This window comes from Panthera tigris, chromosome B4 (genome assembly GCF_018350195.1).
Source record: "Panthera tigris isolate Pti1 chromosome B4, P.tigris_Pti1_mat1.1, whole genome shotgun sequence".
NCBI classification, from domain to species: domain Eukaryota; kingdom Metazoa; phylum Chordata; class Mammalia; order Carnivora; family Felidae; genus Panthera; species Panthera tigris.
The window spans coordinates 111,936,033-112,008,121 of NC_056666.1; the positions used below are offsets into that span (position 1 = coordinate 111,936,033).

Sequence of the window (72,089 nt, forward strand, 5' to 3'; positions counted from 1 at the left end):
AGAAGTAAACACTGCTTTAGTCAAAGCCATTATAAAAATAGCCCGTGTTTCCTAATGGAAAACCAGATTCAGTTAATCACTTGACAAAGTTTCATCGAATATTGTTTTGTTAGCAACTCCGATCAATGCAGAAAAGTCTAAAAATAATTGGGTTTCAGAAAAGGCATCTGGGATGACATAGGAGGGGAATATAATGTTTATCTGTGGCTGGTGAATTTTGTGTAATAATCCTACAGATAAAATTATAGTGCCTGGGCTAATTAGTTGTTCTCCAAGTGCCCTGACCAGATCTATTTTTCTCCCATCTCCGTCTTGCCCCAAGAAGAGCTCTCATCTTTCTAGCTTTCTTGACGGTTGTCTTTCGTTTAGGCTTAATCAGTGGGAGGATCTGACATAAAAGGTGAGGAGAGAGACCCTGTTTCAGGACCTCACCTCTGGCAGATGTGGCAACCTTCCAGAAACATAGCTCCCTGGGCACAGAAATCCTCCAAAGCTGTTCTCTTACTTGGATCCAGAAACTCAGTTCTTCCCCTGTCCATGTAGCCACTGGGGTAACAATGGCTTTTCACCACTGCCATCTTTTGGTGCCTTGTCGTCCCTTGCTTGGTGCAGTAAACTCTGTGCACACTGTATAATAGTCCCTTCATTTGAACTCTCAGAGGTAAATTCTGTTTTCTATCAGGCTCTGATTTACACAAAGATCAAAAGAGAACACTCTGTTGCCACATATTTACCAGTATTTGACTTTTCTACAAAATGGGAATAACATTAGTATTGACTCATGTATACTCTGCAAGGCTGTGAAGTTGCTATGTAATAATGAGAGGGAATCTCATGACTTCTCCTGGAAATTTTGTGTTGATAAGCTTTTGTGTTCTGAGTGGTAAATAATGAAGGAGACTCATTTTTTTGACCATAAGGAAGCCAGCCTGAAAATGTAATGAAGGAAGACAAAGTTGAAAGAGATGCAGAGAAACTTGGCTGGAACTCTGATCAAGTTGTACCTACGGGCTCCTCCAATGGCAGGACGGTTTGAGTTTGCCTTTGCGGTTTAAACCAGTTTGGATTTGGTTGTCAGGATTTGCAAACACAAAAGATCCAACGTTGTAGAAAAAAACAACTCTTCTCACATATTTGCTTATTGAATGTGGAGAGCATAAATGTAGTTTATGATAAATCTCTACTTTTTGTAAATCAGCCTATTACCCCAGGCTTGCTGAGTGGTCTGCTTTGATAGGTCTTTATAAACCCTGCAGAAAATAAACAAATCTAAATTTGAAGATTTAACTAAATGCAAGAAATGTTTCTAATATTTACAATATTAGAATATTAATCGAGTAATTATAGAAATATTCAAGCCAGCGCCCTGGTTATACACATGATGTTTTAAACCTGTTTAGTATCTTAGTAACTGAAAATACCAGCTTTCTAGACCAATCAGGAAAAATCAGCTTTGCGCGTTATCAGCTCAGCACTGAATATAGGTAATGTAAGTTGTAATACACAAAGGTCAAAAAATAGGAGGAGATGAAATATCTGAGAACTTGAAAAGATGTACTATTTTTGCCAAGAACACAATGTCTGCTGTCTTCAGAAAATTGAGTTTAGGGAAGATTACAATTACACTTTTATACAATAGTAAGTTTGAATGTATTTGTAAATTTATTTGTTCAAAATGATGACATTAGCAAAAATTTTACATAGCCTGTATTGAATTTACATATTCAAATGAGGCTTTACCAGTAATAATGGGGTTTAATACAGAGCTAGATAGAATTTGAAGTTCAACGTTATGTCAAAGAATCTAAGACCCTATGAATTACAAAAGATCAATATTTTTTTATTTGATTTCTTCTGAAAATTAGACAAGAAAAGATTTACTAAATTGTTGACATGTATATACATATATATATAAATATATATATATATTTATATATATATATATATACACATTTACTCCAAATTTTATGTCTAGGGAAATAAGAATATTTGCAATAACTCAGTTAACATCAACAGAAAGCTTCAAAAAAGAATTCTGAAAATGGCAGGCAAATTATTTTTTTTATTGTAGGCAATTATTTAAACTGCATATTTGGCTTTATATGCATTATAAATCATGTGGGGAAAAGATCCACATTGCAGTTAGGTTTTCAGTATCTAGCTTTCTTTTTTTTTTTTTTTTTTTTTTTTGAGCAACGATATTAATGGGATTTTGCCAGGTTATAAAAACGAGGGCTTTCTTGGGAGTTATTTATAATTTCCAAGCTGGATGGCGGAACGCACATAGACACATCGGAAGGTGGATGGTTGGATCTCCCAGTACTGGACCGGGTTGCTGAAAAGGCTCACACCTGAATAAGAAGCCTTTTTGGTATTGTATCCAGGTGGGCAGAAGTCGTTAGACCCGACTGCAGAGATATTGTTGTTATGAAGGTAGACAACCTGCAAAATGAAATAATGGAGAATGATTATTTTCCTCTAAATATACTAAGCCATTCATGCAAATACCTTATTCTTTTTCTTTTATTATTTACTCTTTATCCTAGACCCATCCTTTCTCTTACACTTTCTGCCCAACCATCAACAAATGCTGCTAGCTTGATCTTCAAAATGTACCCAGAACCCAGTCCTTATCCCCACATCGACTTCTACAACATTGTCCAAAACTGCCATTATCTCCTCCTGGATGATTCAAGCTGCCTTTATTGTTGTCTTTCCTGCTTCCTCTTTTGCTCTGAAGTCAGTTTCCCTTCCTTCCTTCCTTCCTTCCTTCTCTCCTTCCTTCCTTCCTTCTTCCCCTCCCTCCCTCCTTCCTTCCTTTTTCTTTTTTATTTTCTGTAACCCTGTAAGTTAGCTCATAGAACAATTACTTAAAAAATTGAGCCGTTATATATTCTTTGCCTCAACACTCCAATGGCTTCCCATCTCATGCAGAATAAAGTCCAAAGTTCTCACAATGACCCACAAATCCAACATGGTCTGCCATCCTTCTGCTCTGACCTCATCTCCCCTCACTATTCAATCTAACTGGCCTACCTGCTTTTCCTCTATTACAAAGATCAAGGTCCTTCCTTAGGTTGGCACACATTGTTTCCTCTACCTGGCCTTATCTTCTCCACGATATCTACAAGGCTTACTCTTTCACGTAGTTTATGTAACTTCTCCTTACCAGAGATGTCTTCCCTGACTATCCAATGCTGCCATTCATTCTCCATCCCAGTCACACTACTTTAAATCTTCACAGTAATTATCACTATAGAGCATATTATATATTTGTTTGTTTGTTTCACCTGTTTTCCTTCTCTAGAATAAAAGCTCCATGAGGAAGGAAATTTGTTTTGTTTTGTTCATGACTGTATCTTCAGTGTCAATTAAACACAGTAGGTGTCCAATAAATATACATTAAATGAATACATGAATAAATTGATGTTATTTCATAAATTGTGTCTACATGGGCTGTTTTCAAGGCAAAGATAAAATGAGGGACCTTTGAACAAGATTATGCAGAATGAGGAAGTAATATATAATGAACAAGAGGAGTGTGCGTAGTATTTGAATCAAAATAATCACAAAGTCTAAGAAACACTTGAGTGTCATAGCATTTGGAATGAATAGACCTAGAAAGTTTTTTTTAAGTTTATTTATTTATTTTGAGAGAGGTACAGAGAGCATGCAGGGAAGGGGCGGAGAGACAGGGAGAAAGAGAATCCCAAGCAGGCTCCACACTGTCAGCACCGAGCCTGATGTGGGGCTCAAATTCATGAACTGCAAGATCATGATCTAAGCCCAAATCAAGAGTCAGACACTCAAATGACTGAGCCACCCAGACACCCTAGACCTAGAAATTTTTACTAAAAATTTATTCCATGTTACAAATTCTATCTTATGAATAGAATTCTATAGTTCATTAGAATTTTTTCTGAAATGTATTTTATGATTATGTTTAAGATAATGGTAACTTGTTCATAGGTTTTTCTCAGGGATATTAAATATTACACTTATGAAAGGGCTTTAGAAATGGGTTTTCATGTAGATGTGATTTCTGAAGAGTGAGAAGTGACTTATCATACAACCTAACTTAAAATACAATAGTAACGTGACAGTTTCTAAAGTGTGTTATAAAGCCTATGAGATGCTTCCTTAAAATAATTAACTTAACCCAGAACACTCCTACTTATATGCAGGTGAAAAAGGCCTTGTTTAAGAAAGGTTTTAGAAGGAAGACAATAAAAACAGAAACAAGTGATATTAAAGCCAAACAATAGCTATAAGTATTTTTTTATAATTTTCAAACTTTGAAAATTTCTTCTCATAGAGAAATGCCATTCTCTATTTCCTGGCAGTGACTAGCAAGAAAGGGGGCTCATGTTTGGTTAGAATTTAGGGCTAATACTGAAGGTGAGAGAAGAAAATGTCAAGACATAAAGCAAGTATTAGTCTGTGTAAAAAAGAAAATTAGATTCTCAACTCATTTTATAAGGTCATTATTTTCTATTATTAAAACCAGGCAAAAATCATGTTCATCATCATCACACACACACACACACACACACACACACACACACACACAACCTACCTGTAAATATTTCATATTAGCATAAAGAACTTTAACAAAATATTAGGAAACTGTATCTCACAAAATATAAAAAGATTATACACCATGACCAAGATGAAGCATAATTTATCTCAGGCATGTAAAATTGCTTTAACTGGAAATTAATTAATTTAATTTACTCTATTAAAAGAATAAACAACCAAAACCACATGATCATCTCAACAGACACAGAAAAAGCATCTGAAAAATTCACTACAAAAACTTTCAATAAACTAATAAAAGAATCTTCTTAACTAGACAAAGAGCATCTACAAAAGACCTGTAGCTAACATCACACTGAATGGTAAAAAATTGAATGTCCACCCCTCTCTTAAAATAGAAAACAAGTCAAAGATGTCTAATTTCATCACTTCTATTCAATATTGTACTGGATATTCTAGCCAGTGCAATGAAGCAAGAAAAATAAATGAAAATAATTCAGATAAGAAAAGAATAACTAAAACTGTATTTATTTACAAGTGACATGATCCCAAATACAGAATATCCAAAGACGTGCACAAAAACTTCTGCAACTAAAAAAATTTCAGCACAGTACCAGGATAGAAGATCAATAAACGAAAATGAATTATATTTACATATACAGTAAAACCTTGGATTGCAAGTAACTTGCTCTGTGAGTGTTCTGCAAGATTAGCAAATGCTTCTAATAAATTTTAACTTGATAAATGAGCGATGATGTCTTGCAATAGGAGTAGTATGTGATGACAAATGTCACATGGTCACAACTGAGCCAATTGTTCTTGAAATTAACTTTGATTAATTTGGATTACAAGCATGTTTTTGGAATGAATTATACTCACAAACCAAGGTTTTACTGTACTAGCAAAAAAAATGCAAAAATGAAATTAAGGTAACCATTCACAACAGCATCAAAAATAATAAAGAAAATGACAATAAACTTAGTAAAATAATTGTGAGACATGTATACTAAAAATGACAAAACATTGCTGTGAGAAGTTAAATAATATGAAATAGAGAGATATTCCATGTTTATGAATTAGAGGACTCAATATTGTTCAGATGACAATTCACCCCTAATTGATCTATAGATTCAACACAATCCCTATTTTGCAGGCTATTTTTGCAAAAATTAAAAGCTGATTCTAAAATTTATATGAAAACGCAAAGAAACAAGAATAGTTCTTATTTTTGAAAAATAAGAACAATGTTAAAAGACCTTCACTCCCAACTTCAAAACACAGCCAAAGGCTATAGTAATTAAAAAGCTTAGTGCTAGCAAGCAAAATGTGGTATATCCATACAATGGAATGTTATTCTCTGATAAAAATGGAAGAACTACTGATACATGTTGTTATGGGTGACCTAACATCATTACAATAAGTCATTCTATTTATATGAAATGTCCAGGAAAGGCAAATCCACAGAGGTATAAAATAGATTAATGATTTCCTGTGAAAGGGGATGAGATTGAAAATTGACCAGAAATGGATATGAGGAATATTTGGGGGTAACATAAGTACTAGAACTGAATTGTGGTGACGGTTGAACAACTATATAATTTTGCTAAAAACAACTGAGTTATATGCTTATGAAAAAAGCAGTGATATGGGTGAAATCTCTAAGAGCCTATAAGAAGGGATGTGAAATGGGTGCACAGATAGCCAATTAGAGATGAAAAACCAAGAATGAACGTGAGACCCTGTGTGAATGCCCATGAGATTTGCTGACATTCAACAAAGATTTCAAAATAGCATGTTTTATAAATTTTTCTCTGTGACTCACAATAAGAACACATTATACACTAAGGTTTGGTATACATGAAACTACGCATTTAAACAACATTACGAAATCCTTACCATTACAGTGATATTTTCTTTCCATGCATCCTATCCTATCCTTTCTCATCCCATACATGTTAATTAACTCATCAAACTTATTTTATGAACTCAATAATATGTCTAGACTGAAATTTGAAAAATGGCAATCAAGAAGATAACACGGATTATTCTGGGATATAAAAATGAAAACAAACCAATCCCTGCAGCCCCCCAAAAATGCCCACCACCAACAGAAATCTTAATAGTAACAATGGTAGCTATTACTTGGTCTTCTAAGTGTCTTGCTTTTGCTTGTGCCTTCAGATCTGCTTACTCATTATCCTATCACCATCAAAGACCCACTAAAAAAGAATCAGCGTGAAATACAATGTTTTCAAGTGTCATCTTTATACTTATAATTCAGATACTTTATTGAAATCTACCTAACGTGAATCCTTATAGCTATTTCACTTGGAGTTTTTGTCACAAACCAATAAAAAAAAAAAGACGTCCATCACATTTTGGCAGAACTGATGGCAGAGTAAGGGATAAACCTATCTTGAACCACAAGCAAAAAAGTTGAGATACTAGATTACCAAAAAGGCAACTTTATAAAAAGGTTTTATCTATAATAGAGCATCAATGTCAAGATATAATTTCTGAATCATCATGGTTCAACTAAGTACCTAGGTAAATATCTGACAGAAGCAATTTAAATCTGAACTTTATAGAAGCTGAAAAATTAAATAAAATAAGCCAATACATAAAATCTATGAATAACCACATTAACTTTTGAATATAAAATTTGAATAATATAGGACCGCCTGGGTGGCTCAGTCGGTTAAGCGGCCGACTTCGGCTCAGGTCATGATCTCGCGGTCTGTGAGTTCGAGCCCCACATCGGGCTCTGTGCTGACAGCTCAGAGCCTGGAACCTGTTTCAGATTCTGTGTCTCCCTCTCTCTGACCCTCCCCTGTTCATACTCTGTCTCTCTCTGTCTCAAAAATAAATAAACGTTAAAAAAAAAAATTAAAAAAATAAATAAAAAATAAAAAAAAATTTGAATAATATATTTGTGCAATTTCCTGAGTAACAGTGGAAATATTATTTTGTTATACGTGAAAAAAATATTATCACTATTTAAACTGATGAGCATGCCTTACATTTATAGGTTTACAGACTACAAAGCTCTATTATCACCATGGGCCATTGGACCATATCTTCTTATCCTTATGCATGTACTATAGCTTGATAACTGACATGAAGTTAACTCAGTCACAGAACATTCCTTTTGACCTATATTGCATCTGCTAAAGCTAAAATTCAAAACTTCTCTTTTATTCCATATCTATTCATCACAAATGATCTTACCTCCTTCAACCAATATGTTTTTGTTACACTGATCTATGGCTTGAAACTACCTTGCCTGCTTCCTAAAACATACTCTATTCTAGAAGATAGCATTATAATAAGGTTAAGGTAATAGTCCTATTAAAAAAATAATAATTCAAGCCTGTATTTTTCAGGAAACCAGAATGAATACTGATGTGGAAACATGAAAAATATCTTTCTGCAAAAATATTGCCAGGCAGAGCTACCTGCCTCCTAGCATCCCAGTAGGGAGGGTTTGCTCCCTAGAGACCCCTTACAGGTTTAGTGGTGCTGCATTACCTGGATGTATTTGTGCTCCGCCAGCCCACCAGGTACTCTGATAAGCTTATTGTTGTCCAAGTGAAGCTCCCTCAAATGAGGAGTGTTGGCCAGAGTGCCATTGTCAATAGCAGAGATGCTGTTAAAACTCAGTCCCAACCTGCAAAAGGAAGCGGAAATGAATGCATGTCCTCTGCTCAGGGCACATGGATGCTTTCTTCACAGGTGCTGTGTGATTTATCAAGTCAACAGCACGGACTTTCTTTGTTTTTGCATTTACTGTTCCCTTTGCTTAGAGTACTTTTTTCCAACCTTGCTGAGGCTACATAAAGCCCATTTGTTCCAAAGTTCCCACCATAGAGTCACTTTCTCTTTTTTTTTTTTTAAATGTTTATTTATTTTGAGAGAAAGAGAGCAAAAGCACATGTGTGCAAGCAGGGGAGGGACAGAGAGAGAGAGAGAAAGAGAGAGAGAGAGAGAGAGAGATAATCCCAAACAGGCTCTGCACTGTCGGTGCAGAGCCCAACCTTAGGCTCCAAACCAAAGACCATGACTTGAGCTGAAATCAAGAGTCTTGGGTTTAACTGACTAAACCACCCAGGCACCCCAACTTACTCTCTTTGAAACTCATCTGATCCTACCAAACTAGATAGGTACCCCTAGTAAATGCTCCTATAGCATCCTGTTAACACCCTCTTAAAAAATTCAAGGGACTGTGTACTTGTGGTCTCTCCTAGAGAAAAGTGACTGTTTTGCAGCATATCCAGTCCTAACAGAAAGCTTCTTATGATCAATGAGTCGCTGCTGAATTGATTTCTATGTATAATACATATGATGAATTCACTCCGTAGAATACTCAAAGGAGTACTATTATCATTTGGGTCACTTTAGAAATCAAACAATTGTATACTTATTATATACATTTCTTCATTGGAAATAAAAGGTAGAAGGTTCCAATGAATCAGTAAACATATCTGCCAGGAAGGTTAACAGAATTAGCATTTTGCTTTCGTTTGAGTTTATCAGTGATCATCTGCTACTATCAGAATTTGCCTGGTGCCAGCATTCCTGGCTTCTGACCCTGACCTCTGACCTACATGTCTGTTTCTTGGCCCTTTAACATTTCTTCTACAATACCACTCAAAGTTTTGGGCTGCATTTTTTAAATTAAGTGCGTAACAAGTGAAAGTTCTGCAGCCGTGCGGTCCCTTCCTAGTAAATGGGATTCAAAAGTCAGAAGAGGTTAACATGGAGACAAGGTTGATGTATTTGGCATTCCGAAGATGAATGCCTCTGTCAAACTAGGGTGCAGTCAATCCTAAAGGGCAGAGAGGAGATACCTGGGATGAGGCAACAAGGTAATGAAAGAGAACCAGAAAACTCAAAGGGAGAGAAAGAGGAGGAGTCTATTGGGCTCCTTCACATGATGTGGAATAGGCTTGGAAGCTTTCTGTAGGATCGTTTTAGCTTGCCTTCAGCTAGTTCTGATTTTTGAGCCCTTCTGAGATTTAGATTCCGGTTTATGTAACCCAAGTCTCTCAGTTTTAATCATGACTTGGTATTTGAAATAACTGAGATTATACTATGCTAATTTTAAGCTATTAATAAAACAGTGGATTTATCTTAGCTATTGATTATTAACCTGGCATCTTGGCAGAGAACACGTTGTTTCCCCACCACCCCACCCTCCCCAGTCTTAGACATTTATTTCTTGTTTCTGATCTTGTCTCTCCTATCACAGAGTCATGTCTCCTATTTCTTACAACACTCCAAATCCCATATCCAATTTTGGGCTACTACATTCTTAGAATATAATATTCTTAATAACTGATTCAAAGAAACTTCAATTTTATGGTGTTTTATTTATATGTTCAATCAATAAATATTTTTGAGGACCTGCTATGTTCAAGATATTATTCTAGCCTTATGAAGGCAGAGGGCACATGGCTCAAAAACAATGATTCCTTCCATTGAAGAGTATTTCATCAAATAAGGGAGATGATGATATATGTATACATATATAACAAAAAGGAAAGTGTGCCCCAAAACCATCTTATATTTTTGGAGAGAGGCATATACTATTTCTCCCCACATGTTCCTAATAACTAATTGGAATATTTGCCCCACAACGTTCTGAGATCAGTGGCTGCTTTTTTTCTTCTTTTCCCAGTTTTGATTTTCAATACCAAAATACTTCTCATGTCCCAACATCAGCGAAGAGTAAACAACATGAGGATTTGATGGTTTCATAGACATATTTTTCTGGACTTGATTCCAAAAAGAAATTTGTCTGATAAATTCAAGAATTGGAAAACTTTGCTTGGCCAATGGGTCAATCTGCTCCAATTTAATGAATGAAATTAAAAAAAAAATTCCATACCACTTTCAGTATAAAATAAACTTTTATTCTAAAAAGGCACAGATATTATTAGGGGCTTACCATATTTGGAATTAGACTATTGTACATCTCAACCACTGCTACCACTAACAGCTGTCCTAAAGACAGTTCTATACAATAGGCAATGCAACTGATCTTCCTACATTTTTCTGCAGCTAGAGGGACCAAATCAACAAAAAAAGGTCAGTGATGCACAATGCTATTTCAAAATATATTTTCTATATTAGAGGCTGTAATGAAAATGACTTTAGATTTCTTCTCGTCTGAGACTTAGGGTAATACACTGTGTTATAGTCACATCTATATGCTCACCTTCAGCTCTCACCACCCACCAGCTCACTGGGGAATACCCACAGAAATGGGAAAAGCTGTGTTATATATCATCTTGTCTTAGCTATTTCTCAAGGATAAATGATATACTTTATTTGTCTCCCATAAAATTTATAAAGAAAAAAAGAGAAGTGAGTCAATTTGGCATAACACTACGCTCCTTCGTAAGAACATTCAGCAATACAGTTCAAGAGCACAGTGTTTTTTGAAGATAAAGCAAATAGTTTGCAAGCCTTCTCCTCTTTTTATTACTTAATCAGATTGCAAACATAAAAAGATTAAAGTTAGGGTAGAAGTCAGGAAAGGAACTAATGATTATCTATCAGGAAAAAAAAAGTTAACAAGGCCCAGAAACACACACACACACACACACACACACACACACACACACACAACCCAATGACTTTTGTAAGACTACATTAAATGTCCAGAGACATTTTAAACTCTTCAGAGAATAGAGATATGAGAATCTCATCATAATCATCCGGATACAATGGTGTGGGATGCCCAGTACTTCCATGTCCTGGTAGCTTTCATTGTAAGGCATTTTCAAATTCTGAACACTGGGTTATAATGTAATCAACCTTCTGTTGAATTCAACTAAGTTAGAACCTACTGAATAAGCATGTTGATTTAATCAGGTACATTGTACATGAGATATGTCATGGTTATGCTAAGTATGCCCTTTCATGGCTTTTTAAAGAAATAATTGAGCATGCTGAGGTCTGAGATTGTTGGGACCAACAGCAAAAAATATGGTATGGTCAGAAATTGCCCGTGGCATTTCTAGTTCTAGGCATGTGGGCACCTATACATCAAGCCATTTTACAGACATAAGGTTATGAAAGAATATTATTACTTAGCCAAATTATTCAGTCCTTTCAGGCTAGCTGCATCAACTTTGGAGATTTTGTTGCCTTCAAGATGTAATTCAGTAAGGGAAGGAGGAAGACCTGGAATACAGAAATACAAAATGTTACATTAGCAGATAAACGTAATGATGGGATGTAAAGACTTAATGAAGACAAAGGCCACCAATTTTCTAAAAGACAGAGTGTCAAAGGATTTGCTTTACATCATTTTCATTGGTTTTGATTTTTATCTTTTTTCTTCATCCCTTTCATAACAATATACACTTCTAGAAGTAGTACAGGGGCTTTTTCCTTTTCTCGTAGTTCGATTTTAAACAAAAACATGGACTGTGGTTTCTCACATAGTAGATTTTTGTCTCAGGAATTCTTAGGATACAATTGTAGAACTGAGGTCAAACCCTGAATCTCATTAGTTTCTTACACTTCTGTTAATAAGTTAACACTACTGTGGATAAAAGATGACAACTCTTTATTATATGCTTTATTATAGCATTTGAGCTATAATAAAGAGATCATGTATAAGTTAAACCTATAGGCAAATTTAACTAAGTATCTCATTCATGGGCATTATTAATAATTGACGCTGATATACTGTGCTGGCTTCAGTCTTAATCAGCTTTTCTGCATTAAAAGTCAAACACATGGGACGCCTGGGTGGCTCAGGAGGTTTAAGCGTCTGACTTCAGCTCAGGTCATGATCTCACGGTTTCATGGGTTCGAGCCCCACGTTGGGCTCTGTGCTGACAGCTCGGGGCCTGGAGCCTGCTTCGGATTCTGTGTTTCCCTCTGTCCCTCCCCCACTCATGCTCTATCTCTCTCTGTCTCTCAAAAATAAAAAAAAGAAACAAGAAAAACTTTTAAATAAATCAAATGCAAAAACAAACCCAACATCAAATTCCTCTGCAACACGGATGTGTCCAAAGAGCTAAAGATTACTTGGACCTTTCAAATCAAGACTGTTCCCCTACACAAGAGGAATGTGGAGGCCTATAATCAAGCAACCTGCCATATGTAGAACACCTGGGGAAATAATTTCAGATCCAAAGTATCCACAAAACCTCTGGATAGTGCTTCTTGAAAGGCTATGACTTCTAAAAATTTAGTAATATTAATAAAAAAGTTTAAATATTTTATTTTCATTTCCTCCTGCCATCTGAGGATGCATTATGCTTTTATACAGCTTTTTAAAGGGCATATTGTTCCACTTACAAGAATAGCACCAACCACAAAGAAAAGAGCAAATTGGTTACATGTAGAACTAACATCTGCTTAGCAGAGAGTGTCGGTTATTTGTCCATAAAGAACAAAATTGGAAAACTGCAGGTTATGTTGGGCATGAAATTGTCATTGCGTGTCACTGAATTCTATCAGTACTGTCTATTTAATGTAAAAGTTTAGTCCATATTTGATTTGACCTTAGTATTAGTTTCTCTATGGTGCTATGTTTTGTGTGGGAGCTGCTAAGGAAGGAATTTCTACTCCCTGCAAGTCTGAAACGTGGTCAACTCTGTGGCACTTTCCCTAATTTAGCTCATTTACTTGTTTCAGTTTACAAACTATTTTTTGTTAATCCCTGTTCATAGACGAAGAAACAGAGACTCAAAGTTACAAATTTGGAGACTATCTAGCTGCTAAGTAGGGAAGGTAAAATGTTCCCAGACAGTCAAAGGGAGTTAAATTGAACTATAGTTGCTCTTAACTGAATGAAATGAAGTTGAGACAGCATGAGAGAAGCAAGAGGGACTTAACTCCCATAAAGCCACTGGTCTGAGGCAAAGGTTAAAAGTTTCCATATACTTAGAGACAAATACCTCCTTCTGGGAAAGCGAACAAATGAGATAATAGTCATTACGAGTAATGGTTGTCTGGGCAAAATTAGAAGTAACAATTTAAAGCCTGCTTGCACAAGTATTTCTATTTTCCAGGAGCCCTAAAAGTATGTCAACCATAAAGGCATTCTGGGATTGTCTCTTGTCCACTGAAAACTAACGACCGCAGATAACGACCGTGGGATTGAAGAATGCTTCCCAAATCCTAGCCCCTCTCCCCTAGGAAAAATGCCTTTACAAGTCTTGCACAATACCCTTTCAGAGAGCAACAGTTCTCTTTCTTGTCGGCTCCCTTGTACACAAGTTATCTCTAATAAACTCCACCCACACTCTTTCCCTTCACTTCAGTGTTCATTTCTATGACACTGAGACTCAAGAACCTAGTCTCCGGGGTCCGGTAACAAAATCACAATTGCACAGTTCTTATGACTAAATATCATGAAAACACAGTCACTCTTGGAAGAAGAGGTTCTAACTACTCAAGTCTCTTTAGAATACACAAGTGTGGATTTTTAAAATACTCCCATATGTAATTAATGAGTGACTTTATAACAAACCATATTGAATACACATTGTTTCTTCCCTATCACCATGAAAAGATAGTATTAAAATGTAGTGTCTCTAGAACAACAATTATCATCACATCCATAACTCTTACCAAGGTTCTAAGTGTCTTCCCTTTTGCAATGTCAGTTTCCCCAAAGTTAAGGTATAGCCAGGAGAAAGTTTGTGGAAGAAAACTTTGCAATAAGATAGAGAGAGGCAAATTTACAAAGAATACCATTAATCTTTGCCACTGTAGCGTTTAGCTAAGGAACCTACACTCTAGTTACTTTTTTTGTTCCTTTCCCTTTTCATTTTTAAGGTAAATATGAGAGCTTACCTTGGGCCAGGTACTATGCATGCACATTCAAGTTTTATTTGTGTCTATCCTCACAAATATACTAGAAGATAGGTGTCACTAATACCTCCGTAGATAGTAAAACTGAGGTTTTAGAGATGTGCAATAATTAGCCTAAAGTCACAGAAAGACTAAGTGGCTGAGCCAGACCTCTCACTCCTGTTTTCTAAGTGGAGAAACCATAACTCATCACTTCATTCCACGGCCTTGTGTTTCCATCAGTGATGGTAGACCATTAATGTGGACATTAAGCCTCCCAGAGGCAGCTGATGTTCTGGTGTAAGAATCCAGCCTAACAGAGGCAGACTCATGTATTTCATCAGCATAAATATGCATAAGAGAGAGGACTTAGGTAAGCAGCAGAATACAGTGGTCACGCACATGGGCTCTGACATCAGCACAGCACAGTCCCAGCTTGGCCACCTCCAAACTCCAAGACCTTGGTCACAATTTACTTCATGTCGTTAAGCTTTGGTTTTCTGTATTTATTAAGCAGGCATGATAATATTCCTAGAGAGGAATGGTTTGAGATTCATATAGAAAAATCCACAAAAAGCATTTGGCACAATACCTGCTACTAAATAAGGGCTGAACAAAATTTAGTTACTGTAATTTTTATAGTAAGTGTTTAATAAATAAAAGTAAGCTAGAAATGGTGAGAAGAGAGTACATAGAATAGGGAGAAGATGTGAGGAATATAGATCCCTAAGTGATGAAATGTGTCACTGAAAGATATTTTGGAGGATGCATTAAAAAGGACAGCAAAATCAAAGACTGGTTCCAGTTTTTTTATTTGGCCTTCTATAGCTCTATGGCCTTAGGCAAAATGTATGTGTATATATTCTATACAAAAATATAATTAAACAATTAAAATATTACTAAAACTGATGTGCCTGGGTGGTTCAGTTGGTAGAGCATCTGACTTCCACTCAGGTCATGATCTCACAGTCGTGGGAATGAACCCTGCATCGAGCCCCACATTGAGCGTGAAGCCTGCTTGGGATCCTCTCTGCCCCTCTCCCTCTCTGTCTTACACTCTCACACTCTCTTTCTCAAAACAAATAAATATTTTTTTAAAGAATGACACTCGTTACATGCAACAAGTTGGAGGCTCAATATGAAAGTGCTTTATAAACTATAAATGAGTATCTATCATCTATCTATCTCTCTATCTATCTATTATCTATCTATCTATCTATCTATATCAGTAGTTGCTGTTATGGGCATAAAAACATCTTCTGTAGCAAAAAGACTATGGAGAGAGCAAGGGGTAGTAAGAAACCATTTATGGAATATGTACTCACAGGAGCTGACGTTTCTGTGGAAGCACAATAAAAGGCAATTGTTTTCTGTGGGCAAGAACCTACATTTTGTGCCCAGTCCAAGAACAAGATATCTAAGCTGAGAAAGGGCCAGATGGAGGGGAAACTTGGAGAATACAGCTGGGCTTTTGAAAGATTAAAACCCTGGGCCAGGTAAAATGTGAAAATTAGAGGAATTTCTTTATGGTGATTAGATTTCTTTTCTTTATGGCTTATGTGTCTCTCCCAGGTAGCCCTTAGCACAATGACCTTAACCCCATGGCTGTGTAGTGATTGCTATTTATTTTCTGGCTTTGCTCTAGGTAATAAGGTCCATGAAGGCAGGCAGTATACCCTATTCACTGTCCTGTCTCCAGTGTTTGGTACTTTGCCTAAGCAAAATGAGTGTTAAAACATTTTTACAAATAATAAAAGGTAATATTAATCCACTATTTATTTACATGCCTGATATTTTTCTAATTAGTTATGTAATCATTAGACAATCTAATGAGTTGTATGTTGGTGTTATTACCACTTTACCAATAAAGAAGTTAAGGCATAAATATTGAATAACTTGTCCAAGGTCTTAGAGCCAGTTAGGGACACACTGAACTCAAGCAAATAGACCAAAATCCATATTCTCTACAACACTATTATATAAGACTTATTATATAAGTGGCCACTATGGATCCTCTTATTCAGAGAGTAAGATGGAAAGGAATTCACTAAAAGATTGGAGACTCAATGTAAAAATTGGCTCAATTTCTGAGGTGTTCCCATGTATCTTTTTTCCTTTAACACCAGCAAGGGATTCTATTCTTTAAATAACTGTACTTTTTCCCCTGTGCTCTCACAATTCTTTAACATGAAATCATTATGTGTAAGTTATATCTTAGAAGAGACTTTATAGGTCTCGCCATCTCTACAATGAGCCTAAATGGCCCAGGGGTCATCCAGGCTCAATAGAAACAAGGGTAGACAATTTACTGGAAATAACGTTGGCTGCTTCAGTCACCGTTTAAATTTCCAAAACAATTTTTTTGAATGTTAAAGTTGTTATATTTGGATGTTCAAACTGCTTTGGAGAATTTTCTATCACCTTGCGGGATGGTGGTTATATTGGTGTCGGCAATGCGGATGTAGGACAGCTTCTTCATTCCCTGGAAGGCTCCATTTTCAATTCCCGAGCTCTTCAGTGGGTTGGTGCCCAGTTCTACAAATGCAAAAAGTGCAAAGTTCTTAGAGAACAATATTAGGATATTGCAAATCAGAGTCGTGTCTGTTTCATCAAGGAGTTTAAGAGAAATTTGGGTCAATAACAGCTTGACTGAAAAACAAAACAGAAATTAATGAACACGCTCTTCATAGGGATGGCAAACTAAGGTAAAATTTTCTCTCATTAAAACAAACAAAAACCAAACAATAACAATAAAACACAAAGATTTGTGGTAAAAGCAATAGGTTTGCCTGGAAATCAACAAACACAAGTGTTTATAAGTCACACTTATGGTGGGGCTATTACTTTCCTGAGATGAGTTGCAATGCTAAATAATCTGAAACTAGCATTTTGTAAGCCAATTATAAAATCACCATTTGTTACCACGATTAGAACACATTTGTTAAAACAAATGATTTATGAATGTTCACAATAGAAACAATCCCCACAATGGAAAGGTATCCCCCACACATCTCTAATTAATTACTACTTAATTCCATCCATTCCATTGCATCTTGGCCATACACGAGGGTGACTTTGGGCCTACAGTTTTCTCCACACTCCCAGATCCTTAAGATTGAGGAACAAAGACATTGTAAAGCACAGATTCAAAATCTCATGTCTGCTGGTCTTGCTACTGTTCCTGGTATAGGCTAAAGACATGCCAGTTCTAGCTAATTTCCCTTCCTGCAGCTAAAGCTTACTTGGAATCTTTTAAGGTGAACCTTCAATCCTGGCCTTAGAGTTATAAGAATATCTGTACCTACGACGATCATCTGGTTCAGGCCATTGAACACAGCTTTTCGCACTTTGGTGATCTCATTCTCGTGAGCACGCAGCTCCTGAAGAGTTTTGGGCATTTTTTCTGGCAATTCCTTCAGATGATTCTTGGACAGATAAAGTCGTTCCAATTTCAACAAAGGTGTAAATGCTCCAGGGCTGATTTTGCTAATTTTGTTGTTGACAAGGATCAACGTCTGTAGATAGTGAACAAAAACAACATATATATAATAGGTGTGTAGTTTATTTATTTCATTCATGAGACTAACAGAGAAATCTACAAAACTGCAAGAGATCAGAAAAGAATTAACCAAATGTGATTCTTTCATTTCAGAAGTGTAATGAGGATCTGAACATCAGAAATTAAGGTGATGAAATATAGATTATAATATAGATACAGAGACACTTAATTTTTCAACAGTAAATACTCCTAAAGATTGAAATTATGAGAGTAACCCAAAATGCCTGAAAACAAGCCAATGCCACAGGCATCCATCCCCCAGTCAACTTTTTAACCTAAAAATCCAAATTCATTGACTGCTGTCACGGATTCCACTGCAATAGGATGGCATTGATTTGTCCTGTCATCAGCAATGCAAGACATAAAATTTTCTTGCAGCCTTACAAATTTAGATAAAACTTTTCCCCAAAAGTTTGCCAAATTGGTATATTATGTTGTAGCTCACTGTAATTTCTTTGGATTTCTTGGTCACTTGAAAGGTAAAATCAATTTCCTTTTGTTCGGTATCTTATGGAAAGAAAGATTTGTGTGATCACAATATTTCTCATTTTTATTACATTTTAATATATTTAATAACTGGTTTATAGAAAATAAAGATATAGTTAACATGAAATGCAGAGCCTTAATATTTTTTATTCTGTTTTTGTCCTTTTTACATATAAGGTTTTATATAGTCAAGTATGTTAATATTTTTGGTAATTCTTAAATTTTTGTTCCTGCCTTCTCCTAATATAGAAAATTACTTCTGGGGCGCCTGGGTGGCTCAGTCGGTTGAGCGCCCGACTTCGGCTCAGGTCACGATCTCACAGTCCATGAGTTCGAGCCCCGCGTCGGGCTCTGGGCTGATGGCTCAGAGCCTGGAGCCTGCTTCCGATTCTGTGTCTCCCTCTCTCTCTGCCCCTCCCCCGTTCATGCTCTGTCTCTCTCTGTCCCAAAAATAAATAAACGTTAAAAAAAAATTTAAAAAAAAAATTAAAAAAAAAAAAAGAAAAGAAAATTACTTCTCATTCCTTATTGTTACACATATAGCTATTGCTAAACTTAGTTTGGGGCTACTTCTTTCTTTTCCAATGATATGTATGTCTATAGAACCATACTTCTTATTATTCCAAGTCTTCTTGTCAACTAATCCTATGGGATTCAGGATAATTTTATCCAGGTCTGAGAAACTTGCTTTTCAGTTGTAGTTCACTTTGTGCATATATGAAAATGCACGGGGACAAAAAATAAAACAATGAGAACTTACACTATCAGAAATGCAGAAATACTTTCTGAAGGTAACAGCTGGTAGGTTAACCCATGTACATCCTCATGTTGTTCCCATTATTTGACTAATTAAACCTTATCACAAGTAACAATCTTTTAACTGATCCTAAAAGATGCATGGGTTGGTTAAAACAAAACCCAGGAAATCCCAAAGCATATTACAAAAAATTCAAACACCCGCCATGGTTCAAGTCATAGGATATTAATATTTACAAGCAAAATGTCCAGGAAATTAGTAACAGCAGAGCTAGAAGAGCTGTCTAAGAGGAGCTGCATCGTTGAAAGACACCCAACATGGCAGATGCTTAATTAATTATGAAGAAAGAGGAGAGCATCTATTGCCATCTATGGAAGAAAACTCTGAAAGCTTGGCATCAGTAAATGTATTAAACGTGGTCTGAAAATCTGCTTATTTTACGTTAAATGTCAAAACCTATTATGCAGAATCACCCTGATGATGATTTCAGCCAATAAAATATTACTTTGTTCACTAGGCAATAATTAAATAACACCTCTACCTGTGAGCACGCCATAGTACTATCCGCCGTTAAGTTTTAGTGGCAGTAGGACACTTGCCCCAATTATTTCTTCAGTACACTGGGAATAATAATAGCACCTACAGGGGGTTATTGTGAGAGTCAAAGCACAGTGATGCATATGGACTTCTTTGCAAAGCACTTTTCAAATGGCATTGCTGGTTGAATGTCTTAATCCAGTGGAAATCACACCTGCTTTCAAATTAAAATACATTTGAAAAATAAATATAAGCTATGAAAATTTCGGTCATAATGAGGTAAACTTTTAAGAGCTATATGAGCTAGAACTTCACAGAAAACAAATCCACAAGCGAAAACAAAGTTATTTGTGTATATACAGTATTGGTAAAGATGGTTGATGTTAGTTCCATGCACACTGATACCTATTTAAGAAAGCACACTCATAAAATAACAGGCAATGACAAGATTGTAAAATAGGAATAAACTAATTACATTGGCTAACGCCAAAGGCCAGCAAAAGCAGAGAAAGAGTCAAAGGTGAACCTCAGGTAGTCATCAGGAGATCAGCTAATGAAAAGAAGGAACCTCTTCCCATAAACAGCCTGAGATGATCTCTGAAAATGGTTCACCTCTCACTTGATCCAGAAAATCCTACAAAATCATGCAAGTCGAGACAATCAAATCTTTGTGTTCACTTTAAAAACGCACGTGAGATTTCCCAGGATATCAAGGAAAAGCCACCGATTATCTGAAGGATGTCGCTTTGCAGAAGCCACATGTGCCACCCTGTCACTACGATCGTGGAGTTGGTAGCTGTGCCCAGGCCAGAGAGTGAAGCTGGACACAGGTGGCTCAGAAAGAGTGCCGAGTTTTTACTGAATATGCTTAAAAAGTGCAGAGAGTAGAGCTGAACTTAAGGGTTTAGATGTAGATTCTCTGGTCATTGAGCACATCCAAGTGAACAAAGCCAAGATGCAGGAGTTAAACTTATAGGGCTTATGGTTGGATTAACCCCTACCTGAGATAATCCTTACAGTAAAAGAGCAGATTCCTCTTAAATCAGAAGAGGAGGATGCACAGAACAAAAAGATATCACAGAAGAAACTGAAGAAACAAAAACTTATGGCCCAGAGTCAATTCTACAAAAGATAAATGCAAACAAAAGTGAAAACAGAAAGAAAAGAAAAAGAAAAGAAAGAAAGTAAGAAAGAAAGAAAGAAGAGAAAAGAGAGAGAAAGACAAGTAGAATCGACTCATCAAGACTTTGCTAAGAGGTGAGAGAAGTCAGAGGAGAAGAGAACTTGCTGCTTGCGGGCAGGAAATGACTTGAGCATCACATAGACTAAAATTGAAGCATAGCCTCAAAAATCAGCACAACCTACTTCCTTTCCTTGGTAACTAAATAAAAAGGGATCTAGCCTGGGAGGTATGGGAGAGGAGATGAAAAGAAAACAGGCAATGGAAATGGAGTGGAAGAAAGAATAAAAGCATTTTCACCACCTTCATCCAAGAAGGTGATCGAAAGTTACAAACTTCCAGTTAAATAAGGGCTGGGATGTAAGGTACAACATTACGACTGCAGCCAACATTGGGGTATGGTATATTTGAAGGGTGCTAAGAGAGTAAGTCTTAAAAGGTCTCCTCGCAAGGTCACAAGGAAAAATACATCTGTTTTTTCTTTTCACATACACACACACACACACACACACACACACATATATTGTTCAAGATGAAGGATATTAACTAAACTTATTGTGGTGATCACTTTGCAATATATGAAGTCATTATGCTGTATACCTTAAACTTATACAGTGCTGTGTGTCAATTATATTTCAACACAATTGAAACAAAAAATGTTAAAGCCTGACTTAGTATTATTTCCCCAAAACCACTAATGCAGGTTTATACTGTACCAGGTATCGTTTTAAGGGACTGTATGGTTACTATCATATTTATAGGCAATAAACGTACAGAGTCAATTCAGAATGCTCTCAAGTTTGCATCCCAAGATTTGGCTCTTATTTGCTGTGTGACTAGGAACAAGTAACTGAATAAGTAACCTCTCTGTGCCTGAGTGTCCTCATCTGTATAAGGGAGTTATCAAGAGTGTCTACCTCATAAGAGTTGTAAGAATTACATAAGTGACTGTATATAAGTATTAAGCCTAGTATGTAGTAATTGCTACACAAATGTTTGTTATTATGAAACTTTTGACAATTTTTTATTTTTAATTAAAAAGAACTTCCTTACTAGATTTATTAAGCATTTATTCAAAGGAAATATATGAAAAGTTGGCATTGTAATACTTAATTTTCCATTATTTCACAGAATAATTATGTTTTTTCTATTACATAGAAAAGTATTATATTACATTTCTATAAGTATAAAACTACTCTTGCACAGCATATACTACTCATTATGAGACACAGAGTTTAAATTGATCAAATTATTGAGAAAAAAAGGAAGCTTTCTGTTAAATCCTTTCTATTTTAATCTTTGCTAAATTTTCATTTCTCTTCTTCCTTCTCATTCAAGCGTGCCTTTCCTGGCTGAAATTATAACGTTTATTTGCAAAATAACAAGTTTAGGAATGATCATGAATGAAAGAGTAAGAGAAAAATAGCTGGTTAACATTCCCTGAACAGTTGGAAGCTCTAATAAACTCTTCCTCTCTTCAATGTATACTTTGAAGTAGAAGGAAAGAGATTCCAAGATAGTAGTTGCCTAAAACATACTGAGAGGGAGACGTGGAAAAGAAAGAACATCTTATTACAAATGCCAGATTTAATGAGAGTGTCACAGAAACTAGATATCTCTTATTTAAGGCTATAAGGAGGTCAAACAAATTATTCAGATTATACTTAAACATACAGTAATTTGAGATTAGAGTAAGAGAATTCTCCTTCCTTAAAAAAGTACCTTTAGGGTGAAGTTATAAAAATAAAATGAAGCCTTTAAATTTTAACTCATTGGAAATAACATTAAATTTTTCTTAATCTTCTAACATATTCAATGACAGTTTGAAGAGTCATTGACAGACTGTGTTGGTTTCACCATCAGCTCACTCCGAGTGAAAACATACCATGAAGGCAGAGAAAACGTGAGTTGGGGCTCAGGTCCGTATCTTATCAGTAGAAATGGATCCCATCGCTTCAAGATTTGAGATCTCTAGCTCACGCCTTATCTTCACTCTTTGCAGCCTGTATCTTTCCCTCCAGCCAACTCCTGTATCTGCTTATTTTCTTTGCCTTGCCTGTCCTTTCACACAGAAAACCCTCTTTTCTTCTCTTCCTTTCAAAATTCTGCTAACCCTCTAGATCCTTTGTCCAATATTCTCTCAAATACTAACTGGTAACCTGATGTAGGACATGTCTGATTTGACTCTTTCTTAGTACCCATAACATTATCTCTACATCTCATAACTATGCAATTCTCTCCCTTTTTTTTCTGAAAATTCTAATGCTTTACATTGTATTTTTAATGTTAAGCAAAACTCTGCTCCCCTGAAATTTCCACTCAGTTGCCAATAGGACAATTCTGTCACTTTGTAGTAGAAGTAAGTAAATTCAATTTCTCTTCTCCAATATGGCCCTTCATATATGTCACTCGTGACCTTTTTTCATTCAATTTAGATATCCACATCTCTGTCAACTGTGCCTATAAGAGATGATTTCCAGATTCTTTATCCCCATGATGATCATTCTGAAGATACTTAAAGGTTAATGCCCTTCTAAAAATGTCTTGCCCAGGACCAGACTCAATACTTCAAGAGGGGCCTACAGTGAGGTGTTTGGCATTTATTATGGACATTGAAACCCAGCTTCTTTATAATAAACGTGCAATGATATTCTGAGGGGAGACTACATTCTACTCATCCCACAGGTAGAGAGCTGGACTAAAAATACAGTTCATAGGGATTCTGATGACCTACCTGAAAAGGCAATGCACTTTCTCTTACAGAAGGCTGCCTTAGCAATACTTAACCCTATTTGATTGGGTTGGTCATTCTCCATTTATAACGTACTTTCTCCCAACTACAGTTATACTCATTCTTTGTTCTATGTGACCTTCCTCTATGTCCTGGGAAGTGAACTTGGAAACTGCCTAACCCAGATGACCCTAACCTCTGACCTCTCATTAGGTTCATCCATAGGAGACACTGACAGGAAATCAGGAGGTGGGAATACAGTTCCCCACTTCTCTCAAGGTGGGCTTGCATACTTCATAACGCTTTGTTGGCTCCTATATCCCTTTGTAAATAGTCCCTTCAGTAAAGCCTTCTCTGTGAACCCTTTTGAGAGTGCCATTAATTTTCTGCTGGAATCCTATCCGGTACACTGGATGTGTGACACTATAATAATGACAATAAAAGCACAGATACAGATAAGAATGAAGCATGCATACTCCTGCATACAAAGCAAGATCTAGATATATAGATATAGATGTTTGGAGATAGAATTATATTTACTAAGTAAAACATGGATGTTTATCCCTTTTTCTATTGGTGCCAATCTTTGAGCCTTTAAAACACTTGCACCTCTTAGAAAATGAATGAAAGAAAACAAAAAGAAATAAATGAATGCTAAGATCAGTAGTCCATTTTGTTCGCCTAATGAAGTACTATCTAACTGGGGAGATAAAGACTTTTATTCATGAAACATAAGAGAAGATTAAGATATATATATTTTTAGGAAGCAAATACTAAAGATATATGGGGTATATGCAAGAAAACTGGCTGACTTTTAGGGGTTAATGAATACGATGCTTTGCGCCCCTATCGCTCCCTAAACAGAGAATTTAATCAACACTTATGTGTTGATTTATTACTATATAGTACCCCAGGCCTTACCTAAGTTTTGTTTTGAAAAATCCTCTGAGTCAGATCTTGTTACAACTCACAAACCAACCAACAAACAAATACACAAAGAATCCTTACATGAAGGTTCTTCAGGTTCTTGAAGTCTCCATCTTTGATTTCGGTTATTTTGTTGTTTTGCAAGTCCAGCAGCGTAGTGTCAGGAGGGAGCTCTTTTGGCACTTTTTCCAAACCTTGCATGAGAGTAAAAGTGACGTATAGTCAGTAAAAGGGGCACATGACTACACAATCACAAGGGATGTGTTTGCAAAGAAATCAGTGTTACAATGAAAATTTTACCAGTACCATAATTTTCTTCTTCTAGGAATTATACCGATTGTAGTTTAAAATATCTGCTTTATTTTTCCCAAAGAAGTCAAAGGATGTATACAAAGGATACATATATATAAAGGTTACATATATGTATATTCAAGTATAAATAAACACATCATCTTCCCCATGTAATTACTTTTCTGAATAAAAGTAAAATTTATATTTTGTAAGGGAGTGGCTCAACTTTCTCAGTGCACATTGTTTTACCTCACTGTTCTTGTTTTAACAATCAATTCCTTTGATAAATGTTAAGTGCAAGCGACCTCTAAATCTATACTTTCTGCATAAATATACCATGAGTAGAGAAGAGCTTCAGCCAAATCATCAAAGACCCTTTAGACCTAACATGACATTGCCACAGATCTACATTTAAAATGCCTTTCTTGGGGCGTCTGGTGGCTCAGTTGGTTAAGCGTCAATCTCGTGCGGTTCGGGAGTTTGAGCCCCGCATCAGGCTCTGTGCTGACAGCTCAGAGCCTAGAGCCTGTTTTGAATTCTGTGTCTCCCTCTCTCTCTGCTCCTCCCCCGCTCACACTCTGTCTCTCTCTGTGCGTCTCAAAAATAATTAAGATTAAAAAAATTAAAATGCCTCTCTCTCTTCCATTGGCTTTGTTTCACATTGGTGTAGGTCGTTAAGCAAAAATGTGATATTCTATTGACTCAAATTCATGTGATCATTTCTGTATTTTAGGTTGTATCACATAAATCAGAAAAGTGTTTAACCTCTCCATCATATCTGAAACTTGAATTCTTTCATTCATTCAACAAAGCTTTACGGAATACTTCCTAGACACCATCAATTTATTAGGCCCGGGGGACACAGCAGGAACAAGACAGAAATTGTCCACATCCCCACAGAACATATAATTCAATGTTTTCCATTACAAAGAAATTTCTACAGGGACTACAACTGCTATGTTGCAAAGGTATCTTTCCAATTTTGAATTTTACGGGAGTACAGACTGTGGAATTACCATTGCAGTCATAGTGCTATATTCGTGTCTTCCATGAAAATTGCAGAGAATATTCCTGAAATCACCTACCTTCTAAGTTCTCTGCAAATAATTTTTTACTCACATTGTCACATTATCAGAGATCAACTATCGTTATAAATTTAAATAGCGAAATGCAGGCGATGCTAAACATGTACAAATATATTCCAAGAACTCACTACAGAAACAGTTCACAGAGAAGAAACAAGAGTGAAGTGTTTTCAGCGATGAACAGCTATCTTGTAGGAGGATATTTAACTGCTCTATGCAGTCATGATTGCTGCCATTTTCAGAAATGTCAGATTGATAATTTCATGCAATTAGGAGTGGCAGGCTTCTGCCAAATCATTGATAATTAGTGTTCTCCAACCAAGAAAAGACACATTTCCTTTCCTTTGGAAAAAAGTTCCCATCTACATTTCATTATTAATCTGTGGGCTTCTCTGTCAAAGTTTTAATCTCCACTTATGCTTACTTTTACATATTATTGAACTTAAATCCTAGTGACTCTCTTAACATTTGTTTAATGCCAAAGTGCAGATAAATGTCAGATGTGGAGAGGGAAAAAATGATGTATCATTTTTGATATATCATTTGGCTAACAATTTTGATTATTTTGTCCTGGAATTTTAGGAACTGCTTGAGGTGAATTATATACGTCATTTTTCTGAAGATTTAATGTCAAAAAATCTTCAAGCTTGTGATTTTTGCATTTTAGTGCTTAGAAAGTCATTTTCTCGATTAAAATCATAACCCTACCATCTACTCTGAGCTACTAGTAAATTTATATCTATTTGGAGGATTTATAGAGCAGTATTTTTATTAAAGCTTTCTACTGATGTCGCTTTATAGTTTATAAAAACTGAAAATATGTTATCTTATTTAACTTACATCAATCTGGCAAGATAGGTAAGGCTGTAGGGTGATTTTACTTTTCCAGATGATTTTTAGAAAAGGCTTCATGCCGTGAGCAACTCACATAAGAGGGTCAAAGTGCACACTAGAACACAATTTTCCTGTATCCCCAACAAGAGCTATTTTTTTTAGAAAAAATTTTTAATGTTTATTTAGTTTTGAAAGGAAGAGAGAGAGACAGAGCATGAGCAGGGGAGGGGCAGAGAGAGAGGGAGCTGTCAGCCCAGAGCCTGACTTGGGGCTCAAACCCATGAACTGGGGATCATGACCTGAGCTGAAGTCTGATGCTCAACAGACTGAGCCACGCAGGCACCCCAGAACCATTCTGATGTCAGATGCAATCACATGTTGTACATTTAAGGTCTAGACAGGGCATTGAACTTGCTCAACAACTAAAGGCAGAGTACAATGGGGACATTATCCCAGTTATGATTTCTTAAAATGTCACAAAGGAAAGGACCATTAAGTAACAGCTTGTCTATGATTCCCAAATGCTGATCAGGGAGACACTACAATGAGATTCCTACCAGTCTACATCAAACAAAAAATAAGTGCAACTGAGTGTGTTTTTAATGTAAATTACACACCCACACCCACATATACACAAACACACACACACATTTCTGAGACGAGCATCTGCCTCCATTTCAAATATACCTTCTTAAAAAAATAATTCTGATAGCAGACGTCAGGTTGTTGTTACTTCATTGCATTTGGTTTTGATCTTATAAGAAATCAACTTGTTCAACATTCAAAACTTCACTTGTCCCAGAAATTAGGAGACTTCTAATATAGACCGAGGCTCTCTTTTATAAGTAATTTAAATTTAATGGAGTTATATGGCTTCTCTAAGGCATCTCATGTTTAACCTAAACCAAGAACAAGGTGACATGAGTCCTCACTCTAGATCTACCCGATGTGCCATAGATGTATGTAAACACGGCACATATTTTTTTTAAAAGATGCTGATCTACACTGTTCCTTAAACATACTGTGCTGATTCTTAAATACTTGTTTTTATTTACAATTTATGTTTTATGGAATATTCCACCCACTCAAGTCCTTCTAGCTTCATTCTAATAACCCCTTAAAGTGTGCCCTTCACCCCCTCCTCTATAATATTCATCCTAACCACACCAGATAACAGTGACCCCTCTGCCACCAACTCCTTATATATAATCTCATGAGGTATTGTCCTGCACTTCAGTTTTCTTTCTTTTCTGTAAATTCTGGGCAAGCAGGAACAAATGACTATATTTCATGAGAGCTGTGGTCTTACTGCTTTACACATAAAGGTGACTTGTCGATTGATTAGTTGGAAAATCATTATCTGTCCTGCTGTCCTTGGTGAAATGTTCATGGTCATGACTTCAAGATCTTTTCTGCTATGTTTTGTTACAATCATCTCTTCGCATCTTGCTTTCATAACGGTTCTTACTTTTCCTCAGAAGTACTAGAATACAACTGGCTATAATAATCAGAATTTTCTTTCTGATTCTTGGTTTAGCTAGAAACATTTTAGTAATGAACACTACCATCAAATATGCTGTCCCCATTATCTGCACCTGAAAACTGCTCTCAATTTCTTCTGTGTCTATGACATATTTGTGAGGAACCTTTGTTCACATATGTTTGAAGTATATCACCTTTTCTGTCCCACGTGGTAACTGATACAATGGTAACAGTTTCTTTGTATGACATATATTTCTCATGGGAAGAGATCAATTGTAAACCCTTGGATGGAGGAACAGACCCTCACTTATAGATAAGTATTATCAAAAACAATCAAGCAAATAATGAACCCTGAATCTGATTAAGCCTGTAGATGTAACTCCCAATTTACAAGAGATACAGAAGTCAAAGGTATATGCTTAAGTCTATTAAAGAAATGGATTCAACAATGTCAATTAAAAAATGGGCAGAAGACATGAACAGACATTTCTCCAAAGGAAGCATACAGATGGCCAGCAGATACATGAAAAGAAGCTCAACATCCCCCATTATCAAAGAAATACAGATCAAAACTCCAATGAGGTATCACCTCACACCTGTTACAATGGCTAACATCCATAACACAAGAAACAACCAGCATTGGTGAGAATGTGAAGAAAAAGGAACCCTCAAGGACTGTTCGTGGGAATGCAAACTGGTACAGCCAGTGTGGAAGACAGTATGGAGGTTCCTTAAAACGTTAAAAATGGAACTACCTTAGGATCCAGCAGTCACACTACTGGGTAATTACCCAAAGAATACAAGAACACTAATTCAAGGGAAGCATGCACTCCTGGGTTTATAGCAACATTATTTACAATGGCCAAGATATGGAAGGAGCCCAAGTGCCCAGTGATTAATGAATAAAAAAGATGTGGTGTATACACACACACACACACACACACACGCACACACACACACACAAAGGAATATTATCCAGCCATAAGAAGGAATTAAATCTTGTCATTTGACATGGCATGGATGGATCTAGAGAGTATATTGCTAAATAAAATAATTCAGTCGGAGAAAAACAAATACTATATGATTTCACTCATATGTGGAATTTAAGAAACAAATAAGCAAAAGGGAACAAAAATGAGAGAGAGAGAGAGAGAGAGCAAGTGAGAGAGAAATAAACAAATTCTTAATTACAGAAAACATACTGATGGTTACCAGAGGGGAGGGGAGTGGGGGGATGGGTTAAATGAGATGGAGATTAAGAAGTGCAGTTGTCTTGATGAGCACAGGGTGATGTGTGGAACTGTTGAATTCCTATATTGTATGCCTGAAATTAATATAACATTGTATGTTAACTCACTAGAATCAAAATAAAAACGTAAACAAAAATAAAGAAACAGATTCAACAAAATCCCTATTTCCTCAACAGATAAACCGCAGGGGAAAGTAAAGAAAGGCTTGTTTTTCAATCATTTATAGTTTACAAGACTTTAAAGCTATTTAAATAATTGCAGTGTATGTACTTCATTTGGATCCTAATTCACACAAACTGTAAAATTAAACATTCGTAATATTTACGAGATGGTTGAAAATGTGTACCCTGAATGAATCTCAGATGATATTAAGAAATGATCTTAAATTTTAGATGTGATCTGGTTGTCGTGATTGTATGAATTAAGAGCTTTAATCTTTCAGAGAAACATACCAACACATTGTTGGATAAAATGACAGGACAACTGAAATTTGCTTTAAAATAACATGGAAGGCAGAGGCGCCTGGGTGGCTCAGTCAGTTAAGCATCCAACTTCAGCTCAGGTCATGATCTCCCAGTCAGTGGGTTCGAGCCCCACATCGGGCTCCATGCTGACCGCTCAGAGCCTGCAGCCTGCTTCAGATTCTGTGTCTCCCTCTCTCTCTCTGTTCCTCCCCAGCTCGCACTCTGTCTCTCTCTGTCTCAAAAATGAATAAATTTTAAAAAATTAAAAATTAAAAAATTAAAAAAAATAATATGGAAGGGGGAAGGTGGGTGGAGATACGTAGAAAAATACAGGCATTAGTTGACAGTTGTTGAAGCTTGGTGACGAATGTACAAGTGTCTCTTATTTTGCAGATTTTGTATATTTAAAAATCTTCCTATAACCTTTTATTTATTTTTTTTAAACATTTTTAATTTTATTTATTTTTTTAACGTTTATTTATTTTTTGAGACAGAGAGAGACAGAGCATGAACGGGGGAGGGTCAGACAGAGGGAGACACAGAATCAGAAGCAGGCTCCAGGCTCTGAGCCATCAGCCCAGAGCCCGACGCGGGGCTTGAACTCACGGGCCGCAAGATCGTGACCTGAGCTGAAGTCGGACGCTTAACCAACTGAGCCATCCAGGCACCCCTCCTATAACCTTTTAAATAAGACTATTATTTGAATTTTAATCCTGGTTCCTCTTTTTTGATCCTTAACATCCTTGGGTAAGTTGCTTAAGCTGTCTATGCCTCAGTTTTCTTGCAGCTTTCAAAGAAGTTTTGTGAGGATTCACTAAATTGTCCTACAACATAATTTCTTACCATCTTGCAGAGTAGGGCCTCAATTACTGGTACCTACAAGTATTTTCAATAAGGAGACAAAAGGGTGCCGCTCCGATTATCTTGCTGATTATTAGTCTGTAAATCTGTGGCAAAGTGACTGTTTTTCAGGGGTTTTTCCCTGTAATCAATACAATGATAACACGTATTATCCTGGAAGCTGACATCCGCTCTGCCTATGTGTCACACACACATTTTTCATTTATAGTTCTTACTCCTGGGTTGGCTCTTCTCACCAAACCCTGTGTGGTCTTGTTGCATTCATCCTTGCTCCCATGACGTTCAAAGTCTCTAAAGACGTTCACGGTCTTTGATGCTCAAGGTCTCTAGAGAGCTTGTCTACAAAGCCCTGCCTTTTGCTGGTATCTCCTCATTTCAGGAAGCACATGTTCCCCAACAACTAACTCGGCCTCCCCAAAGCTGTTGCTGGTCCATTTAACTAGATTTTAATAGTGGCAAATGCTATACTCCTTTGGCAAATTCGGAAAATTTCAGTCATTTTTGCATTGGGCTATTTGTTTTGGTCAACATTATCATCTTTAGAATCAGAGTGACTTCGTCTTAACATCAACTCGGATGCCAACCAGAGATAACTGGGACCTTTAACTCATTATATTCACGTATATAACGCTTCTTGATCTTAAAACGCTGAGCATGAAGTAGACTAGGGTGGAAATCCTAAAGCTAAAGATTATTTTGAGGTGATTAAAAAACTTTATTTTAGTTAAAAATTGTTTACTTGAACTAAAACTAATCTTCAGATAACATACAAGCAGACAGTTGTTCAATCTTAAGTATATTTTTATCTCAAGCTTTTAAATTAAAAAAAACCCTCAAATTCTGTCTTTATATATGATTTTATTAACCATCTATGATTTTAACTAAACCATTCCTACTGATACTGATGAATTTTATATTATTTCCTAAAACTATATGGAAAGTAAATTGTTAAGCATTTTATTTTATTTTATTTTATTTTATTTTATTTTATTTTATTCTCATATAAAATTTATTGTCAAATTGGTTTCCATACAACACCCAGGGCTCATCCCAACAGGTGCCCTCCTCAATGCCCATCACCCACTCCCCCCCACCCCCTGTCAACTCTCAGTTTGTTCTCAGTTTTTAAGAGTCTTTTACGTTTTGGCTCCCTCCCTCTCTAACTTTTTAGGCATTTTAAATGAAATACCAATTTTCAAGGTAAAACTTGCTTCAAAAAAGATATTCTACAGGGGTGCTGAGGGGTTCAGTCAGTTAAGCGCCCGACTCCTGTTTTGGCTCAGGTCATGATCTCATAGTTCAAGGGATCAAGCCCCATGTTGGGCACTGTTTTGACAGCATGGAGTCTGCTTGGGATTCTCTTTCTCTCTCTCTCTTTCTCTCTGCCCCCCCCACTTTCTCTGTCTCTCTAAAAAATGAATAAATAAGCATTTTATTAAAAAAGATACTTCTACAATGGAAAAAAAAGCTATGAAGATATGATTCAATGCCTTTCTTAAACTCAAGTAGAAAGTTTCAGTAACTATGAAGTAAACTTGTCAATTAATTTTCATTATCATTGACTTGACCTCTTACGTAGTTAAATAATGACCTTCACAGGGACATGTAATATCTGTGGAGTTTCCACATAGAATACATAACTTATGCCTATGTTTCTCATTAGAAACATATATAAATCCAAGTGAGCGTGTAGAAGGTCACAGTTTCCAAAGATGACATTAATTATATCTCCCATCTCATATGCTCTTATTCAATAACAATAAAAAGATGAAGTCAAATCCCCCTCCTTTCAAACCTGGGCTGGCCTTACAATGTCTCTATGACCTAATGGAATGGGCCGGAGGAGACACGGTGTGACTTTTGAGGCCAGGTCAAAAAAGGTTGTACAGCTGCTACCCAGTTCTTCTGGGAAGCTAGTTCTGGGAGCAGCCACGGGCCATGTAAAAAGCCTGTCTAAGCTGAGACCACCCTGCTGCAGGGGCCATCTGAAGCACTCCAGATGACAGAACAGCTGGGCTCATAGGCAACAGCAGCAACAATTGCCAGTTATGAGTGAGCTGTTTTGGGTGTGCTAGACTCCCCATGGCCCCGGCCCCAGCCAACACCTGTCTGAAATGCAAGAGAGACCCCAAGTCAAATCTCCTGTCCTTAAATAATGAGCGAAGCAAAATTATCTTTTTACGTGGTCAAGTTTTGAGATAGTATTTATTCAATAATAGTAACATGAACAGAGTGGTTCTCTCCATTCAATTATCTTTCAATGAGCTTCCTTTAATGTGATTCTAAATTTTCCATTGAAATGCAATTGTTTCTAAGGCTAGTCTGAATTATTTATTTGTTCTCCCAAATTCTGTAAAAGGAACTTTATCTTCGTTAAAATAGGGTTATTTGTTAAAGTAAATAAGATTCTACTTAAGATATTACCAGAAAATCATTTCTGAAATGAAGGCTAATGACAAATTGTACTTTTTTTTTTTCTAGTTGCCCCAGTGATGAATAGCATGGTTCTTTAGCAAATGTCAGCAATCTGGTAAACTGCATGTTGGACAAAGGCCAGGTTGCCCTAAGACATCATGCTTTCCCCCCCCAACCCCCGTTCTGTGGCAGGGGTCCAAACTCCACAATTTATTCTTGTTGACTGCCAACAATATTCTTTAATAATGCTGTCTTCAATTTAATAATGAAGACAATAGTGATACACTTCAGTTTTGGCACATGACAGATACAACAGGTTGGAGTCTCAGTTCCACCAAAAACCTTTCTGTTCAAGGCATACATGTTTCCTGATTCCCCTCTTAAAAACAGCAATTTGATTGTGATGGCAGTTGCATTGGGTTTCAGAAATAGGAGATTCCCCCTTTAATTTGATTCTCTTTTCAGATAAACTCAAGGAAGGTTTAAGCTTCCTGATTCTATGGCCATCCTCAAACAAACAAACAAACAAAACAACAACCAAAAAACAAAAATGCTGTGCACCACAGCTCCAGGACTCCTAGTCAGCCATGTTTTCTCCTTTTTCCAGCTTGATAGAATCAAGAATATTGTAGAATTATGCACTCATCCAAGCACTAGGTCATGCATATATTCACTTATTCATTCGTCAGGCAATTATTGATGTTTGAGAGCCTAACAAGTATAAGGCATTTTGTTGAGTACAGGGTATACAAAGTAAGTTATCACTATACTTTCCTTAGGGTATTGGAAGGAAATGTTTCAGTAAATAAATAAAATATACTGAATAACTACTATATATATGTTATATATAATTTATATATATATATAAATATATAAGAATAATCAAGGAAAATATAGATTACAGTGAAAGCACAGAAGTAGACAAGCTACAGGAAAGCAATCCGCCAACTAAGTCAAGGATTAATTGAACCTTGACTGTTATAGTGTAGTTGCTTCAGGGCTTTCTCCTTTTATTGAGACTGGAATGAAAAGTGGATTACTTCTCCTTTATCCTTATTTTCAAGGAAATATATAATCTCTTTGCTATTCTCTGAAGGAGAAAAGTTAAGATTAGAGGGTCCCCTGCATTTCTTTTGCTCAGAGAGTTGATATTCCGGTAACCTATTCTCAGCCTGTCCTCTGGAGCCAAGATGATCTTGCAGGGGAGAACACATCGCAGCTGTAGTCTGACCAAATGCCTTGATCTCACACAGCTGCCTCTCTCTCCCTCCCGGGACTGAGAATGAAACCAGGGATGTGTCAGTTCTCAGTCAGCTCAAGAAGACAGATGCTTCCTGTGGCTTTCTCTGACTCCTTTCTTCCTCCTCCCCATCTTTGACCCCTGATGTCAGGAACCTCGGCCATCCGAGTCGCATGAGAATTCCTCTTGCTGCGTCTAAAGATCTGCCATACTCCACCCTACCCAATAATAATTTAGGCAACCCATTGGGCATGCTCGGTGCACAGCCTCCTTCCCGCACCATGTCTTAGACATACGCTTTGGCTGCATCTGAAACTCCCAGTGAGGGTCACCCATGTCCCTGCTGCTGCAACAGAAACTATAAAAGCAACTGAACTTCCAGCATTCTCTCTGCCCCTCTACAAAACAGCCCTAATTTATTCTTCTGAGTTGATTTCACAGAGTAAGTGTAATGGTTCATTTACCTCATGGATAAAATTTGCTTCTGGAAAACCAGTTTCCCCAGATAAGAAACAAGCTATGGCATATATGTCTCAAGTGGTGACCACTGACAAAATTTTCACCAGTTGAAGCAAAATGATTAAAAAGAAGAAAAGTAACTCTATGCAACTTGAAGGCTTGTATTTTTTTTTTTTTTTGCTAAGATTTGTTTTAAACTAAAATATCCTTTGCTATATGAAGTACATTTTAGGAACCAGTAGCTATTTGTACTGCTTTTACAGGGCAAAATAAAATGTTACATCTTCTGACATCATCTCTAGAGAGCTAACTATGTGGGTTGTGAATCATTTATGATTATAAAATAGCCAAATGTTTCATTGTTCTCCACTTAACCAAACCCCTTTTATTCAAAGGAATAGTGTTTGGAGAAGAGTGAACTGCTTGATAATTGCAGCATTTTCTAATTCATGTCTGCTTATAGCTGGAGGTGATACAGTCCCTTTGGGAGGCAGGGGAGAGAAGGTGTTATTTTATATCAATCTTGACAAGCCATGTACTTCTTAGAGATTCTCAATTTCAAAGAAAAACACAAGAACATTATGAGGAAGAGCCTCATGTGACTAGCCAACTTTGTCTGAAATGGTAAGCTAAATACAACAGAAAGGTAGACACTATTACAAACATTTCTATTCTTACCTAACGAAATGGGATCTATTGCCACTTACCCAATGAAAGTTGCAAAGTTACAGGTAGTAAATGGTAAAGCAGAACTTCAGTTCAGAGGTATTGAACGGCATAACCCAAGTTCTTTCAACTATTAAATAATTTTAAAAGGTATTTAAATTCCTTTCAAGTTTGCTTATAGGAAATGTATCGACAAGTATTATTTAAGTTTGGAAGAATAGTCAAAAAACAACGCTGATCCTTATTTTACCTGCCAGGATCGATCTGCCTTTTAGCAGCCAGATGAAAGTACCAAATAATGCTACCTGGTAACATGTGAGCCAAAGACGAATGGTTACCTGATAACACTTGGGCCAAAGAGGATACGTATAAGTAAGGGGACTGTTTTCCTGCAAGATATTAGGTACATAAAACAGAACTTCCAATCACAGGATCAATATTGAACATTTTGAAAAGATTGCACTAAAATGAGTTACATTGGTGCCTTTTTGATTTTAAGGGAACTCACAGATTTCAAATTTGCTAAGCTTATGTTTATTTTATTTTTGTAATAAATGTTACATTTAAGAGTAAATTGCTTTATGTCTTAAGAGAAAAAAGAAAGAAGGAAGATTTCATAAAATTCTGATCCAAACTGCAATTACAAGAAAGTACAAGAAATTCAGCCAAACAACTTGGCCCATATCTATGGAGCATTCATTATTTCTTGGACGGGTTGAAATATGCTTACTTTCTCAATCCTGGATGCTATAGAAATAATAAACATGCTATAGAAAATATACCATAATGCTATTCAGATACATTAGAATGAAGGATGAAAGCAGTCAATGTGTCTTCTTGAACCACCTCGAATTTTCCCATGGACTAATTATTCAATTGTAACTTCACAGTTTTAACATCTCAGCTTTGAAAGAACTGTTTACAAATTTGATGCCATTTAACTTTGTTAAAAATACTTCTTAGTGGCAAAAATAGTCAAACGTTTTAATAAGAAATGTTTGCTTCTGTTAAACATTGTTTAGATGACAAAGGCCTACTGTCCTTCAACACTGTAGGTCCTCTCCCCTCATTAGAAGCTTTGGCAAGGATAATCCTTAAGAAAACATTAGCCTTTGATGCAGATAAGCATTCACATTTCTCGTTCCAAAGTGCATTACATTTTTTTTCTCTGTTATAATAATTCAAGCTTCATGTTCAGATCACTAGAAAATTTAAACCAAAAAATAAACTGCATTGCCTTTACTATGAACAAGGTTGCCTATTTCTCCTTCCTCTTTTTTTCTTTTTTACATATCTTTCAGCCTTTATTCCATAGAATCCTCATATAGAAAATATGTATTGGGGCACCTGGGTGGCTCAATCAGTTGAGCGCCGAAGTCTTGATTTCAGCTCAGGGCATGATCACACAGTTCGTGAGTTCGAGCCTCAGGTTGGGCTCCATGCTGACCGTGCAGAGCCTGCTTGGGATTCTCTCTCCCCCTCTCTCTGCCCCTCCCCCACCCCTCTCTCTCTCTCTCTCTCTCAAAATAAATAAATAAACACTTAAAAATATATTTTCTGTTTTAGAAATATCTGACCAAAATTATTTACAATATATTTAAATATGAATTTAACAGAAACTAAAAGTAACTTAGATGAGACCATTGCTCATGGGAACTCAGTTCTCTTAATTATATAGGGTTTCCTCAAACAAATCATTATTACAATGTTGGCTACTTCTTTGGTATATAATGTCAGTAAACCTTTTACAGGAAAGACGTGCACTCTGGGCTCTTAGATAAAGGTAACACGTAAAAAATTTCCTCATCAAAAAACAACTCAAAATAAACAATAAAAAATAATAACAAGGACAACAACAAAGCTGTATCATGAGACGCCCAAGTCAATGAACTTGATGTTTCCTGAGACTGATTTTTCTGTTTAGTTTTGAGAAATAGCCTTAGGGCTTTTTTATGAAAGACCAGTAGAAAACTGTCTCCAATGCATTCATCAGAGTCAAGCTTTATAAACTATTTATCATGTGAGCAAAATAAAGCCACATCTATGGAAAAATAAAACCAGTGAAGTGACCGAACAAGTCTTTGCTCCTTAAAATTATCAACTGTTCATTGTTGGTATTATATGTAGTGGGAATAATCATGAATCTTTTTAACGTTGTTACAAGAGGCCAAGTGAGATTTAACGTGTATCACATGTCTTAGGAACTTGGCCATTTAATAAATTTTTTAAAAGTCTACCACTTGGGGCACCTGGTGGCTCAGTTGATTAAGCATCTGACCCTTAATTTTACCTCAGGTCATGATCTCATGGTTCTTGAGTTTGAGCCCCACATCAGTCTCTGTGATGGCAGCACGGAGCCTGCTTGGGATTCTCTGTCACCCTCTCTCTCTGCCTCTCTCTGCCTCTCTCTCTCTCTCTCAAAAATAAATAAATAAATAAACATTCAAAAAACAAAAGTTTACCACTAGTATATCCATCATATGATGATTCCTCTGTTCAGATATTTTCATCTCCATTATTTTTCTGCCTATATGAGTAATGCAGGTAATCTCTAGACGCTTATAATAGTTTCTGTAGAATTTGATAGCAATCTAATCCCCCTTGTAGTGAATATACAATTCAAAAAAGAAATAACCACTAATATAATATCAGACCCACATGAATAAGGACCATATTTGTCTTCCTCATTCCTTTCTTCCCAGGGCTTACAACATTGTGGGGTCTCGATGTATTTGCTGAATGAATACATGAATCCAGTGGAATTATCCTGTAGCCTTTTTAAAGCCTTCTACACACTTTTGTGGGGAGGGGGTTAAATGGCTATACATTACGTCAGCACCGAAAAAGCTATCTTGAAGTGTTTGATTTTCAGTTGTTAGTATTGAACATGTTTTATGTTTTCCTGGGTTCTAGTTTGTAGTTTATTCCAACTATAGAAGTTAGTGGCAAATTTCCCTGCAAAATATTGCTAGAAAGCATGTTCTGAATAAATATAGAATGTTGAAAAGAAGTACCCTACTACACTATGGAGTTTCTCCTGTAAGGAAATACTCCATACCCCATGGTAAAGTCATTCTGTGGGGATTTTTTTTTTCTTTATTTTTCCTTATAATAAATGAACCGAGAGAGAGAGAGAGAGATACAAATCAACTGTCATGTCAATTACATTCATTCCCCTTTGGCCCATCTGCTGGGGCCTCAAACTTTCTGGAGATTTATCTTTTGAGTGTATTGCTCTTGGAATTCCCAGGCCAAATTTTTCCTGAAACATGATAAATCAAAGTGTATACAGTGTTGGGCTAAAGTTATATGTCTCGTGATTATATTGGATATTTACACCATATCTTGGCTGTAAAGATTGCTCTTGAAACTTTCTAAAGAATATAAATAGCTAGATTACAGAATGCCAAATGTAAAGCCAAAACTAAGACCCAGAGATTAAGGGAGTAGTTTGGTACTTGAAAGATAATTTTTTGTTCTAAAACTTTACTTGTTTTACTTCTGATAACTCTACATACTTTACAATTTAGTAATGTTCAAACACCGTTATCTGGGCTAAGCCAAGAGTAGAGACATCACCCACGTCTTAATATCTAGTATTTCTTGAAAGCAAATCACTGAATTAAAATGAGCCTTCACTTTGGAATCATAGGACAGTGATTTGTTCAAAATTTTATTTCAAAGAAAGGGGACCATGAAGCTCAGAAAGATTTTTCAAAACGTGATTTGTCTAAGATTGTGCAAGTGATGGAGCCCCTACTTTAAAAAAGGGAAGAAAACAGTCTCCTAACTTCAAGGCTACTTCTTTCTACGCTATTCGGCTTCCTTTGCTTCTCCATAGGTGGCACTGTCTCTCACATTTGGAACTGCGGGGATTCAAAATGAAAATGTTTTAACTCTCAAGGAAGCCCATTCCTGTGAACACAACAGGGTAGGGGATATGTTAACTAACTATTTGAAACAAACAGTAACAAAAAAATAGAACATAAAACAAGGTAAGGAAAGAGGGCCTCCTGCACCTACTCACCCAAATCAGAACACTGCACAACTCGAAGGTGGCACTGACATCGGAAAGGACACACTGGTCCCAGAGGCTCTAATTCAGAATCAATAGGAGGGTGCTCTTCTGGGCCTATCCCAGAAGCCTCATCTTCTAGCATAAAGTCAAATAAGCCTCTCTGTTGGAACGGCCCAGCCCAGGAAACTTGTGCAAGCAGGAGGAAGATGATAGTTGCCTTCATGATTTATCTCATGTATTTTCACTGCCAAGGAACCTGGGAAACAAACGAAAGGTTTAGAGGAGTAGCACTGCCTGGTTACGTTGTTATCTCTGATATGAGATAGAGTAGAGTGAGTGTAAAGCATAAAAAAAACCATATTTCATTTATTGTTAGGAAGCCGAATATTGAAATGTATTTGAAAGGTACATAATAGACTACCTGGCACAGCTATTTACTTCTGTAAAGAAATGTGAATGTTCTTGAAATCTGCTTGCTTGAATTTGGAGTCTGAATTAAGGCAATATATATTCACATCATTTGCAAAATCGTTAAGATGATAGATCACGTTGGAATTTTCAATGCTCATTCAACATAAGCCATGCTACGGTCAAATAAAATTTCATCTATACACATGAGAGATCTCCAATTCCTGTGTCAGAAATATCTCTGGAAGCCAATCTCCTCTCTCCATCCCACTGTATTTATCTTGGTCCAGACCTTTCTCATCACTCCCTGAACTTTCACAAGAGCTTCCAACTGGTCTCGGCCTTGGCCTTGAAGATTCTCTCTACTCCAGGCCATCTTCAACTCTGCTGCCCAAGTCATGTTCAGAAAATCAGATTTCATTGTATTTCTATTCTACTGAAAACTCCTTGTTGACTTCTCAAGGCTTGCCCATCAGGTCCACATCCCCTTTGCTGCAAGTGAGACCATTCACAATCTGGTGCCGATGTTTCAAGCCCTGTTTCTCTCCATTTCCTCTCCACTCCGACCCCCACCACAGCCCTGACACTCAAAGCTAATTGCCCTTTAAAATACCTACCTTGGGAGAGAGTTGTAAAGATTGAATGAGATAATGGACTTCCCTTGTGTATTCCCTGGCTCATCCACACAGGATGCTGCTTCCTCCCTCTTCTGTGTCCCAAAGCACGTTGCTCTTACCTCTTTTAAAGAACTTATCACATTATACTGTAATTTGTTTGGCGTGCTTGGTCTGTCCCCCCCCAGCTAGAAGATGCACTCCTTCAGGGCGTGTCTTATTATTCTTTGTTCTGTACCCAGGCCTTGCACAATATTTTGCACAAAAATGACTCAATTGACCATCAATTTATTAATAATACACGTTATTCGGTTTGTTCCAAGCAGCCAGTCTGATTTTTTAAAACACAAAGTTGTATTTTTTCAATAGCAAATTTCTAGCATGAGGAAGGTAACAAATCCAAAACTTAAATTTGGTATAAGCACAGTTTACTTTTCAAAATAAATCTATTGACCAGTTTCTCAAACTGATCATTTTTTTTTAAAAACAAATAAACATCTATGGAAAATCCTACTGATTTTTATATGACTCCCATGTTATCTGGTTTCTTGTAAAGAAACAAAAGTACAGTTTTGGCAAATCCATGTACTTCTCCATTCATTCAATGAGCCCTTTAGATTTATATATCTGTTGTTGAATTTGTTGTTTTGTTAGCTGAAGTGAACTAAATAAATCTTAATTGACAAAAAGTAGCTGATCATATGGAGAAGAAGCAGTCTATTTTTGAGCTGATATATTTTAAAACACCACTGGAAATGTTCTAAGGATTCCAAAAACACATTGTAGATACTATCTTTAGTTTTGCCACATCTACGTTGAATTGTACACTTACAAGGAGCATATTAAAGCTGCAAATTCATAACTAGACTTAAAGAATGATTTTTTCATCAGCAGCCAATGGTAGCATATGCAAAAAAAAAAAAAAAAAAGAAAAAGAAAAAAGAAAGAAAGAAGGAAGAAAGAAACCCAAAAAACAAACAACAACAACAAAACAAGCAACTTTATATGCCCTGACCTTAAGGTATCTAAGTATCTTCTGGAAATTCTTGGCTAGGTCCACTAGAGAGGGAAAAAACAGTTTTTGGATTTCTTACACTTTTGTTCTTAGTTTCTACTTATTACTGAGGTGTGTATAAGGCAGCACATACACAGAACGGGTCGTGGCTTTTCATTTAAAAAATACCACAAAGTTTATTATTCACGCTGCCCCTTTAAATTTGGTATCAGGTTTTCTCTAGGAGTATATTCCCACTCATTTACTGCATAGCCTTTTTACGGAGACCCTATTGTTTTGGCAGTGTTTCCTTGGACTGGATCTCAGGGAGTGGTTTTTGGTCTGTTTCACATTAAAATGCAATGTTTACGGTTTACCACAGTTTGCTAGCCTTGCATATTTAATATCTTACAATTTTAGGAGAAAAATGAAGCAAAGTAATTGCAGATTTAATAAATAGCAATGCGAATTAACGCAGATGTTGCCTTTTGATCTTTTCTCCAGAGCAGAGAATGCCTGGTTGTTTCACTAACTCAAAAAAAGAAATGTTGAACATGAGCTCAGAGGAATATTATCATTTATATGTGTTTCCTCTTGTTAAAATGGTGCAAATTCTCTGCACAATATTTTTCTTGGTTAAAGCTGAACACAAACAGGAAGTTTATAGCTTTCATTACTTATATTATATCACTTTGATGTGTGTGCATGTGCGTGTGTGTGTGTGTGTGTGTGTATGTGTGTGCATTTTAACCCTGAATGTCCTGGAGAAGAATATGTCAAGTAACTTTATACAAATTCCCCCAGGAGATTATTTCTTTAAATTACTGTCATCATACTTGAAGATGCAGCATCTTAAAACAATTAGTGGAGGCTATTGATATGAATAATTTTTAATCATTTTTCCTTCCTTAGTATATAAGAAAAATAAGCACAAAATAGCAGTTGCCCTGTGGAACCCAGAAGATTATTTACTGACATATTATATTTCCCAAGTTTCTTTGAAATTGTTTTAAGCATTCTCAAAATGTATGACTCCTTCTTACCTGCTAATTGTTAGGTATAATGTCACTACTGCACTAAAGCTACTTGCCCCACTTTCTAAGTGTTTCATCAAAAATAATAATTTCTGTCTCCTTAAACTACTTCAGCCCATTAAATTCACTATGTAATTCAGATCACCATTTGTAGGATGTCATTTATGCCTTTGGTGTGACTTTCAAAATCCAAATTTAACCCTCAGGAGATTAGTAAAACTATAACTACAGACAAAAATAAAAATCCCCCAGCACTAGGTGAATGGAAAACCCCAATAATAACAGAAATGATTTAAAAATAGACAATAAAAAAGGCATTTATCCACAAATAAGGGCTGCTATAGGAGGCATATTCCTATTGGTCAAAATAGCAATAGGAAAAGCAAAAGCCACAGGAATTTATGTCACTGGGAGCCCACTTAACCAGTGGTCATCGGTGGTACCCTCTTTTGAAATTAGCAAGAAAAATAACCTACACCCTAGTGATGTATCTTACAATACAATTTCATTTGCATTGAGAAAACTGACTGGGTCTTATCTTTCCCTGTAAGGAATTATGTAGCTGTGAGATTTTCTTTAATAAACAGCATAATATTTGCAATATTTATTTTCACCTCTGTGATGATAATTTCTGTTCTTTTCTAGGTTGTAGAAATATACATTTAACTTCTGCAGCTCACCACCAGAGTTCACATCACTGAGGTTTTAAAAGTTCTGAACATATGCAAGAATTCAGGAGGGGACTAAATCCTTAAATACATACATATAACCCAACTACAAATTCGATGCTGATCTAGAATACTTTTTTATAAATACTTTCTAAAGAGGTAAAACATTTCATTAGTACAAATACAAAATACATCAATATAGATACTCATGGTGTTAGGTTACAGTTTTTTTTAATAAACATCTTTGCAAGAACAGAAAGAACTAAAACAATGCATTCAACCATTTTACCAAATATTTAACTTCTGTCTTCAAGCAATACTTGTTTAAAATGCTGCATAAAGATTATCAAAAGTTTAGCACGATTTTTTTTCTTTCCTTTTTCTCACCAAACAATTCCTTTTTGCTCTCAACTTGATCGAAGTTTTATTAGTCTGTAGCAGAGTTCAGGACAATTATTGAAAACCATACCTTTTAATCCGGGGATTTGCCACAGGAGCCCTCAAAGCTGAGATGTAATTACACTAAATATTCAGCCCCAGCAAAAGAGTTTGCAGGTGTGGAAAGGAGGAGGGGGTAGGTGCTGCTCTGTGACTGTCACTAGGTTGAAAACCTCCTGCTTCTACTCCATAGCACGGTTAAAAAATAAGGTTTCCCTCAATGAACACAATCCGGCTGACACCCACATTAGATCATATGGTAATGATATGTCTCTTGTATTGCAGCCAGAAAGTTTATCGACCTTTTTTCTCCCCATTTGCTTTATTCCTTTTGCATCTGCTTAAGATTCTAAACTGCTTATGTGGTAGAGAGGGGCAACTTGATTTGAAATTTGTTTTATTGTGTGGATTCATTTCCCTAAAACATTGTAGCTAAAGGGTTTGCTTCCCCACCCCCAACCTCACTGCACTAGCCACCCTTTCTAGTCTTGTTTATAAGAAGCATTTATACTTCCAAAATGACAGTTTTTCTTGCTATCAGGATGTGTAAATCCAGCAAATGGAACGAAATTAATCTTGTAGTTATTTTAAATGTGGTCTGCAGAAATAAATGAGTGATTTAGGTGAAAATTTTCATTCAGATTCTTACTTGCCTTGGGCTGTTTGCACAAATTCAAGTACTCAGCTGTGGAGTTTTCCTGTGTATTTTGAACATATTTCTAGTGTCCTGGAAAAAAGTCATGATTTTTTATGTGAAGAATATCACGTAGTTATTATTTCCTTACTCATAGTTTATAATCTCTCTTGTTGTTTACCAGCCTTTAGGTTTCTTTCTATTTTTCTAAATAAAACACATAGATACCAGAAATGGGTTTCATTTTAATTTAGCCTGTATATGAAAATTTTGATTTTCATGGACCACACTTTTATATAATCCAGAATTTTGAAAAGGCAACAAAGTCTATGGCTCTTTTCAAATTTCAGTAAATAGCAAAAAGGAAATGTAAACACAAGGAAAGATATTTATTTAGCCACTGGAAAGCTTTTTTGAGTTTTTCTTAATTCCCTTGCTGGATGCTCTTTAATTCTTTTCCTCTGTGTCTCTATGTTTTGACTTGTATCTTTATGCCATGGCCCCTAGGCTGTTACCAGGTGGAAACTTGAAATCCACATCTGTGAAACATGAGAGGTTAACCCTCCCCTCCTCCACCTTCCCCTCCCCTCCTCTAGCCATCCAACTACACAATTCTACAGTAAATACTTCTGCCTTAATGAAACTTGAAGGAATTAAATTCCTGAGTGGATATCTAAAGGAGGGGAGGGGTGCTGTCACATGATATTTTTCCTTGTTTCCCAAGACCAGCCTCCCTTAATTTTACAACTCCCTGCCCAACACCTCCTCTCTTTGACATCTAATAACCACATACCCAGTTATTTGGATCACTTAGAAAAAAGCCAAGAATTATTTTCCCTGGACATTGGTGCAAAGTCCATGATCCCCTTATGTGGAATCAATTACATTTTCCTCTTGAACTCCTCTTGTATCTATTTCTTTCATATACAGGTAATCCCTTCTTCTTCGTATTGTAGCTTTTTATGTATGTGTCTTACCCCAAGGGAGGGAGCACATCGTTTTCTTTTGTAGAGTGCTCGCACCCAAGCACAGTCATGGTATACAGTAAATTCTCAAGAAACACTTGGTGAATGACCACATAAAGTCAGCCAGATCTTTGGCTATGGATTCCACCATGATTATTGTTTTGCCCAGTCCTGGTTTGATCCTTATCAAAACTCAACCCTACCACAGAGTATATAATGAATAATGGCGATAATTGTTGCTGAAGAGAGAGAAAGGGGTGGGAGGATAAGGATATTAAGGAGAAGTAGGAAAGGCAATGGAAAAGACGACACATTATCTCGATATGTAGATACTTTCATAAAGCAGAGACATTTTGGTTATGGTTCACATCTGGGTTCTTTCTTCTGATGGTAAGTGTATGAATTCAGACAATATTTAACATCTGAGTCTCAGTTCCCATATCTGTATGATAGGTAAAAATTATTACCTAACTCAAATTGGAGAGAAACATTGGAGAGAAAACTAAATAAAGCAATATACATAAAGCATACAACTCAGAACATGTCCCAGTTAATTAAACTCTCCATAAATGTTAGCTTTTTTTGTTCTGATGTACATCACAGCAATCCTTTGTGATGAGCAAGGGAAATCATCTTTATTCTTTCCATTTTACAGATTAAAAAACAGAAGTCCAATGATCTGCCCAAGTTCACAGAGCTGGTAAGAAGCACAACAGAAACTAATACCCAGTTCTTCTTGAACCTAATCTAGCTTTCCATTACTGGACTAGATTTTAAGAAAGATCAAACTCTTAAGATATAAAAAACTAATTAGCAAAATTCTTGGGCAACATGTCTTTGCAGACTAGTTTAAGATCTGTGACCAAGTTACAATTCTTTCTACACTTTGTATTTGTGCAAGAACAAATCTTTCCTCTTTTTTTTTTAAATTTCAGTAAGAACCCCACTTCTAAAACCCCAAGGATTTTACCAACATTGTCTGATTTAAAATCTGTTCTAGGGTGCCTGGGTGGCTCAGTCGGTTAAGCATCTGACTCTTGGTTTTGACTCAGGTCATGATTTCACCATGGTGAGATTGAGCCCCACGTCAGGCTCTATGCTGACAGCATGGAGCCTGCTTTGGATTCTCCCTCTCCCTCTCTGTCCTTTGTACATTCACACGATCTCTCTCTCTCTCTTTCTCTCTCTATGTCAGAAATATATAAATAAACATTTTAAAATATAAAATTTGTTGTTTAATTAGATGTTAAGTTGCATACTGTCACACCCACTTTTAGGTAGGAGACCCTAAGACACAATAAAGTCATATGCAGTTAAGTCACAAAGATGCCACGGGGCTATCATCAGAATCCAGGTATCTTGCAATCTAGTGGGAAATGGAACACTTTTGAGGCTAGAAGTAGTGCTTGTGCAGGCAGCCGAAACTTACCCTGGCTTGGAATGCTTGGAGGTAGGGTTTACTGAAACCTTGGCTGCCTTATAATTATTCGAAATATTCAAATTCAGAGCACATACCACATCTGCTGTTAAAGACACTTAAACTATGATTTCTACTGACAACCCACTAGTTAACAGGGTAACTATATTCTACATGTTGTCAAAGTTCATTTCAAGGCTAGTCACTCTTCTTCACCAACATCAAATACAAGTGATTTAAATTGTACCTGTATATTAAAGATATGAAACATGCCAGAATTTAGAAAGGTCTCCTTTGGACACCCTTTTATTTTCTAAGAAGTCTGGAAACAAGTGGTTATCTTCACAAACCTGATGTGACTGGTTTATTCTTAGACTGACTCTTCAAAGTCAGGTCAGGGGCTGGAATGGACTATCTGGTGCTTTATTTTGTCACCCAGGACAGGTATTTTTTCTTTAGCGAAGAAAGAAGCCTCAGGTGAAGTTCAGGACAGCCTTGAATGCCGGGTGGCTTGAAACACAATCTGGTAGTAGAAAACTATGACCTTGGCCATCTTTCTTTCCCGCAAGCCTCCACTCCCCAGACCCCTCACCATCATGTTCAGTGTACTTGTGCCTTGTATAAATAACCGAACCTCTCTGACATTCAGGTTTTTAATCTATAAAATGTGGATAAGCATAGTATTACCTACTTCATAGGTTTGCAGGGAGGTTTAAAGTAGGTTAGTACATATAGCTAAATAACTGTCTGCCTTGACTTAGGCATAACATCTTTTCTAGGTTCTATGTCCTGCTGAAAGGCATTCATGGACTTCATAAGGATCCAGAGACTCTAGGTGAAGAATCTCTACTTGAGCAATGAAACGGTAATAGGAATAAACATGGGACATGGAAAGTTATGAATGACGATAAGGAAAAATTATGGAGATATGTAGCTCTCTTTTACGACAGGGATGTATTCAATTCCTGAATTCTCTGCCTCTTTTCTTGAACACTCAGGAGCATCTCGTTTATCAATGGCAGTCAAGGGATTTTTATTGTTTTCATAAATTAAGTAGTTTGTACTGAAACAACAAGTCAACATTGATTAAATATCTGGTAGTGTGAACAAAGAACATACCTTTCTTTTACATAGGAAATTTCCCATAACTTAGCAAATAATTGATCAATCAACCAGCAAATACTGACTGAGGGATCGCCATGTGAGAAAATATTAATACTAGGTGCTATGGAAGATACCAGGAAATAAAAAGGACAATGTGAAAGGCATGACCTTAAAGAACTCACATCGGTAAGGAGATAGGACATAATCTACCTATATATATTGAATATATATTAATTTAAATATATATATTTAACAGCATTTTAGAGTTATCACACCATGAAAATTATAATGCATTATATAATTATAATTCCTAGGCAAAGTAAACTATGATATAATTAAAAATAATGGTCTTAGGAAGTTAGAGGAGGGGTGGGGGAGAGATCATTTTACACATGGATAGTTAGGTAAGTGTTTATGGAGAACAAGGTACAATTTGAGCTGAATCCTGAAGGCCAAAAAGAATGTGAAAGAAGAGAGAGAGCTTTTTAGCCTGACAGAACAACGCTATCAAAATCTTGGCAATGGGAAGGCGAGAGACAATAAATAAATCAATGGGGCTTAAGTGGATGTTTTCTTTCAAAGAAGCCATGGGCCCTTTTGTCATCCTTGAATATTCAACAACTGCCATGGTGTCTGACATGTTGAAGTCACGCAGTAAATGAATGTCCCTGTGTATGGTCGTAACTAACAGGAGCTGAGGTAAGACATGAAGGTAGGGTTTGTGAAAAGACTTGAAAGTCTCCCATAGGGCACTCGTTTACTCATTCATTTGCTCACCAAACCCACTTGGTGATTAATATCTACCAATTAATGTGTTGTCGGCTGGATGTTATCAAAGGTATTTGGATGAGGTAATACCGTGATGAAAGTTCTATTTTAGCAGATCAACGCTAACAAGTGTATGCAGGGTGTTGAAACTAGAATCAAGGAAACTAGCAAGGAAGTTCTTGCTTTAGTCTTGCTGTATTAATACCTTAGTAACGAGCAGATGGACATGGTGAAAATAGGCCCACTGCCCAGGAAGCTGCTGTGATATATTAAGGACGAATGTTTGGAGCACCGGTTCTTGGTTGTGTTCTTTCAATGCATTATCTCAGGTAAGACTCATGATAATGCTATCATCGAGGCACTAGCATAATCCATTCTTGTTATCAATTTCTGTAAGATTGTATTTTTAAGTGATCCCTACACCCAGTGTGGGGCTGGAACTCACAACCCCAAGATCAAAAGTCACATGTTCTACTGACTGAACCACCTAGATGCCCCTCGCATAATCAACTTTAAAAGCACAGAGCTGAGGCTGGAAGAAGCCATGCCCTCCCCTCGCTGTTCTCTGCCATCCTAACCAGATGCTTTTTGTCATGTAAGCAAAGACGGAGTCAACTTCTTTACAGGCATCTTTCTCTCCTGGGAGAACATTCTTTAAATGGAGAAGAGTCACCATCAAAATAAAGCTACGTAAAGCTCTGGATGTCTGCAAAACTCATAAGGAATTGACCATCTTATATGAATTCAACTTTTAGGGTACGAAAATGATTTGTAGCCTTGATGGTGACTCCGGTGCGAGAAATTAAGGAGAAATCAGGCAATCTGAATTATGGGCTTAAAAAAAAGGAAAGATTGATGTAGAATCTTTCCCTGCGAAGTCTCACACAGGGTAAGACTTCATGTTGAATGAAGGCTTCCCATACTGAGCGAAGGCAGAATTGTTGACATTTTACAGAGGACACCAGCTCAGGAGATGTGCATCTTGGGAGTGAGTGGAAACTACAAAAGAGAGAGATAAAAGCCAGACCTTCCAGTTTCCTGGAAGACCACCTCCTGGCCGAGCTCCTGCCTGTTTACTTACTAATTGACTGGTGCTGCTGGAAACAAGGCTTGCTACCATAAACCCACTGAAGCACTCCTTTGGCAATGCTATGCTTCCTTTCCAAACAAAGGAAAATATACTAGATGAGGATGAAAGTTGAGTTCAAGCCCAAGATAAGATTGAATCAAATAATGTGCAATGCCTGAATTGCAGAAACAAAGAAGACCCTGTATTTGTAATTACTTTCAACAGAGATCACTTCATTTTTCAGGGAGGTAGCATACATCGTGTAATCATTGAGTACACAGACCCTGGGGCCAGACAGACGACTCAGGTTTGATTCTCGGCTCTGCCACTGAGTATCTGTGTGACCTTAGGCGGTTTCCCCATTCCTGATCACACCTTATTTCACAGGACAATACAATGAGTCTATATTTGTAAAGAGGGTAGAACAGAACCATGGAGGAGAAGCTCTGTGAGTTTATGTCAAGTAATGAAAACGTTAGAATGGGCCGAGGACTTTAAGAGATCGTTTTCTTCTTCGTCTTGTTTTTCATTCGTACTCCAGCCTGAAAGTTCTGTCCTGTTTAGTTTGGAGCACTCAAATGCAGGTCATGTCTGTGCAATGTGTATTGGCTGTGTGGCACCTATTTGGTCTGTAAATATTCTCCTTTCTATTTACCCTGTATCCTAGGAAAAGTAAATGCTCTGCCACAGAATAGAGCCTTCCAGAATTTAAGTAGGCAAACGCATGAAAAGTGTTGTTCTAATGTCTGTACTGTACAATAATGACTTAGTTTAGGAACTTGTTTCTGAGATGGTTATAGTCCCTTGAGAACTGTTTGATTTGATTCAAGTTGTCCCTGTAATAGCAATAATTCATTCCTTGTAATTTGCCTTGTTGAGGTTATTTCTTTAATAATTCATGAGATGAATTTTTTGATGCAGATATACATTAACATGACAAAGTGAAACATGCTTTCCCATTTAAATCATATGAGAGCTTTTATATTTGGAAACAATCCTGTATTTTGAATAAATCCACTTCAAATACTTGAGGAAATATTACTCTTCACAAATGATTTATATGCTCATTTTTAATAGAATGATGTCTAAGCATATCATTTATAAAAGGATTAAATCACCAATATGAGCACTTACTTTATAATTATGAGTCTATGGGGATAAAAAAGAAAATTGAGGCATGATCACATTTGGTGTATCGGGTTTAAATCTCTTTGGAGCTTTCTTCATCAAAAGGTTGGCTTCTCATGAAACATCTTCATTCCTGGAGGCCATTTTCAGTAACTTCCCTAGCATTACTCATGGTCTGAAACAATACGAAATCTAACCAGAAACAGAGCATTTAATTCTTCCCATAGGCCAACAACCATAGAAGTTTGTGTTATCAAAGCAGCACTTCAAATAGGTGATTTGGTAAACTTCTGAATGATAAGAACATTATGTGCCTCTCTGATGAGAGTAAAACCACATAGCAAAAGCTGCTGACAGATTATAGGAAATATTGAGCTTTTTTTTTTTTTTCATGTAGTTGTGATGAGGGAGCATAAGGCAAGCTGACAGGCCGCAAACACCACCCCCAACCCCCCACCCAGGCGGGATATGTGTGATATTCCTCAGGCACTCCTGGCTGCCCAAGAACAAAGGAAAGGGGAAAAACAAATGGCTAACTGATAGAAATCCTCGTCCTGCAGGACCTAAGTCTCCATCACCCCTCCGTAGTAATGTGGGAAACAAAGAAGGAGACGGCAGATAGAACTAAATTTCCTTATAACCTGAAGCCCATTGACAAATACTTGAGGCAGGCAGAGTAAAATGTTTCTCCAGGAACTCCTTTACTGTCTTAATGTTAATGCTTGGCTAGAGGGAAAAGCAACTTTAGCCTGACAATAGCTAGGCTTCCACTATGGCTGAAGTCTTCTTTAGCATACGAAAATCTCACTGGAAACTTCCCCTGGACTTTACCTCCCCCAACCCCATAGTATATAACCAGTCTTTCCTCATGGTCCCTGGGCAGCTCTTCCTGCCTATGGGTCCTGTCCTTGTGTTTCAATCAAATCACATTTTTGCACCAAAGACACCTTCAAGAATTCTTTCTTGGTTGTCGACTCTGGACCCACAAACCCCACTGTCACCCTCCCCCCCAAAAAAAAACCTCATTAGTTGCAGATCTTGATGGTGGCTAGCTGGAATGTTTTCATACATGGTGACACCCACATTACACTAGGAAGTATTTAGTGATGCCTTTGCAAATCTGGTGGTTTCAAAGGCTGTGTGTGTATTTGTGTGTGTGTGTGTGTGTGTGTGTGTGCGTGCGCACATGTGTGGTAAAAATATACATAACATGTTATCACTTTATATTTTAAATGTTCAATTTGGGGGCATTAAGTACATTTACAATGCATCCACCACTTCTCTCCATTTCCAGAACTTTTTATCATCCCACACAGAAACTCTGTACCCACTAAACCATAACTCATTTCTTTCTCCCCTTTGTCCTCAGTAAACCCTATTCTACAATCCCCATAGATTTGCCTATTCTAGATACCTCATTTAAGTAAAATCATACAATAAATTTTTAATTTAGAAAAAAAAGCTTTCTTTTTTTTGTTTGCTAGTTTAAAACTATGTATATATTTAAGTGAGAAGATAGTGAAATGTAAGGAAATTATCACAAGGGCTTCTTCAAAAGAAAGGGTTTCTTCTTGGAGAACATCCCTGGTCTCAACCAATAAATCCTAGTCATTGGGCCTGGGGGCTTGCTATGTTTATGTCACAGAGGAAATTGAAAGACACCTCACATTTTTAATTAAAATCATTACCAAACTGAGCATAACAATTAAAATACACAGATTTTCTATAGAAAGCAATTCACCCAGAAAGTTTTAATGTCACCAAGTGTTTGTTTACAAGCGTTGAGGACATAATCTGAAGACCAGCTAATGCATTTGGAATGATGGTACTAACTCCTTATCACCAGGCATTTATTTTCAGTTCTCTGCTCAGTCTTGATAACCGAGCTTCAGTAAAGTATCTGTGTCTTGTCACAGCAGTTCTGTGAAACCAGGAATATAAGGCTATGTTTTGTGATTATAAAATACAGTTAGACTAACTTAGCATAGTCAAATAAACCTTGGTCTTGCTAGAAATATTTTCTACACAAGCTGGCTGTTTTGAGGACAGTACTAAAAACACGTTCTTTCTGAAAGAATAGCACCTATTTCTGTAAAGCGCTTTTAAAATATTGAGTATGTTGAAATTAACAACTAACCACTTAAATGTTTAATTCCAAACAAGAGAAATAATTTAAGCATCATATAAAGATTTTGAGGGGAAAAAAATCAGTATTAGACCAAAGGTACCTCGGGAGATGTGAAGTTTCTTTCATTGATCATTTAAGAGCCATAATGTAGTTCACCACAAACTTACTGTATACTAATGTATAACTTATGTATAACTTAATGTATACATACTTAACGTGTACCCACATCCAGGATGTGGGTGCCGGAATGAAAGCTCCATTGGGGCAGGGATATGTGCTTCTTTTGTTTACTGCTCTGTCTCTTATGCTTCAAACAGGTACGGCACATAGTGGGACAAGGTAAATAGTTGTTGAAAATTAGCCCTTAGGACCTAAGGTTCCACAAACCCCAAGGCACCCACATTCATTTCTTCCGTGTTACCTTCCCTTAAACAACTAGAAGAACCTGTCTTTGCTGACAAAGTCCCCTTAGATTGGCAGAGGATCAAGTCAAAGTGCCACCTAAGCCGAGTACCATTTCGGAGGGGTAATTTTGAGGAGCTCAGCCTTTCCAGTTTCCCTGCCTTACTGCAGAGTTGAGACATCACTATCCCTGTTTGTTCTTCAAAGCCCCACAGATGACACCCAGGCACTCACACATAGAATAGCAAAATCACATCTGTCTAAATTTTTCTTATGTGCCTCTCCACTTCCATTTCCAAGCCCAAGCTTTTCCACACTGCAACTTTCCGTTACCACTGCCATTTCCCCCATAAGTTAGTGACCCTCAAAATTCAGTCAGCTGATGACCAATGGCATAAGTTTTTATCATCTCCTGTTTTCCTCCATGATTATGTATGTTACGTATCGATCATTCCTTATTTACTTAATGGCTATTGTTCTAAACAATAACAAAATCTGAAAAACCACATCATGGTATGGTAGTTGTATTTTCTGTTACATGCTTAAGGGAATATGAAATTATTCTAATAAAACTGTTCATCGATGGATCATCTAAAATCGCATCGCCTGTTATCAATGGCAGAGGTTTTACTCCTTGGGAAATATTTAATAACCCCTAATCCAAGACTTTAAAAACCAAATTCCAATATTTTATATTTAATTTAATGTTAGTAATGATTAGTCCATAATAGATGTCAGGCATATACATATTTGGGGGCTTCCCACCTAAGGCTGCTTTAGTTTGTTGGAATCAGGTGGGAAATATATCCTTAGTGCTTCATGTTTCTGAAATGGCACAGAGACTCCCAATAGCAGCAGTGTAAGGGCTACGATAATCTTATTTTCTGTGTGTTAAAACTACTCTAAATGGGTCCCGGGCTGATCAGCCACTCTGCTCTTACTGGGTGAAGTTACGGGAGCAGGTGTCAGTAGTCTAAGTCTCAAGGATCTTCTAAAACCCTATAAATCCCACATTAGATCTTTCCTAACCGATTCCCTTAATTAATGCCTAATCCTGTGTCCAGTCTGGCCCCTCAGGATTTTCCTTGACACTTGGGATGCTTATGTGTGCCTATAGTCAGAGATATCTCAGGTCAGCTTCACCAGGAAGCAGATTCTGAGCCAAAGCTTTCTTTCGGGAGGTTGACTGGAGAAAGCTCTCAGAAACAACCCTTGTAAGGCAGAGAGGAAGCAGGATGAGACATATGGAGCATTGGTGCTGCGTTGCAGTGACAACCTCAGCCTCAGCTGGTCAGGCGGGAAGCTCTGAAGCTGAAAGGACTTGAGACTTAACTTGAATTCCTTTGGCAAGGCAGCTGAGCTTCCGTTCCCCAACATCGGCCAGAGGAATCATCCCTGGGAAGGGGCTAAACTTTAGGCAAGGTAGCTCCCTTCACCAATGGGACCCTGCTGTGAACTGTCAGTCTTCAAAAATTCTGGCAGCTAGAAGGTGAGTGTCTCAATCTCTGCTGAGGAGATCTGGGCGATGGTCTGTGGCCCACGACAGCAGGCACAAGGGCTTCCAGCCCTATCATGTAGGGAAAAACAAGCTATGTTTTCACATGAATCAAGCTCACATGGGGCACCTTTGTGGCTCAGTCAGTTAAGTGTCCAACTTTGGCTCAGGTCATGATCTCACGGCTCATGGGTTCGAGCCCGACGTCAGGCCTTGTGCCAACAGTGTGGAGCCTGCTTGGAATTCTTTCTCTCTCCTTATCTCTCTGCCCCTTCTGCATTCTCTCTCCCAAAGTAAATAACTAAACTCAAAAAAAAAGAGAGAGTTCATAGTATTTTCCATTACTTTGAAAAGGTCTTTGTAATTGTTTATCCCGCTACACTATGAGTTGGTTAAATGTAGGGGCCATGTCTTTTCAACTTCATCATTCCTGATGTATCGGTCATGTGGTTGCTCCATAATTGTTAAATCATCGAAACTAAACCACTAGACATTTGGCACAAGTCCCTAAACAAAATACAATGGATTAATAGTATATAAAAGTCATGAAATGGGCTAATAGACTCATATGTAACTGTTTATATATTGTTGAGAGGCTAGAAATGCTAAGTGGACTATATTTTTGATTTTGTTATAAAGTGTGATGAATTATAACTTAATCCAGCAGTTTTCAAACATGCTACCATGTGAAGGTTGAGGAAAGTGGTGGCTGATTCTCCCCCAAGCCCCTCTGCAACCAGGGCAATACTGACATTTTATGTTCACGTGATCCCATCCCTAAGAAAAAGGCCCATAAAAATCTAACAGTGTCCAACAGTCATTTCCTAGTACATCTGTGAAGAAAACATGGTGTCTCGGTCCATACCGGCCATTACAATAGAACACCAGACACTGTGCGGCTTACAAACAAGGTATTTTTTTTCTCACAGTTCTGGAGGCTGGGAAGTCCAGGAACAGGCGTTGGCAGATTCAGTGTTTGGTGAGCTCCTGCTTCCTGGTTCAGAGACCATCGTCTTTTTGCTATAATCTCACACGGCACCTTCTCTCAGGCCTCTTTTACAGGAGCGTGAATCCCACTCATGAGGGCCCAACCTTCACGACGTAACTACCTCTCAAAGTCCCTGCCTCCAAATACCTTCACACTGAGGATCAGATTTCAGTATATGAATTTGGGGGGAATACAAACATTGAGTTTATAACACACTGTACTCCAATTTCTCATATTTACAAATAGCTCTAAAGCCAGATCATTACAGGCATATAAAAATTAGAGGTACCATGTCAGTTTTTAAAAATTTGGCTCTTCATAAGATTAATTTTTTAATGTTTATTTATTTATTTTGAGGGAGAGCGAGAGAGAACAGGGGATGGGCAGAGAGAGAGAGAGAGAGAGAGAGAGAGAATCCCAGGTAAGCTCCATGCTATCAGCACAGAGCCTGACACAGGGATCAGTCTCATGAACCGTGAGATCATGACCTGAGCTGAAATTAAGAGTCTGATGCTTAACCAACTGAGCCACCCAGGCACCCCTATAAGATTAATTTTTTTGAATTTTGTCTAGTTTTTTAAGATGAAATTGGCTACAGATCTTTCTTCTTTTGTAATATATGCACTTATCGCTATAAATTCCTTCTTACCACTGTTTTTATGGTATTCCCCAAATTTTGATAATTTGTATTCTCATTTTCATTTGCTTCAAATGAAACTTTCTCTTCTTTGACCCAAACACTCGTCTTCTTTAACCCAAAAGTTATTTAAAAGTATGTTGTCTAATTTCAAACATTTGGGGTTTTGACCACTATCTCTTATTTCCACGGAGTTTGAGAACATACCTTGCATGTTTTCTGATCTATTAACTTGGTTAAGGCATATTTTATGTCCCAGCATGTGTTCAATCCTGATGACTGTTCTGTGCAAGCTGGCGAAGGATGTGTCCTCTGCTGTCATTGGTTGGAGCATTCCGTAAATATCAGTTAGATCAAGTTGATTGATAGTGATATCGAGGTTATATACATTCCAATTTTCTGCTTGATCTATTACTTACTGAAAGAGTAGTGTTGAAGGCATCAACTTTAGTGGTGAATTTGTTCATACTTGCCTTCAATGTTACCAGCTTTTGTCTAACTTGACTTGGCACTTTGTTGTTAAGTACGTACACATTTAAGAGAAATTAAAATTTACTTCTTTATCATGATGTACCCATGATGATTTTCATTTACCCATGATGATTTTCCTTGCTCTGAACTATGTTTTGTTTGCAATTAATACAACTTCTTTAGTTTTGTTTTGCTTATTGTTAGCGTATTTTGCTCTATCCCTTTTAACCAATCTGAGACTTTGTTTTTAAAGTCGGTTTCTGTGAGACAATGTGAAGTTGGGCCTTGCTTTTTTATCCATTCTGACAGTTTCTGAATTTTAATTGGTGTTTTGACCATTCACATGGAGAACTATTCTTGACATAGTTTGGTTAATATCTAACATGTTTGTAACTTTGTTCTATTTGCCGAACTTGTTCCTTCTTTCTTTTTTCCCTTTTTTTGCTTTGTCTGTTTTTTAAATACATTTATTTACTTTATTTATTTTATCTATTTATTTATTAATTTAGTAAGTGGGGGAAGGACAAAGAGAGGGAGAGAGAGATTCCCAAGCAGGCCATGCACTTATAGTGCAGAGCCCTACATGGGGCTCAAACTCACAAACTGTCAGATCACGACCTGAGCTGAAACCACCAGCGTCAGATGCTTAACTGACTGAGCCACTCGGGCACCCAGCTATTATGACTTTATAAAAGTTATATTTTATATCAAATAAGAATAAAAAATAAAATATTTTTATTTTGTCTGTCTTTATTTTTTCCTCTGACAGCCTTCTTTAGGTAGACCCAAGTTTGTAGCTTATATCATTTTCCTTCTGCCTAAAGAAATCTTTTCACATATTTTTGTGTGTGCATACAGGTATGCTGGCAATAAATTTCTTCAGTTTTTGTCTAAGGAAGTTTTTATTTATCTTTCAATTTGAAGGATAATTTTTCCAGATACAGAATTCCTGGCTGGTACTTGTTTCTTTCCTTTCAACATTTTCAATTCATCCCACCTTGTTCTTCCTTACATGATTTCTTATAAAAAGAAGTCCACTATATACTTGTTCCTCTATAGGTAAGTACATTTGTTCCCCTCTGGGGAGCTTTTTTTGTCTTTCTCTTTTGGGGAGGTGGGAGAGAGGTTCTAAATACAAATTGCCTTGATGTTGCGTTCCAGTGTGTATCCTGCTTAGTGTTTTCCAACCTTCCTGGATCTGTGGTTTGGTATCTATTATAAATTTTGGAAGACTTTCAGCCATTATAACATCAACGTTTTCTTTCTTTTTCTGCTATTACAATTATGAGTATGTTATATCCTTTGACATTATTCTACACTTTGGGGATATTCTGGGTTTTGTTTCGTTTTGTTTTGTTGTTTTGTTTTTTCTCATTGTCTCTTTCTCTTCAAATGCCAGTTTGTGAAGTTTCTATTGATCTATCTTCAAGCTCACTGATTCTTTCTTCAGACATGTCTTATATCTAATTTACTAATGCACGTGTCACGGGCATTCTTTGTATCTGTTATGAATTTGGGATTTCTAGCATTTCTTTTGTAATTTTCCTCTGGGTTTCCATCTCTCTACTGTTACCCAACTGTTCTTTCATGTTGTCTATTTTTTCCATTAGAACTGCCACACATTATCAAAGTTTTTAAAAATCCCCTGTGAATATGCCAGCATCTACGTTATACGTTAACGTTAACATATACGTTAGGATTACTTTGTTTCTTATTTTTCCTTGCTCTTTAGCTTGCCTTATAATTTTTTGTTGAGAGCCAAGCATGTTGTATTAGGTGAGAACTGAGGTCAATAGGCCTGTAGCATGAGGATGTGCATTAATATGTTTAGGAATTGGACTGTGTATTTTTTGTGGCTTTAAGTGACAAAAGTTTCAAAATCTTCTAATGCCCTTGTCTCCTCACTTGCCTTTGAATTTTCCTAAGTACCCTTCCTCAGAGGGAGTGCCATGAAGCTCTTTTTACAATAATCTACTGTTATTACAATGGAGGTTATTATTTGTTTATTTATTTGTTTTTGAGAGAGAGACAGAGAGAGAGAGAGAGAAATGGGCAAAGAGAGAGGGAGAAAGAGAATCCCAAGCAGGATCTGCATTGTTAGCACAGAGCCCTACGTGGGCTTGATCTCAGGAACTACGAGATCATGACCTGAGCTGAAATCAAGAATTGGTTGCTTAACAAATTGAGCTACCCAGGCATCCCAATAATGGAGCTTATTGTGTTATGAAAAGGAAGGGGGAGGCATTCAATAGTCTCACAATGAAATCTTAGTTTTTAGTGTGCCTATATGTCTGGGCTGTGACCTTCACAACTATCTGTCCCCTGGTATAGCCTCATCCCCCGCCAACCCCAAACTTGCTTTGGTACAACATGAAGGCTGGACAAGCTGGAGCGGTATGAACCCCCTTCCCCCAACTGGGATAAGGCTCCGGCCAAGCCTTTTCCCTGAAATAGATCTTTGTTACAGGGAACATTCCAGGTACATTCCATAGTATTTACTCATCTTCTCCCATTCCAAAACCACAAGAAGATCTTCCTCAGATCTTCAGCTTGAGAACCTGGTGGAGTTTCCAGAGGCAAAAATCCTGAAAATGTAAGGTCACCTTAACATTGAAGACCAAGAAGTTTCTCATTGTCATGGTAGTACACATTCAGCCTTCAGTGACTGCTCAAAAGTGCCACTTATGTGTTTGTGTCAGTTTATGGCTACAGTGGCTTCTGCTCCACTTAAGCACATTCCGGCTGTGACTCTGAATTCACCTGTTTAGCCAGATTTCAGTATAGTATTTTGCCCTGAAACCTCCATTTTCTTATGAGTCCACGACGGTCACTGATGCTCAGTCTGTTCAGCTTTTTCTTACTGTAACAGGAGTTACTTCCAAGATTCTTATACATTGTTGCTGAAACTGGAAATGTCTTAGTTCTTTTAAGCCAGTGAGCTTTATCCTTCTTTCTGGCTTCCAAAGTTCTATTGCCACGGTCTTATTTTCTCTTTTTACCATCCTTTTTGATAGATTTTTAAAGACTTTTTGAGGTGCCTGGGTGGTTCAGTCAGTTGAGCGTCTGACTTTGGCTCAGGTCATGATCTCGCTGTTCAAGCCTTACATTGGGCTCGCTGCTGTCAGCACAAAGCCTGCTTCAGATCCTCTGTCCTCCTTTCTCTCTCCCCCTCCCCCACTTGCACAAGCACGCGCATGTGCGCGCTCTGTCTCTGAAAAATAAACATTTTTTTAAAAAGTCTCTTTTTATTGCTATCTTAATGGGATTTGGTAAAGAAATAGAAGTTGATGAAATTGTTCAATTTTCCACCAGCTATTTGAACTTTACCATTATATTCCCTTAGAACTCTATAAGACATAATTTCCTCAGCTAGGTTAATATCTATGTTGGTTCCTAGAATCGTTTTTCTTTGTTCATTTTTCTTTTTTATCTGCAAGGTCAAAACAGTTCTTGGTAAACAGTAGGCACTTCAAGAATGTTTGCTAAATAAATGGATGGATGAATGATTGATTGCATAGGTGAATGGTCACCTAGTTTATTGGAGTTGTAGTTATGCCAGGAACAGTCCTCTCTTCAAACCACAGCATCAATGGCCTACTTGTGCTAGAAGTTCTTTTGGAGTTTTCAGATGTCAGTCTGGAAGCCTTTTCACATTTCTAGATTGTTGATTGTTTAAGTTGAATTACTCTGGAAGAAATGACAGAGAAGCCAATATCACCTAACATTCCAGTAAAAATTTGCATGAACCTAAACAAAACTGAAGACTGTTAAAACTGGAAGGACTCACATATTTGCCTTGGTATGATTTTCCTTGTGATGTCTTGAGGAAAAAAAAGTCTTTATTATTAAGTCCTTTCCCGTATCACGATTATATCTGCATCCTTTTAAAAGATGCATCCTTTTCCTGAAGAATTTCCATGTATCATTTGTGAATACAAATACTGGCACACAAATACTTCTTAATAAATAATATTTTCAAATTGATTAAATAGATGAATGAATGGGCTTAACCCACACGTTTGGTAGAACGATGTGTGTTTACTATGGAGTAAACTAATCTCTTGCTCTAGAGCAGAAGTCGGAAAACTTTTTCTAAGAAAAAATCCAGGTATTAATTTTTTTTGATGTCTGGGCCATAAGTCTCTTTTGTAACTATTTAGCTCTGTCATTGTAGAGCAAAGGCAGCTATAGACATTAAGTAAATAAATGTGCATGCTGGTGTGTCAATAGCCTTTATTTACAAAACACTGCACTACTGTCTGGACATTTGCTCTGCTCTCTATAATTTTCTATTCCTCTTTTTACTGAACATTCCCTCTGGGATGTCCCATAGGCATTTTACATGATATATATATATATATATATAGCCAGATTTTCATTTATTTTTTTTATATGTCTGGCCTTTGTAGGCATTAAAATTTGGGATTCCCAGTGTAAATAATATAGTGCTGTCCAGTAGAATTTTCCACAATGATAAAAATGATCGATATCTGTACTGTCCCAAATAGCAGCCACTAGACATAGAGGCAATTAAGCACTTGAAATGTGGCTGAGGTGATGGTGCAATCTAATTCTAATTATATTTAATTTTAATTTATTGAAGTTAAATTTAAACAACCACATATGGGGGCACCTGGGTGGCTCAGTCGGTTAAGCGTCCGACTTCGGCTCAGGTCATGATCTCATGGTCCGTGAGTTCGACTTCAGCTCAGGTCATGATCTCGCGGTCCGTGAGTTCGAGCCCCGCGCCAGGCTCTGTGCTGACGGCTCAGAGCCTAGAGCCTGTTTCAGATTCTGTGTCTCCCTCTCTCTCTGACCCTCCCCCATTGATGCTCTGTCTCTCTCTGTCTCAAAAATAAATAAACGTTAAAAAAAATAAAAATAAACAACCACATATGGCTGTGGCTATCTTCTTGAACAACACAGAAACAAATCTCACTACTTCAAATACAAGATCAATGGCAGGTTCTTGCTAGGTCTCCAGCCTCATCTTTTAATGTGTCTTTCCATGACCTATCTGAAAATCAACCATAGTGAATAGCCTAGAGGACCCCAAATGCATCATATTGTTTCATACCCCCTGGCTCATTGCTCATGCTTTGTTTTCTCTTCTGTGAAATTAGTGAAATTTACTTAAGTTTCAATATTCATTTAAAATATAACTGCTCAGGGTACCTGTGTGGCTCAGTGGCTTAAGTGTTTTAACTCTTGATTTCAGTTCAGGTCATGATTTTACTGTTATGAGATTGAGCCCTAAGTCAGTCTCCACGCTGGACACACTCTCTCTCTCCCTCTCTAAAAAAAAAAAAAAAAAAAACAAAACAAAACAAAAAAATACACAAACAAAAAAATAAACACCACCACCACCAAAAAAAAAAACCATACATAAAATATAAATTCTGTTTCAAGTGTAACTTGATCTGTGCCATTGTCTTGATTCTTAGAAGTAGTTATTAATTCATTTTTGCCATTCACAATGTCATGTATGTAGGACAGACTTTTCTCAAATCAACTATAACATTTGTGTTTGTTTGTTTATATGTCTTTCTCCCCTTATAATACAGTGCATTTTGTATATTTCTTGAGGATAAAAATGTTGCACTATTATCTTTTAAAAATTTTTTTTTAAACATTTATTTATTTTTGAGAGAGAGAGAGAGAGAGAGAGAGAGAGATAGTGGGGAAAGGGCATCGAGAGGGAGACAGAGGATCCAAAGCAGGTTCTGTGCTATGAGCACAGAGCCTGATGTGAGGCCCAAACTCATGAACTGCAAGATCATGACCTGAGCTGAAATTAAGAGTCATCAGCTTAACTGACTGAGCCACCCAGGCATCCCTGCCCTATTATCTTTAGTATCAGCAGAGTGGGTACCCCTATAGATGCTAAATAAATGTTGAATGAATGAATGAATGAATGAATAGAAATTTGGGACTGTGATACAAATCAATTTAAAAACTGGATAAATGATCTTATATATATGTATTCTCAAAAAATAATCCTCCACTAAAGAAGACCATATTATCAGTCTCTTAAAAGTTTGGTAGAAACCAGTATCTCTTTCATTTTCACTTTTAGTATTAAGATATATAAAAATAAGATTTGAAATCAGCTGTGTCTCTTTTTTATCTTTAAAAATTTTTTTAAATATTTATTTATTTTTGAGAACACAATTTGGGGAGGGTCAGAGAGAGGGCGACAGAGGATCCAAATCGGGCTTTGTACTGATAGCACTGAGCCCAATGTGAAGCTTGAACTCAGGAAGCTCGAGAGCATGACTTGAGCTAAAGTCGAATGTTCAACTGACCAAGCCACCCAGGTACCCCCAAATCAGTTGTGTCTTTAAAGAAGTATGATCATAATTTCATTTAAATTCCATCAATGTATCTCTGAAATTATATGTACAAGATTATTTGGAGGTAGTGGTGAAGTCAAAATTTGAAAAGCTGTGAATGTCAAGTGGAGTGCTAAGTGGTCCTACCATACAGCTCGTCCCGATGATGGGCTTTAATGTTCATATATGAAAGCATATATGAATCAATGTGTGTATATATATATATATATATGCACATATACATATGAACATATGAATATATATTCATGCACATTTACTGTTTGAAACTTTACAAGTTTTCAGTGAGAAAACGTAAGAATTGATGTGTTAAGATATTTTATAATACTGTTTTGAACATTATACAGATGTTCTTGAAACTGTGAATTCAACATTTCCAAATTTCTTATCAATCGATTGCCTTCGTTTCTTACTGCTTCATTTTGTAAGTAATTATGGACCACGCCTAGTTGTTCTCTAAAAGAAATACATTTCCTCAGAATGTTTGTATGGATGTGGGGCTATGAATCAGAGAGACACATAGTTTATGTATATGGAGGGATGCATTCATGTTTTCACTTGCAATTAAATTATACCCTGAAGATAACAGTAAATATTACTCCAGCAGCTTTTTGTTTTTTAACATACAAACACAAATTTCCTTGATCTATATACTCTGGATGAAGAAGATGAGAATTCAAAAGTTATTTTTATTCTTAAGAAAAAGAGCATTAGCTCTTAAGAAAAAGAGCATCAGAAAGTATTTCATTTGCTTTATGAGAATTTCCGTCCGTGAACAAAAGAAATTGCTGTAGCCATAAAGCAGCTCAGCCAGATACTGTTTTAGCAATTAATTTCTTGAAGGCCTCATTATTCTCACATTCATGCAAATAAAGCAGAATCTGTTGACAGCTACATGTTCAATGTGATATGGTTAATATTACCGAGTGTAATGTTCCTTAACCACTCAAATTATTTCATCTGGTCTCATATCTGTTTTCCTACACTCTTCTCGGCACCACAAATATACGTCCATTGGTTTTACATGGTTAGAAGGGGAAAGTTTCTGTGTTTAAGCATATATTCTCTAGGTAAACTCTTAACCAAGAGAGGCAGTTCATAGCAGTGTGCTGCTGCTATAACAAAACCCTTGGACTTGGGACTGGATAGTGAAAGGCAAGAAAACAGGTTGCAAAAAAATTCAAAAATGGAAAGGAAAAGAGGATATTGGCAAAATGGACCCCGTGCTACCTACCCACAGTAAAAATGTACGGCTCCAACTAAAAAGATAGTGAATTCACCCAATTAACTTGTACTTTGAGGCAAGACGGCTTCTAGGCAAAATGTTGACACTTGAGCTAATTGCTTTTAGCAGCACAAGTTACTACAAGAAAGAATGTCTTTTGTGTTCGTCAGACTTGTTTATGAATCATGGCTTCACTGCTTCATAGCTTGCAAACTATGGGCAAGATTCCCTTTCTGAGATTTTGTTTGTAAAATCGTGCTTAAGATAAGGATCATAATCACCCCGACCTCAAGAGAGTTACTGTGGGCTTTCTCCTGTCATTAAGATATGCAGCGTGCTTGTCAAAGTGCCTGGAACACGTAACTCATCAACAGAGCCCCAAACACCATTATGTATTAAATGAATGACTGGCTTTCAAAATGATCACAGATGGTCTTTACACCGAAACAAAATAGACGAGCTTATTAAACCCCATCACGATCTCTATCTAGTAGAATGAAAGCTCCATGCGGGCAGGAACTTTGTGTGTCTTGTGTATTGCTCTGTCCCAGCCTTAAAACAATGCACATAGTAGACATTCAATAAATATATGTACACTAGGTAAATTATCAGGGAAAATCCCAACTTCCAGATGAGAGAGAGAAGGCACTGGCAAGACCCTCTTTTTGTTTGAAACCTGCCGGTTGTAAATGCACGTACCTATATTTGGAGTTAGTGGCAGAGGTTGTGTCCACTGAAAGGGCACACATCTTTTCTACAAGGGTTGCTACTGCTCACCTCCAACAGTCTGGTGGAAAAATCAGAACTTTTATGTGGAATTTACCACGTTTGAATGTTTGCCTACATTTCTTCGGGAATACTTTCCAGACAAAATGGAACACTAATGGTAGGAACATAACACTCCACAATCTACCCATTTTCAACCTTTGAACTTTCCTTTGACTACTGCTTTGTATTACAATCATCATCATACCTTCAACATGGTCAGCATACTGCAAGTGACTTATAGTCTGACTCTGTAAAAATCAGGAAACTCCTACGGTCGTTATGATCATCTGGTGAAATAGTGAGTCCCCAGAGGGAAAAGATTTTTCTAAATGATAAAGAGCTCCACAAGAGTAACTGATTATTTGTATTAGCCCACAGCCCTTACGGTACATAAAGTTTCATCAAAGATCCTGACACTTATCTGAGCAATTACTGTGGTGTTTGTGTTGTTTCTCTTTTGCGTCATCACCTGCCGTCTACCCATCCTTTCAATGGGCTATCGGCTGAGGAGCCCATAGCAACTGCTCTTTGCCAAGGAAGAGGAGAGTACTTTTTTTAAAGTCCTTTCAGAAGTCAAAGCAAAGAGATGACTTCCTGAGGGTCTACTTTGTACGAGGCTCCTGGGCACCTATGGGCAGTGCAGGTGCTGTCTCCGAGTACATACCCCTGGGTATGAGTGAGGGCTTAAATCCAGCCTTTGATCTACTAGGGTTTGTCTAAAGGTGGCCCTTCTTCTAACTCACTTGCCTAAAATGAACACCTTCTGATTGCCCATCAACTTGTCCTTCACCAAGCCTTGTGCTAGTGCTGAAAGATACACTTTTCTCGTGCCCATAAAGGCAACTCATTGCCCCATCAAAAAATAAAAGGCTGGGGTTTTCAGGTACGCCGAGATAAAATTGAGGATACGCCTTCATTATTAAAATGAAAGAAAATCTTATTCTGGGACAAGTAACCCTTGGCATTCTTCATTTGTTTGAATTGTTAATCTGTAAGAGCTTTCAGAATGATGCAGGGGAGAAGGGTGTTCTCTGATAGAGGACAATAAAAGGTATAGAGGGTCTGTTGCCAATAGGCTCACTGATTAGTTTAAGAGAAAACAAACTTTACCTGTATGAACAAATAGAGGGAAATCTGTAAATTGAGGGTTTTATTTTTTTATTAAAAAACTGGGTTTTTTTTTATTTGAGAGAGAGAGAGAATGCAAGCAGGGGAAGGGCAGAGAGAGAGGGAGAGACAGAATCTCAAGCAGGCTCTTGATTTCAAGAGTCAGTTGCTTAACTGACTGAGCCACCAAGACGCTCCTAATTTGAGGATTTTGAAAACATAAAATTCATGTTAAAAGACCTAGAAATAGCATGCGTCTGATCTGAAGTGAGGCTTTCCTGGAGTCAGGAGAACATCTCTGTTCAAATTTCACTTCTTCAGAAATAACTGTGAAATTGTGAAAACAACATCTATTTATTAATACCACCTTTATTTACACTGTATGTGTTTTTCCTGGATGATGACTCAAAAATTTTCAAGCCATTCTGAATGAATACATAAGAAAATATTTATCACTAATCACATGCACTCACTTCAGGGAATTTCCACTTCATCGGAGCTGTTCCAGATGTGTTTCGTAAGTCGCTTCTCCTGGAAACGTTGGTAGAGAAAGTGAACTCAGATCCTGAAGTCATCATTTCAAAACTCCACATTTGTCTGAGAGCAGAGGTAGTGGTTTTAGGGAGCAGAAGCCCTTTGAAATTCTTTTCCTAATTTTTAGCCTCCAGACACCAAGGAGAGGCAAAGGTGGTCAGGGATGGGTCAGTGAGCAAATAAAATGTGTCCCGAGGATCCAGAATTCTGGGTCAAAGCATAGCTAGACATTGCCACAAACTCGTTCTTAAGAAGCAATGAAAAAATATAGTCCCGATGAACATCTTAAGCATATATTGCTATAAGCCACTATGAAGGGACCAAGAGGTGAAAACATTATTTTCCAATTTCCTAATGCTATTCTACTTGAAGCCCATGTTGTGTCAAGTCTCCTGGGTGGCGTTGGTTCCCTTTCCAGATGGAACCCAAATAAAATATCCAATTTCTACTCAATGTAATGAACATAAGGCAGCTCCATTTCAGGAGGGTAACACGCTCTAAAGGCCACAACTAACCTAAACTATTAATAGCCATTTTTTACTAGTTTCTAAAATAGAACAAGCTAGTCTTACCATTGAATTTTTTCACAAAATGTTTTGGTTTAGGGCTAGATTAAAAGGCAGAGTTAGACACGATGCATTGTTTTGGAGCTTTATGCTTTGGAGTAATCTGTATTTTTGTAACCAGCTTTTACTGACAGAGCCACAGAATGACAGTGTGGCTTAAAACTGCCTATGAAGCACAATGTCTCATGAAAAAGAATGCCATAGAAATGCTCTTTCTTTGCCATTTTATTCAGCTTCTGTGGACATGGCGCGGAGGTAAGAGGGTTCACTCTTTCATACTCCTTTCACCAAAGTCTCTTCTATTATGTTCCTCAAAGTCTATTAGTGGCAAATAACCCCTCTTCATCAAATCATCTTTCTTGCCAGTCCTGCACGACATCTGGAATCCACGCCACCTCACCTTCTAACCCAGCCCTTAGAACTCAGCCTTCGATGGAGTCAGAGTCCATCTGGGAACAGGTGTGGTATGGGGTAGACACGCTTGTCTTTGCAGTTTGTATTTGTTCCTATGGCTGCTGTAACAAATTACCAGAAATTGAGTAATTCGAAACACAAATTTATTAGGTCACAATTTGGGAGGTCAGAACTCTGAAATAGTCTCATATCTACAATGAGGATGTCGGCAAGGCTACATTCCTTTCTTGAGTCCTGAGAGTAGAACCTGTGTTCTTGCTGTTTCCAGCTTGTACAGGCTACCCTCACTCCTTGGCTCATGGCCCCTTTCCATCCTCAAAGCCGATAATGGCTGATACAGTCTTTCTCACAGTGCATCACTCTGACTCTTGTCTCCCTCCTCCATATTCAAGACCGTTGTGGTTACGTTGGACCACCTAGATAATTCAGGATACTCTATTTTAAGGTCAGTTAATGAGCAAGCCTAATTCCATCTGCTACCTTAATTTCCCTTTGTCGTGTACCAGAACATATTCACAGGTTGCAGGCATTAGGATGTGGGCATCTTTGGGGCAGGGGGCATTCTTCCACCTACTGCAGGGTCTGACTCAGATCTGAATCCTTGCTTCTCTGATACTTGAACATGTCACATCATTTACTGGAGACTTAGTTTCTTACATAGCAAAATTAGAATATTTGTGCCTTATGGTAGCGATAACTATTATTTCTTAAAGATTATGCGTCTGGCATTGTGCTCAACTAGATGGAATTAAGTGATTTGAAGTTTAAAAGCACTGGGGAGTGCTTCGCTATCCCTTCTATTTCCTTCCATTATCCCAGAGATGGGTGGTAGTCATCATGGTAAGTGGGATTGCCCTCAGTAGACTTCAAATTCTCCTTGACTGGGCTATCCCGATGTCTAAAGTGGGGATGGGAGGGGAAATAAAGAACGGAGTGCTCCCCAGACCATCTGGCCATCGACCTAGGCCACATCTTCTAATGTAGGTTTTATTGACAATAAAGTTGACCTATTTATTCTATCGCTTTATCTCCCATGTACAAGATGAGTTTTATTTGTGATGCCCTAAAAATTCAATATCCCTTCTGTACAGAGATTCTGGATCCACTCACACCTCCGTCTGACACTCAAACACAGATCTGACACCAAAAGCCTTTTTCCTAACTATTAATCATCTTTGCCTAACATGCCACAATTATTTTAAGGTTTAAATAATTTTATGAGCCAATATCTCATGCATAATAGACTTTCGATAACTGTGAAACCCCTCTCAGTGCCCAATAAGTAGGAGAATCAAGTAAACCAGAGATTTTTAAGTAAACTAGAACATTTTAAATATTGCAAAAGGTAATTGTTACATTAATCAACTCTTTTTAAAAGCTTCTTTAATGTTTATTTATTTTTGAGGGGGGGGAGAGAGGGAGAAAGTGAGAGGGGAAGGGGTAGAGACAGAGGGAGACACAGAGTCCAAAGCAAGCTTCAGGCTCTAAGCTGTCAGCACAGAGCCCAACACAGGGCTTGAACCCATGAACCACGAGATCATGACCTGAGCCGAAGTCGGCCGCTTAACCTACTGGGCCACCCAGATGCCCTTACATTAATCAACTCTTAATGTGTAAGGAAAGTAATTTTTACCTGAATGGTTGGTTTGTTCATTCACTTACAGGTCCTTCATTCACACATTCAATTAGTTTTTACTTCTCAGAGAAAATATAAAGTACATGAGGAAGGCCAAAATTTTTTTTCACAGCATTCATGTTTTTAAATGAATGATATAGAACAATAGAATCCAACTGTGTCCCTGTAACTCTCAGACCTAACATTTCCTTTTTTTCTGATATAGAATAACATAACCAAAGAAGATGAACCACACTGAACTTAAAATAAATAGTACCAATTCAATATATAGCCATAATTTTTGCTTTCATTGCACCAACATGAATTCATCCGTATAGCTTCTGACATCAACAAACGTAGGCATAATTTTTTACAGAGAGTGTCTGAATATCAGATCTCCTCCAGTAGTAAGTAAGCCAAGTTAAGACAAAATTTTATTTGATTAAAAAAATTGTGGACAATGTACTCTCCAATGCTATTAGGCTTTACTGTAAAAGCTAACTACTAACACTTACTAACCAACTAATGACAGATTTTCTCTGGCGTAACTGGTGATAAGTTTTACAGATCAGTAGATATTTCTCAGGACATCAAATACAGGATGAGATCAGTCTGCTCCTATGAGATCGGTCTGCACAGCTCTTAGTGTTTTTGAGGAAAAACAGTGACAGATGTTGTAGCATTCACTTTTGTTGTTGGGCAGATTTATATAGGCGTTGCACTACCACGTAGCTAATGTTAAAACCAGAATTGCCACATGTAAAAATATACACTGTTGGTTTAAGAAGTTTGAATACCCGCTGTATCATCTTATGCTGTAATAGTCAAGTAGAATGTGGAAATTTTACCCCTTTGGAAAAATGATTGGGAAAGCCAGTGCTAGTTGGATTTTTTTCAACTGTAATTTTTTTAAGCCTTTTCATGCGCAGACTTTTTTATTTGCTCTAAGGTGTGATGATTTGCAATATAGGATCACGTAATAATTAAGAAACTAAGCTCCAGAGTCAGAAAATCAGAGCTTGAATCATTCACTCACTTAAGATGCATGACCTTGGGGAAGTCATTCAATTTCTCTAATACTTATCTGCAAATAATATTTATCTTTAGATAATACATGTCAGCCTCAGATGATTATTAGGAGCTTTTATAAGTCATTTTCACTTCCTCACACAATATTTAGCGTATCATAATACTTAGTAGCTATTATTATTACTTTACATTAGTTAGGGTTAGAGCAGAAACAGCACAAAGTATTGAATTGAAAACATTTTAATGAAGATGTGTGGTCAGGCTGTAAAGAAACTAGACAGAATGGCTGATCATCCAGGAGGCAACAATTATTATAAACAATGACCATCCCTTGAGAGAAGGAGGAAGGGACTGGTATTACCAAAATGCAGGGAAATCTGTAGCCTTGAGGGGCTGAAGTCGCTGGACAAGGCTGCAAGAAAGAGAAACACAGTCACTGACGCAATTACAGGTGATGAGGAAGTGGGTGAGGAGAATCAATTCTGCCCCCCTGCCTTGCAAATGACTCGTTTGTCAGACCCAGTGGAAGCCAGGGACCAAAGAAGCACTGTCATGAAGTCCAGGGAGGTGAGTCCCCTGGGGCACAGGTCAGGACAGAGATGGGATATAGAGTATAGCCAGCATGGCATGAAAGTTAACGACTTCCCCTGGAGGTCCCATACCTCCTCCTGCATGAATTGTGACGATCTGGGTCTGCTTGCCAAGTGCCTGCTCTGTCCTGCCCAGGATACTGCTGTGGCATCTGTCCAGCCAGCCCCATTGCCCTGACACCAGTTCTCTCTATCAGTCATGTGGCATTCTTTAAAATCAAGTGTCCTGGGGCACTTGGGTGGCTCTATCAGTTAAGTGTCCAACTCTTAATTTCAGCTAAGGTCACGATCTCACGATTGGTGGGATCGAGCCCTGTGTCAGGCTCTGCACTGACAGTACGGAGTCTGCTTGGGATTCTTCCTCTTTCCGCCTTTCTCATGCTTGCTCTGGCTCTTTCAAAATAAATAAATAAACATTTAAAAAGATGCATTCTTTTAAAAGCATGTTAAATGAAATATATTTAATATTTTTTCGGTCTCACTTTTACTGCAAGTTTTTTTTTAACTATGATCATATTTGCATACTAATTATTTTTCACTGAGACCTAGTTGGTTTTATAGTTCTTTGCTAGCTTAATAAAGAATAATAGTGTTTAAAATAATTTGACCGATATAGTTAATTCAGCTATGCTGTTAGTATAACTTTAAAAAAAAAAAAACTGTTCACTCTCATCATAGAAGAAGAATGATATAATATACCAGATGGAAATCCACTTACTCCTTACGGGTCAGGAATGCAAATAAAATAGCTATGTAATAATATGGTCCAGCTGCACTTTTGGCTTTAACAGAGGCCCCAGTTGTGATGTGGCATCTGAAAGATTTTTCACAACATATTTTTCCAGCTGAAATTTGTCATGTCCAGATACAGGATCTGCCAAATTACAAAAATTTGACAGATGCTAGATTAAAAAAAAAAAAAAAAAAAAGCATTT

General features: G+C 37.2%; 1 protein-coding gene and 1 long non-coding RNA gene across 3 annotated transcripts in view; both read right to left on the minus strand.

Annotated features, from left to right (window-relative positions):
• Window positions 1-1,639: 1,639 nt before the first annotated feature.
• DCN (decorin) lies at window positions 1,640-44,108 on the minus strand. 2 transcript variants are annotated; one of them, XM_007085615.3, is made up of 8 exons: window positions 43,782-44,108; window positions 39,604-39,850; window positions 24,611-24,723; window positions 17,654-17,867; window positions 16,774-16,887; window positions 11,631-11,724; window positions 8,065-8,203; window positions 1,640-2,442 (listed from the first exon to the last, which is right to left on the minus strand). In XM_007085615.3, the coding sequence occupies exons 2-8, from the start codon at window positions 39,815-39,817 to the stop codon at window positions 2,248-2,250; spliced, it is 1,083 nt and encodes a 360-aa protein (XP_007085677.1). In that variant the 5' UTR covers window positions 39,818-39,850; window positions 43,782-44,108; the 3' UTR covers window positions 1,640-2,247. The 2 variants fall into 2 exon arrangements, with proteins under 2 accessions (XP_007085677.1, XP_007085678.1); XM_007085616.3 differs by lacking the exon at window positions 43,782-44,108 and adding an exon at window positions 40,620-40,754.
• Window positions 44,109-70,788: 26,680 nt separating this feature from the next.
• Window positions 70,789-72,089, minus strand: part of LOC122240411 — a 430,864-nt gene continuing 429,563 nt past the window's right edge. The window contains exons 7-8 of the long non-coding RNA XR_006220142.1: window positions 71,873-72,056; window positions 70,789-70,976 (exon numbers count right to left, since the gene is read on the minus strand). This is a non-coding gene — a long non-coding RNA (uncharacterized LOC122240411). The remainder of the gene's footprint in view (window positions 70,977-71,872; window positions 72,057-72,089) is intronic.

Bases quoted from the DNA above. Each gene is read 5' to 3' on its own strand.
- DCN (XM_007085615.3), bottom strand. From the start codon at position 39,817: ATGAAGGCAACTATCATCTTCCTCCTGCTTGCACAAGTTTCCTGGGCT. The intron at 24,724-39,603 runs GTGAGTAGGTGC...CTCTCATGCAAG, and splicing joins TGTGCAGTGTTCTGATTTGG to GTTTGGAAAAAGTGCCAAAA. The intron at 17,868-24,610 runs GTAAGGATTCTT...CACTATCTACAG, and splicing joins AGAACCTGAAGAACCTTCAT to ACGTTGATCCTTGTCAACAA.